The following is a 60,948-nucleotide window of genomic DNA, read 5'->3' on the forward strand; positions in this document are numbered from 1 at the left end:
TACCTTGCATTTTCTAGGTCAATAATGGTGCTGATCTATAACAATCTTTTCAGCATTAAATCTATTCTGGCCTTGTGTCCAAATCCACACGTCACTTACATACTTGAATCTATCATCTCTTTGTTTTTCATTCCCTGTATTTTTTTAAAATGAAAAATAAAGTCTTTGTCGGTGCTGTCAAAGGCTACATTTTTGTAGAACAGTAGACACTGAAAGGTGGTTGAATGTAAAGTGCAGCATATGTTGGTTCCTGATATGTGCCTCCAAGCAGAATTCTACTTTAGCTGCAGTTGTGGACATCAACATAATGTACCCGTATGATGTAGGCAACTAATAAAATATTATTTTACAAAAACTATGGAAGAACCGCTGACCTTGAACAGTAATGTTTCGGGCTGGATTTTGCTGTGAGCGGCAAACGAACGGCACTCACCGTTCATTAGACTTGCACTTGCCCATAGACTTTCTATGAGCTTTTGCACGGCAAGTTCCTGAAAATTACAGAGCCAAAAAGAACTGCGCCCTCTACAGGACATCTAGGACCTGTGTGAAAAGGGGAGGCAACTGTCGATCCCAGTCAGATTGAAGCATATTAATAAGCCACGCAGAGGCTGAACCAGGAAGTGTAAATTAGAATAGTAAATTCAATGTCAAATCGGGTACAGAAAGCAAAATAAAGAGAGAGTAAGAAAGATTGAATTAAGAGACAGAGATAAAAGAGACAGAAAGAAAAAGTAAAAAAAAAGTATTTAAATTTTTTTTAAAATATCCATTAAAATCTGAAGGAATGAAACTCCGCACTTGTTAAAGTTAATTTTCAGTGCCAGAGAGGTTGTTTGGCAGTCATTAAGACTTACCATGCTGTTAAAAGGGTACTTACATCAGCGTGGACAAACCCCAACTTTTTCTGGCGAGTTTAGTCCATATGTACAGCGTCAGTGCAGGAACTTCACGCTGTTCCATTCATTTGAATAGGGAGCCAGCTGGCGAGATGCCATTTTTGCGAAGCTTACGGAGGAGCAGTGTATCTCATTCAGCAATTTCCGGATTTCCGTTTTTAACTGCACGTGTGGTCGCCGAAAGTTGCTGACCAATTTGCACAGAAAAAACGGTGAGTGCTGTTAGACTCGCCATTATTTTCACAGCAAAATCTGGCCCAATATATCTTTCTCATCTCTATCTTCCAGGTCCCTCTATCCTCTCAATCTCTTCAAAATTGTTCCCATTTGCTGCAACTATCAGAGATCCACTTTTTTGTCTTGGAGGTCCCGACCCTTCCCACATCTCCAAGATTCGAACTATGTTTTCTGCATTTTGAAGCTTCATCCTACCCTCTTCACATCACTCCCTACTTTGTGTCAGAGGTTTCCCCCCAAACTTCAGTGCATCTAAGATTTCCAATCACAGTATCTCTCTGCATTAAACCCATTTCCCTACTGTAAGGAAATATAGGTTAAGGTATTTAGGGGAACCAGGCGTGGAAGGGTTAATTAGTCAAAGCTTTAGCTTAAAGTACTGTACTATAACATAGACTGCTGTTAAATTAACTTAATGCAGCTGAAGGCACTAACAGCTATGAGAATCTTGTTATTGCAAACTAATGGAGGGACATAAAAACGGTACCCCCACTGCTTCAGACATACTGGAATGCTGAAGCTAGCCATCGCCCGTCACCTTCAAAGCCTATAAGGTGATTTATTAACTGCAGGAACTGAGGAACGTTGTGCTAGACATAAGGAGAGATAAGGGGGTGCCACAAGGCACTCTCTCTTCAAATACGTGTAGTCTATATGATTGGGTAAATTAAAGGGAGTATTTTGGAAAATACCTGATTGGATGTTTTTTGGGGGTTATAATTGGGGAGTCTGAGTCTTCGTTAAGTGTAGAGGACAGAAAAGAAAGTATCAAGCAGGTAAACGAGAACGAGAGTATGTGCATGAAGGAACAGGGAATGAGGTCACAGCTTCTACATAAAGGACAACAGGGTAATTGCGCTTTGTAAACTATTACTTAAATACCGTAAGGTATTGATTCTTCTTTGTGCAAAATAAAGTCATATGGCTATTAACCATTATGGTGTCAGTCTCGAACATTGAACAGAGAGTCAAATTGACTATAAATTGGCGAGCCAGCCAGGAGGCTTTACAATAGCCAGTCATATTTGGTGTAAGCGAGGTCCTAGGACTGACATGGACTGATATTGCCTAGTCAGTTAAGGAAGGGAACCTTCAGGGAGTGTAGGACATTGCAATCTACCAGTAGTATAGTGATGGTTCATTAACACTTTAGTGATCCACTTTTTTGTCTTGGAGGTCCCGACCCTTCCCACATCTCCAAGATTCGAACTATGTTTTCTGCATTTTGAAGCTTCATCCTACCCTCTTCACATCACTCCCTACTTTGTGTCAGAGGTTTCCCCCCAAACTTCAGTGCATCTAAGACTTCCAATCACAGTATCTCTCTGCATTAAACCCATTTCCCTACTGTAAGGAAATATAGGTTAAGGTATTTAGGGGAACCAGGCGTGGAGAGAGCCCGAGATAAGAAGTTTGAGGAATTATGTGTAACAGATTTAGTGTCATTTTTGATTCATGTCAAAAAGTGACAAAATGGATTCAAAGTCAAGTAACTAAGGATAAGATTGTGCAGGAGGATGAGGAGAACATAGGAACTTGTACTGTATTAGTTAAAATCTGTCAGACTGTGTGTGAGCTGGAGACTAAGATGAAGAAACTGGTAAGGGAGAAGGAAATTAAAGAGGATTGGAAAGTGGATGTCTTGTTGTTTCAGCTACAGGAGTTAGGGAGGTTGAGAAAGGAAGTTGAAATTTGGAAGGGTAGGTTGAAAAATGGGGAAGAAAGAAGAACAAAAAGAAAGATGGAGGGACCTTCACCACACTAGGCTTGGACAAGGACACAGACTGTGAGCTTGAGACTATAAGTCGGTACAGAATGGGGTTCTATGATGGAATCAAGAAGGAGAAAGGGAGAGGGTCACAAGCTATAGAATGTATTCTTTTGTTTTCAGTCTATTGTCTCTTTAAAAAGTCTGTCCTCATTGTGAGTGTTTTCTTTTCGCTGTTGCAGGCTGTGGCCCCTTTTTGATACTTGTTATATGTTTTCCTCTTTTAAGTAACGTTGCAAAGATTTTGTTTAGCTGTGAAAGCAGTTATTTTCAGAGTTTTCACAGTTTTTGGAGAGGCGCTCCTGAAGAAAGAACTAAACGAAGGACAATGTAATTTACAGGGTTTTAATAAGCATGTGCTATATTGATAACTTTATCTGTTCTGTCTTGTGTTTAATTCTGATATTGCTGAATTAAAATTGGAGTTATTGAGGTTAACTAACCTATTAAATTGTGAAAACTAGACTTTTATCGTGGCCACGTTAAATTCTGGTTCTTATAAAAAATGATTCACTTAAATTCCGGACATGAGATTATCACATAAAAATTGGCATTTTGAATTTCTTAAATACTTAATGACTTGAAGTAAATGTTGAGTGATTTGAAGTTTAAATTGTGTTATTAGTGAGTGTGAATTGATGTGTTAAAATATTGGGACATTTTAAAGTAACTCATTAGTTTAATCATATTTTACGGTATACTGAAATATGATAGCTGTTAGCAAACTGACCCTTTGATCTTGTGATTGATGGTGGTCAAACCAAAGTGACCACGAAGAAGAAAAAAAGTTAAAGGATCTCTACTGTCTCTGTGATAATGATCTGGAGTAGCTAGGTTGTACTGCAGGATTGTTTCATAGAATGTTTAAAGTTAATAGAAGGAAATACTATTGATTTCTGTGGTTTTTAATGGATTTTCAATTACTAAGGATGGATAAAAATTGGTAAATCTTTTGGGCCTTCATGGCTCATGTTTTGAAAATTGGAAGTTAGAGAAGCTGAAATTTGTTATCCAGAATTTATTTGCATTAGTGATAACTTGCACAAAGATCCTGTTATAAAAGCATAAAGACTTTTTGGAAAAAGATTAAATTGAACTTCTTTAAAGCATTTTTGTTTTAATGACATTACAGCTAAAATAAAACTGCTATTGTGATTGACTCCTCCCCACCTCTTGAACTTCCAGCATGTCCATCTGCTGACTCATAAGCAGTTTTATTAACCCTTAGTGAATTCTAAGAGAGAGCCAGAAACTTTGGGAGATAGACAGAAAAGCTAGTCAGTCTCTCCCATATTCCTCTGGACTCATTTTTCTAGGTTTCTTTCAGTTTAAAGGGATTATTCTTTAAAATAGATCATTTAGTGCTATTGTCGTAGTGCTTTATTCAAGCATATAAGATGTTTAAGTTTCTTAATTTAAGTGAATATTTCCCCAGGGTGACATAAGGAAATCATGTTTTGACAAATTAACCCCTTGGGCTCTCAAGAACCACAATGGATTTCCTGTTATTCTTTTCTTTTACACTGGGTGTAATAAATTGGATAGCTAGGTGGTGAAGGATAGAATACTAGAGCCTGGTCTTCAGTTGCTTCTGAGCCTTTATTCACAGAGCTCCACATTAACCATTATGCACCCCTAGATAAGCTCTCATATAAATGGATAGAGAGTCCCCGATTGATACTCACCACCTGAATACAATTAACACTAATTGATATAAATCATATGGATACAATTAACAGAGGGAACTATGGTTTCATGTGTTGATGGTGCAGGATTACCAAGAGTAGTTCTTTAACATACAAATGGCTTCACAAAGTTACGGAGCCACCTTTGCTGGAGAAGTGTTGGTGCAGGAAATAATGTAGTGGTGTGAAGAATTTAAGACCTTATCTGCTAATAACCTAGAGATAGCAGCCCTGTTGCAGCAAGGTAAGAAATAAGATTGAGTGAGGAGTCAGATGTAGCTCCTCCTCCTCCTCAAAGTGGGGAATGTAAGGAAATATAGGTTAAGGTATTTAGGGAAAACAGGCTTGTAAGGGTTAATTAGCCAAAGCTTTAGCTGAAAGTACTGTACTATAACATAGACTGCTGTAAAATTAACTTACTGCAGCTGAAGACACTAACAGCCATGAGAATGTTGTTATTGCAAACTAATGAAGGGACATAACGGTACCCCCACTGCTTCAGACATACTGGAACGCTGAAGCTCGCCATCTCCTGTCATCTTTGAAGCCTATAGGGTGATTTATCAATGGCAGGGACTGAGGAAAATTGTGCTAGAGGTAAGGAGAGATGGGGGGCACAAGGCACTCTCTCTTCTGGAGAAATAAGTGTTGTCTATATGATTGGGTAAATTAAAGGGAGTACTTTGGAAAATACCTGATTGGATGTATTCTGTGGCAGTTCTGATTTTTTGGGATATAACTGGGAAGTCTGAGCCTTTGTTACGTGTAGAGGACAGAAAAGAAAGTACCAGGCAGGTAAACAAGAATGAGAGTACATGCATGAAGGAACGGAACGAGGTTGCGGTTTATACCCAAAGGACAACGGGGTAATATAATTCTCAATTGTGCTTTGTAAACTACTGCTTAAATACTGTAAACCCTTCTGTCTATTCCATAGCTGCTCGTACACTTCTCTCCAGTCAGTGCTGCTGCTGCCTGTCAAGTTTGATGTAATACGTGGTATAACAGTTGATGTTATATAACATAATAAGGGGAACTTTAACTCCCTCTGCGTGTTGGAAAACGTGTGCTAGGGGTGTTAAAATAAAGCACTCCACTTACTGTTCTTTTTCCATCCAGCGGTCATCTTTAAGCCGGGTGGCTGAGGCGTCGCCTGACTCAGGCAGAGGTCTTGTGAAGTTATGTTAATTGGGGTCTAATTACGTAGACAGGACCCCAAAGCTACTCTTAGGGCCTACTGAGCAGGGATGCTCATCCGCACCCCACAAAAATAGTTTGGGCTGATATTGTATTGCCTGAACCTTTCCAATCTCTGTGGGCTTATGTGTATTATTGTATGTGTGGACATGTGTGTTTGCATGTGTCTCATTCACGCACACTCTTTCCTATGTTGTTTCTGCAATGCCAAAATAGTTCAGTGCTGCAGTACCACTATTGTTCAGCATTAGATCTTTAGAACCATAAAGGATTACAGAACAGGAGGAGGCCATTCATCCATCTTGTCTGTGCCAGGTCTTTGCTAGAGCAATCCAAAACTAATCCCAATCTCACTCTCTCTGCATATATTTAAATAGTTTTTTCTTAAAAGATGCAATGGTCTCTGCCTCAACCATGTCTGTGGTAAAGCGATCCATATTTCATCAACTCACTGCAAAGACAAAAATCTCCTAACTTTTCTTCTCACTCTTCGTGGCCATTTTAAGTTAATGACCCCTTGTCTATAACTCCTCAACCAGAGTAAATAGTCTTTCCCTATTTACTCTATCAAAAGTCACATATTTACCTCACATTCATCCACATAAAAATCTTCCACCTCTACTCATTCCGCTAATCTATGTCTTCCTGAAGGCTTTTACAGTCCTTCGTGTTGTTTGCCAAACCTCCTGCTTTTGTGTCATCGTTAAATTGAGATTATTCTCCCTATGTCCAAGCCGAAGTCATCTATATATACTAAGAAAAAAAAGGATTCAGCACTGACACCTGGTACACCTATTCCAACCTTCTCCAATCCGGGGAACACCCATTTACGCTAACTCCAGTTCTTGTCCATCAACCAACTCTCTTGCCATGCTGGTATATTTCCTTTCATACCATGGACCTGAATCTTATGGAACACCTTCTGAAAATCCATATGCACTACATCTACTACATCCCCTTTATCCAATTAGTCACCACTTCAACAACCTCTATTAAATTTGTCAAACATTACTTGCCTTTAACAAATCCTTGCTGGCTGGTCTTGACTAACCTATGCATTTCTAAACATTCACTAATTTTATCTCAAGTTATGGATTCTAAGAGTTTGCCACAACTTACATTAGACTAACTAGTTATTAAGCCCAGATGACTGATGCACCTTGCATTCTGCTAATTTTTTTCAGAACTAATTCCTTTTCTAAAGTTATCTCTAACAATTCATCTGCTTCAAATATTTAACCAAATTTTTCCTTAAAGACGCAACAGTCTCTGCCTCAACCACTCTCTGTGGCAAAGCATTCCATGCTTCATTAACCAATTGCAAAAAAAAAACTCCTAACTTTTCTTCTCACTCTTAGTGACAATTTTAAATTGATGACCACTTGTCTCCAACGTGAAAATACTCAACTGGAGGAGGGCTAATTTCAGTGAGTTGAAAGGGGATCTGGCCCAGGTGGATTGGAATCAAAGATTGGCAAGTAAAATAGTAAATGAGCAATGGGAGGCCTTCGAAGAGGAGGTACAGACTACACACATTCCCATGAGGGGGAAAGGAAGGGCATCCAAAGCTAGAGCTCCCTGGATGACTAAAGATATGGAGATTAAAATGAAACAGAAAAAGGAAACTTATGATAAATGTCAGGCTCATAATACAGTAGAAAACCAAACTAAATACAGAAAGTACAGAGGAGAACTGAAAAAGGAAGCGGGGCAAAGAGAGTATATGAGAATAGATTAGTGGGTAGCATAAAGGGGAACCCAAAAGTCTTTTATAAACATATAACTAGTCAAAGGGTAATCAAAGGAAGGGTGGGGCCGATTAGGGACCAAAAAGGAGATCTTCTTGGGGAGGCAGAGGGTATAACTGAGGTACTAAATGAGTACTTTGGATCTGTCTTCACTAAAGAAGAGGATGCTGCCAATGTCATAGTAAAGGAGGAGGTAGTAGAGAAATTAGATAGAATGAAATAGATAAAGAGATACTTAAAAGGTTGGCAGCGCTCAAAGTAGAAGTCACTCCGTCTGGATGAGATACATCCTTGGTTGCTGAGGGAAGTAAGGGTGGAGATAGCAGAGGTTCTAGCCACAATCTTCCAGTTCTCCTTCGATATGGGTGTGGTGCAACAGGACTGAAGGGTTGCAAATGTTACCCCCCTGTTCAAAAAAGGTGGGGGGAGGGATAAACCCAGAAACTACAGGCCAGTCAGCCTAACGTCGGTGGTGAGTAAACTTTTAGAGATAATAATCCGAGACAAAATGAATTGTCACTTGGAAACATATGGGTTAATAATTGTTGTTAAAGGAAAATCATGTTTGACTAACTTGATTGAGTTCTTTGATGAAGTAACGGAGAGGGTTGAGGAGGGTAGTGCGGTTGAGGTTGTATGTATCGACTTTCAAAAGGCGTCTGATAAAGTACCACATAATAGACCTGTCAGCAAAATTGAAGTCCATGGCATTAAAGGGGCAGTGGCGGCGTGGATACAACATTGGCTAAGAGGCAGAAAGCAGAGAGTAGTGGTGAATGGTTGTTTTTCAGACTGGCGGAAGATATACAGTGGTATCCCTCAGGGGTCGATATTAGGACCACTGCTCTTTTTGATATATACTTCCCTATTACACTTTCAATGGCATTGGCTCCCTTGGAAAGGCACCTGCTGTCCTCAAGTGAGGCCAAGACCCACAAGGCTGGACTGCAGGAAGGCAATCATATAGTGCTTGTGAGGATGTTGGTTAAAAGGATGGCGGGGCTGTTGGTGTACTGGGGATGGGAAGGATGGCTCAGGTGAAGCGCTCTTGAATTAGCTGTTCTGTAAGAGATCTGGCAGCTAGGGGGGACTGGTGATCAATGCTGCTTCTGCTCCTCTTCCACTACGTGCTGCTCCCCCTCCTCCTCCAGTCCACCCATGAGCGAAATAAAATATTTCTAAGGCAGACAAGCAGTCCAGCAACAGCACAAAATTGTTCCCAGAACTCTCAAAAAGTCAGTAGTGGAATGGAGAAAATAGCCAAAAAAAAAGGCTCAGAAGTTGACTAGCAGCCTAAAAGAATAAACTAGAAATTAATTTGTATGGAGGGGATGAGCACACCATATTGGACCCCTAGGTTCCTGTTTCACACTTGAAAAACGGTACGGCGCAATCCAATTTATAGGCAGTTATCACTTGAAGTGTGACACTTCCAAGTTTGCTGCCTTTGAAAGGCATGGCAGAACATATGCACATTAGATGCAAGATTTTAAAATATAGTTGATCTCCTGTGGCATTGCTATGGATAAAAACAACTCACTCGATCTGTCTGCCTTGAGCATATAATCTGGACTGATGCACCAGTACTGAGAGTGCATAGTATTGTTGGAAGTGTGTTGTGTGGATGGGATGATGAACTGAGGTTTTGCCTGCCAGTTTTGGTGGTTCAGATGAATATCAAAGATCCCAAGGCATCATTAGAAGAATAGAAGAGAGTTCTTCCAGCATCCTTGCCAACATTCCTCTCTCAACCAACACCAAACAAAAACGATGCATTGATCACTGATGCTAGATGTTGCTGGTGGAAAATGGCAATCATGTTTGTCCATATAACAAGTTATTGTTGCTTATGTTGTTTAGTCAGAAACTGTAATTACACCAGTTTGCCATATAATGTTCTACGATAGCATCTGTTGCAGAACAATATAAAAGGAATCACATAATATATCTGTTTGACAATCCAAAGGTCCACACATGCGTGATTCAACTAACATTATTTTTGCCATATTTTTCCTATTTTCAGTTTCATTAATTCATTAGTTGATCAGCACATGGGGAGTCAAGATAGGTGCAGTCTTCAGGTAAAGGGGGTTAGAGGGAGGATAATAATTGGAGTAGAGCTGAGGGATGGTTTTGGTAAGAGACCAGTAGGAGCCAATGAGAAAAAGAGTGCGGTTAGAGGCTGTGGCAGAGAAAAGGTAAAACAGAATTAGAGTTGGAGAGAGGAAGGTAGCAGAAAGTTAGAGGCTGGGAGGGAATGGGGAAGAGAGAAGTTGGAGAAGAATTAGAGGCTATGGGGAGGGGGAATGTATCATAGGTTGCAGAGCTAGAAATTGGGAGAGGAAGATAGTGGAGGCACAGAGGCAAGGGGTAGAAGGTAGCAGAAGATGAGAGGCTGGGGAAAGGAGGAATATACAGAAGGGTTAGAGGCTGCAAGGGTGGTGGACAGTGGAAGCAATAGAAGCAGGATTCCCCAACACTTCAATCCCTCTATTTTATCTGACATGGTGTGCAGCGGAAGCAGGACCAAGACTCCCTGCTGGCCACGTATTGATGGTGCTTGTTCTCGAGGGAAATCTTTTGCCCGGCCTTTTCTGGTCACGAAATCGCTAATGGGAGAAACAATTTTTTTCTGAGCTCCCAGAGGGGAAAATAAAATAGGCCTTAATTTGCTGTAGCAGGGCATCTAATGGCATATGCCGTTAGTCAGACTTGCCTATGCCCATTTAGCTTTTAAAATTTTTTGCATGGCACGTTGCTGAAATTGGAAGCTGATATAGTCGCAGCAAGGGAAACAGGGCAACTGGGACCTGCGTATCTCCTTAACCAATGAGATTGAAGGATTGTGAAATTAACAATGCAAGGAAGTGTAAACTAGAGTGGGTCAAATCAGGTACAGAAAGAGAAATAAAGCGATGGAAAGAAAGATTGGATTAGAGAAAGAAATGAGACAAAAAGAAAAAGTAAAAAAAGTTTTTAATTTAAAAGTTTACATTTTTAAAATCTCTAACAATTAAAACCTGAGGGAATGCAATAGTTAATTTTCAGCGCTAGAGAGGTTGACTGGCAGCAAATAACACCTATCATGTTGTTAAAATGGCACTTAGAACTGAAATGGACAAGACTTAATTTTCTGTGGTGAGTTTAAATGGGCAATTAATGTGCAGATGCAGCAACTTCATGAAACTCACATGGAGGTTAAGTGCAAGATGCTGTTTTTGCGAAGCTAATGGCAGAGCAGTGCAAATTTGCTAGCAACTTTGCGCAATTTATGGAATATTTCTTCCTCGCCACAAGTTGCTGGTTGATTTCCACATTAATAACGGCATGCTGCTTTTTTTCAGCAAATTCCAGCCCATTAAACTTGGTACACGGGGCGAGCCTTTCATTTAAAATTCCTAAGTATCTGCAGTACTTAGTGTCTGTAGGTGGTGCTGTGATGGGTGTTTTCATTGCTAAAGGTATCACACTGTATGACACATATTAGCTGCTATATTTTATCTCAGAAAATATATCTATTATAGCTGTATTTAATTTTCTTCCACTGCAGGGAGAGCTTATACAGCACTCTGTAAAAGGATTTTTAACATCCCCCCCCATCCCTCATCAGGCCACCAGCTGTTTGTAAACAGCTGCTTGTTAGTTAACCTGCACCTCAGATAGTGCTGAATAATATTGGGCCAGAATTTGCTGTCAAAATAATGGTGAGGCTAATGGTGCTCCTCGTTATTTATGCACAAATGCTACAGCAACTTCAGGCAAGGGGCAGGTGCACGGTTAAATGCAAATATCCAAAAGTTGCTGTCTCAGTTGCGCCGCTCTGTCGTTAGCTTTGCAAAAACGGCATCTTGCTGTCTGCCTCACCATTGAAATGCATTGAACGGCGTGAAGTTGCTGTATTTGTGCGGTAGATACGATCTAAATTACTTCTCAATCCTTTAATCTCATTGGTTAAGGAGATACACCATTGTTTACCAAGGTCCAAGATGACCCCCTTGTCCTTGCTGCACCGTTATTGAGTTACATCAAGTCTATAGCACAGAAACGTTAGGCCCAACTGGTCTATGCCACTGTTTATGCTCCACACGAGCCTCCTCCCACCCTTCTTCAGCTAACCCTATCAGCATACCTTTTTATTCCCTTCTCTCTCGTGTGCTTATCTAGCTTCCCTTTCAGTGCATCTATACTATTTGCCTCAACTATTCCTGTGGAATAATTCCGCTTTCTTACCACTCTTTGGGTAAAGAAGTTTCTCCTGAATTCCCTATTAGATTAATTAGCGACTATCTTATATTTATGATCTCTAGTTTTGGACTCCCCCCACAAGTGGAAACATTTTCTCTGTGTACGCTATCAAACCCCATCATTATCTTGAAGACCTCTATCAGGTCACCCCTCAGCCTTCTCTTTTCTAAAGAAAAGAGCCCCAGCCTGTTCAAACTTTCCTGATAAGGATGATACCAGACAGAGGATATACTTGTGAATCTTTTTTGCACCTTCTCCAATACCTCTATCTTTTCTATAATATAGGGGACCAGAACTGTGCACAGAAAGTGTGAACTAACCAATATTCTATACAAGTTTAACATAACTTCTGTGCTTTTGAATTCTATTGCTCTAGAAATGAGCCCCAGTGCTTGGTTTGCCTTTTTTACGGCCTTAACCTGCGTCGCTACTTTTAGTGATTTGTGTATCTATACCCCGAGACCCCTTTGCTCCTCTACCCCATTTAGACTCTTGTTATAGAGTCATTGAATGGTTACAGCACAGGAGGCGGCCATTTGGCCCATCAAGCCCATACAGTCTTTATAAGAGCAATCCAGTTAGTTCCATTCCTGCGCGCTTTCCCCGTAGCCCTGCAAATTTTTTCCTTTCAAGTATTTATCCAATTCCTTTTTGAAAGCTCTGATTGAATCTGCTTCCACCACCCTATCAGGCAGCATATTCCAGATCATAACTACTCGCTGTATAAAAGAGTTTTTCATCATGTCACCTTTGGTTCTTTTGCCAATCACCTTTAATCTGTGTCCTCTGGTTCTCGACCCTTCCGCCAACAGGAACAGTTTCTCTTTATTTACTTTATCTAAACCCTTCATGATTTTGAACACCTCTATCAAATCTCCTATTAGCCTTCTCTGCTCTAAGGAGAACAACCCCAGCTTCTCTAGTCTATCCACGTAACTGAAGTCCCTCATCCCTGGAACATTCTAGTAAATCTCTTCTGCACCCTCTCTAAGGCCTTGACATCCTTCCTAAAGTGCGGTGTCCAGAAGTGGACACAATACTCCAGTTGTGGCCGAACCAGTGTTTTATAAAGGTTCAACATAATTTCCTTGCTTTTATACTCTATATGCCTCTATTTATGAAGCCCAGGATCTCATACGCTTTTTTAACTCCTTCCTCAACCTGTCCTGCCACCTTCAAAGATTTGTGCACATAAATCCCCAGGTCTCTCTGTTCCTGCACGCCCTTTAGAATTGTACCATTTAGTTTATATCGCCTCTCCTCATTCTTCCTGCCAAAATATATCACTTCGCACTTCTCTACATTAAATTTCATCTGCCATTTGTCTGCCCATTCCACCAGCCCATCTATGTCCTCTTGAAGTCTTTTACTATTCTCCTCACTGTTCGGTACACTTCCAAGTTTTGTGTCATCTGCAAATTTTGAAATTGTGCCCTGTACACCCAAGTCCAGTCATTAATATATATCAAAAAAAAGCAGTGGGCCTAGTGCTGACCCCCAGGGAACACCACTGTATACCTTCCTCCAGTCCAAAAAACCCACCGTTCACCGCTACACTGTTTCCTGTTACTTAGCCAATTTCGTATCCATGCTGCCACTGCCCCTTTTATTCCATGGGCTTCAATTTTGCTGATAAGCCTATTAAGTGGCACTTCATCAGACACCTTCTGAAAGTCCACATTCACATCATCAACCACATTGCCCTCATCAAAAAATTTTTTTTTTAAATCCAAGCAGTATGTGGCCTCTTTATTCTTCCTACTTCCAGCAACTTAAAGGGCAAAAAAAATTTGAGCTGAAGGGTGCAGGAAAAAGTCTAACTAACCGGGCACGCCGTGAGATGCCCTGCTCCAGCAAATTCCGGCCCAACGTTTTACTCAGTCTCCAATGGTATTGCACACAGTAAGTCGAAGAATACTGACCATCCATAGAATCAGAGAAAATTTACGGCACAGAAGGAGGCCATTTGACCCATCATGACCACGCAGGCCGAAAATGAGCCACCCAGCCTGATCCCACTTTCCAGCACTTGGTCTGTAGCCATGTAGGTTGCGGCACTTCATGTGCACATCCAGGTACTTTTTTCTTAGTTTTTCTGCCAATATCACCCTTTCAGGCAGTGAGTTTCAGACCACCACCACCCTCTGGGTGAAATTTTTTTTCCTCAGCTCCCCTATAATCCTTCTACCAATCACTTTAAATCTATGCCCCCTGGTTATTGACCGCTCTGCTAAGGGAAATAGGTCCTCCCTGCTCTTATATTTTATGCCTTGGCTAACAAAGGAAAGTATTACATATGCCTTCTTAACCACCTTATCTACCTGTCCTGCTACCTTCAGGGATCTGTGGACATGCACTCCAAGGTCCCTCACGTCCTTTACACCTCTCAGTATCCTCCCATTTATTGTGTATTCCCTTTCCTTGTTTGCCCTCCCCAAATGCATTACATCACATTTCTCTGGATTGAATTCCATTTGCCACTTTTCTGCCCACCTGACCAGTCCATTGATATCTTCCTGCAGTCTACAGTTTTCCTCCTCACTATCAACCACATGGCCAATTTGTGTATCATCTGCAAACTTCTTAATCATGCCCCCTACATTTAAGTCCAAATCATTAATATATACCACAAAAAGCAAAGGACCTTGTACTGAGCCCTGTAGAACCCTACTGGAAACATCCTTCCAGTCACAAAAACACCCGTCGACCATTACTCTTTGCTTCCTGTCACTGAGCCAATTTTGAATCCAACTTGCCACTTTCCCTTAGATCCCATGGGCTTGTACTTTTTTGACCAGTCTGCCATGTGGGACCTTGTCAAAAGCCCTGCTAAAATCCACGTAGACTACATCAAATGCACTACCCTCATCTACCCTCCTTGTTACCGCCTCAAAAAATTCAATCAAGTTAGTCAGACATGACCTTCCCTGAACGAATCCACGCTGACTGTCCTTGATTAATCCGTGCCTTTCTAAGTGACGGTTTATCCTGTCCCTCAGAATTGATTCCAATAATTTGCCCACCACCGAGGTTAGACTGACTGGCCTGTAATTACTCGGTCTATCCCTGGCTCCCTTCTTAAACAACGGTACAGCTTTAGCAGTCCTCCAATCCTTCAGCACCACACCTGTATCAAGTGAGGATTGGAAAACGATGCTCAGAGCCTCTGCTATTTCCTCCCTTGCTTCTTTTAACAGCCTGGATATGTTTCATCTGGCCCTGGTGATTTATCTACTTTCAAAGATGCTAATCCCCTTAATACTTCCTCTCTCTTCAACTTCAAAAATAAAACAATCTTAACAATCATACTTAAATAAAACACAATAAAAAAAACATTTCAATTTCAGTGGTGAACTACACCTTCAAGAGCAAACAATCTTAAAATCTAGGGGGTTGAGTTTCCACTTTGGGCACAAATGGGAAAATGTGCTTAAAATTACGCTGGTTAGTTTACAGTTCATGTTTAGCGATAAAATTCATTTGCATGATTACAAACATAAAATTTTCAATGAACCAGTGCAATCGGGCAATGTAATAGATCAAAATGTTTTTTCTTTTCATTAAAAAGTATTGATGTATTTAAGACCTGTGAGCAAAGTATGAGTATATACAGTAAAAACTGCAACACTCCAATAGTGGGTGGCACAACGTGGGATGGAACCCTGATTTGCTGGGCTTCCGCTAGCCACTTGTACCTAGTCCCGTAAATTTAGCACAGGGAGTCAGGGTGCACACTTCTTCAGCCTGACCTGTTACATTGAGAAACAACTTTGAGGGCCTGTTAAAATGGCCCCATCGCTGTAGCAAATAAAGGTCCCCTTTACCAAGGTGCCCCTCCACTCCGAGGGGTATGGAAACAAATTTCTAAACCACTTTTCTTCAGCCTGTTTTGGGCCTCAGGTGCCCCCTCTATTGGAACAGCAAGGTTAAACATCTGTTGCACTGCCCTCATAGGTATATTTTATCTTTTCCTTTCGACTTTTTCAATTTAGAGAATTTTAAAGAAACTATTGTTCTATTTTCTAAGACATTCCCTTTATTTTAGTATCGGATTCAGTTTTACCTTCAGCATAAATGTGCATATTTCTAGAAAAGCAGGGAGAAATTAATGCAAATCTAAACTGGCTAAATTAAAGTGCTGGACAGCTGTTGCAGTAAGAAGGACAAATCACCCCATCACAAGGTAAAGCTGCCACTTAACAATTTTTTTTTTGAGTGGGCTGTTCAGATAAATCAAAAATATAAACCTGCCACAAAAGATCTGTATTTCAAAACATAAGTCAATCATTCCCACTTCTATGCCTTATGATGTGACGGCATCCGTTTTAAGGTTTTCAATGAATTTACATCAGCAAAGAAAACCTCCCAATTCAAGTCATGATCTTAGCCTCTCCTCCACTTGGCAAATGATGACCTTGGTGCCACGAAAGCTCGCTCCTATCCCACCAGCGAAAAGGAAACCGGTTACATTTTTCTAACCAAAACTTCAAAGCACGCGAGACATTTCACGTCTGCCCTTCAGCAAGAACCACCCACCGCCGAGCCATCGCTGATGGAATGCAACCTAAACTTTCTTTCCACCCCCCACCACACAAAAAAAAAACACGGTTTCCGGGAGAGGAGTGGAACACAGACCTAATAAAATTATTCCAAGTCTATGGCTGGGCGCGACGATAAACGGTTGGTTAAAACGCGGACCACCATCTCGCCCAGAAGCTGCTAGGTCGGTGTCGCGGTGCATGCCGGGAGTTGCAGTTGGCCGGTGAAGGGCGTGACGATGGCAACCAGCATCCGGGTCGGAGCGCAGGAACTCCAACTCCCAGCATCGTTTGCGGCGGTTGTCGGGGTCTGTGAATGGCTGGGACCGGCTGGAGTAAGCGCCATATACAAGAGACGAAGCTGAGCGGCGCGGAGCGGGGGGCTTGGCTCCTTGGTACTGATGACAGCGGCCATTGTTTCTTTTCCCTTTCAACTTCGCGAGGCAAAAAAAAATGGGAAAGTTGGAGGAAATCGTGCGCATCGCGAAGAAGATGGATAAGATGGTGTCTAAGAAAAACACGGTGGGTTAGAGGCCGGGCTGGGCCGACGATGGAGGACTGACAACCGGGGTTTGTTGTGGTGATGGTTCCTCGCCGCTTGGTTGCAGGGTACTGGCTCAGAAGCCGTTGGGAGCGGGCAGCCAAGTGCAGGGAATGATCAGGCTGCTCAAAAGTGGGAAAGACCCGTAGGTTACGTACGAGGCACGAACGTTAACTTTATGGGGGAAATGGTGAGGTTTCTGGCGTCATGCCTACGGTGTTTGTAATGTAAATAAACGTTGGATCGCAGCGGTCCCTCTGGACCAAGTCTGGTGCGCATCTGCCTTAAATTTATATTGTTCGAAGTGCTTAAAGCTGTTAAAACAAACTATTCAGATTTATTTCCCAAACCTTCAATGCCATTGGGGTCAGTCTTGTTCACTGGAACTCCATGCTGAAGATGAAGAATGCATAGAAAATACTGCACATAATTTCTACATTGCAGGTCATGTTTATCGAGTAAATGCCCCGGAGTGATTTGTCTAGATTTTTATTTTGGCCCCAAAAATGTATTGGTTGACACCTGGCTAATTTACTTAAGTTTTTTTTGGATAGCACCAGGTTATTTTGAGGAGCTTACATATTTTGATAGTGAGGGATACAGTAGTTTACATTAATTGAAAGTTATTTTCTTTAGAGAAGCTGATTGACCTGTGTATTTCCATGCGTTTTGTTTTTATTACAGATTTTCAGTATTTGTAGCTTTTTGTTTTTTTTATCTAAAAGGTTTGCTGTAGAGATAGGATATAGTTGACAAAAGGAGTGTAGCCTTTGGAATTAAATTTTGTTTCAACTTTAGTTCCTTTTTTAAAAAAAGGCAGCTTTCCAATTGGAAGAGCAATAAACTGGGTGTACTCTTTAAATGAAAAAGAGTAAAATGTTTTTGTGAAATATCTATCAGATGAGGGTCACCGACCTTGCACTGAAACAATGTTGTCTTTATACTAAATCAAAAGCAAAATACTGCGGATGCTGAAAATCTGAAATAAAAACCGAAAATGCTGGAAAAGCTCAGCAAGTAAGGCAGCATCTGTGGAGACAGAAACAGAGTTAACGTTTCAGGTCGAAGACCATTCATCAGAACTGGAAGATGTTAAAGTTTTTAAGCAATTATAGAGCCGAGGGGGGAGGGTAGAACAAAAGTGAAGGTCTGAGGGTAGAGGCAAGAGTGATTAAATGACAAAAGGGATGATGGTGCAAAGCAAAGAAGGTGGTAATGGGAGAGGTTAAGAAACAAAAGATCAGTCTAGAGTAGCTGTGACTGACAACAGTAGAACCATTACCAGCATTTGCTGTCTGAAAAAATGGGAATTGTAAACAATTTTACAACACCAAGTTATAGTCCAGGAAGGAGGTAGCCTCTGAAAGCTTGTGAATTTAAAATAAAATTGCTGGACTATAACTTGGTGTTGTAAAATTGTTTACAATTGTCAACCCCAGTCCATCACCGGCATCTCCACATCATGAAAAAATGGGAGCAGTGGTTGTGATCTGAAGTTATTAAAATTAATGTTGAGTCTGGAAGGTTGCAGATGATACAAAAATTGGCCATGTGGTTGATAGTGAGGAGGAAAGCTGTAGACTGTAGGAAGATATCACTGGACTGATCAGGTGGGTAGAAAAGTGGCAAATGGAATTCAATCCGTAGTTAATGCATTTGGGGAGGGCAAATAAGGCAAGGGAATACACAATAAATGGGAGGAGTAGAGGAAGAGAGGGATCTTGGAATGCATGTCCACAGATCCCTGAAGGTAGCAGGACAGGTAGATAAGGTGGTTAAGAAGGCATATGGAATACTTTTCTTTATTAGCTGAAGCATAGAATATAAGAGCAGGGAGGTTATGCTAGAACTGTATAAAACACTAGTTGGGCTACAGCTTGAATACTGCATACAGTTCTGGTCACCACATTACAGAGAGGGTACAGAGGAGATTTACGAGGATGTTGCCAGGACTGAAGAATTTTAGCTATGAGGAAAGATTGGATAAGCTGGGGTTGTTTTCCTTGGAAATGAGAAGGCTGAAGGGTGATTTATTTGAGGTGTATAAAATTATGAGGGACTTAGATAGAGTGGACAGAAAGGACCTATCTCCCTTAGCAGAGAGGTCAATAACTAGGGGGCATAAATTTAAAGTAATTGGTAGAAGGATTATAGGGGAGCTGAGGAAAAACTTTTTCACCCAGAGGGTGTAGGGGTCTGGAACTCACTACCTGACAGAGTGGTGGAGGCAGAAACCCTCATCGCATTTAAGAAGTATTTGGATATACACTTGAAGTGCCATAACCTACAAGACTATGGACCAAGTGCTGGAAAGTGGGATTAGGCTGGGTATCTATTTTTCAACCGGCCCAGGCACGATGGGCCGAATGGCCTCCTTCTGTGCCGTAAATTTTTCTATGTTTCTATGTAAAGTGCCTAAATGAAAGATGAGGTGCTGTTCCTCAAGCTTACGTTGAGCTTCATTCACACAGTGTAAGAGGCCAAGGTCAGAGTGGGAGTGGGACGGGAAATTAAAATGGCAAGCGATCGGCAGGTCAAGGTCACGCTTGTGGACAGAGCGGAGGTGTTCAGCAAAGTGATCACCCAATCTGCGTTTGGTCTCCCCAATGTAGAGGAGACCGCATTTCTTTACTTGTCCCATTACCACCCTCCTTGCCTTGCACCATCATCCCTATTGTCATTTAATCACTCTTGCCCTCTACCCTATCACAGACTTTCCCTTTTGTTCTTTCCTCCCCTCCACCCCCCGCATTTTCCTGGCTCTGTACTTGCTTAAAAACTCTCTTACACCTTCCAGTTCTGACGAAAAGTCTTTGACCTTTAACTCTGTTTCTTTCTCCACAGATGCTGCCTCACTTGCTGAGCTTTTCCAGCATTTTCTGTTTTTATTGCCTTTTATGCTACATCCTTGGCTCAAGGGTAAATACTGTGGGCTGGTAATAATACAAAGGTGATCACCTTGAGGGTGTGGGTAGGAGACACCTGCACCGGTATCTTTTAATTTTTAAGTACTTTTTAAAAAAAAAACTAATTTCTGCTTATTGAGAGGACTTTACTGCTAACATTGTGCATATAGATATGATGTCTCTTGCAGTTAGTAATGTGTGCACTGCAGCTTTCGGTAGTTATTACTTTTGCACATATATCTTTAAGTGGCCATTACTGGATGCAGCAGTGTTGTGATTTTAAATGTCCTTCAGATCTGCTCCTCACCACTTGTCTGTTTGGTACTGGCTCAGGAGCCACTGGGATGCAGGCAGGGAATGATCAGGCTGCTCAAAAGCAGGGAGGACCTGTAGGTTTTCTCCCTGCAGGTGCAGACTAACTACCATGTGTTTCCAGCATTTTCTTTTTTTATTTGGTTGTCAGTATTTATACTATTTCTTTTCACTTATTTTTTTAGTACCTGTCTGACTGACAAATCAGTCTTGATGGTACAGTTGAGAGAAATGGTGATGTAAATTCTCAGAGTGTGTGGCTCCTCAACCTTCTGGCTTATACTGCAATAACTTATTGCTCTGTTTTTCTGTTAATTCTGCAGAATGGTGCTATTGATTTATTGAAGGAACTAAAAAGCATACCCATGACTTTGGATTTGTTGCAGGTAAATATAGACTATACTAGCTCATTCTGGAGTACTTTTTGCCTCTTTGCCTCATTTTCTAGATTTGCCTTGCTGGGAATGAATCCATCACTGGCAGCTCTCTGGTATCTAGCCCAGGTAGGCTTACCTATGAGTGTAGGTAGTGAGTGTTGCTGTGACAGGAATCACAGCCAAGTCCAATCTTGGCCTCACTTGACATCAACATATGCACACTTTCCAATAGGGGTCACTGGAATAGCAATAGTTAACGAGGCACGGACCAGAAATTGAACCTCTGCCTTTTCACATGGCTTTTGCGTGAACTCGAAAGTTTTTTTTTAAAAAACCTTGCATTTATCTCGTCATTGAAACATTTCAAAATGCACCACTCCGTGAATTGCTTTTGTAGAGCAGTGGTATATATTACATACTGTACAGCACAGAAACAGGCTATTCAGCCCAGCTGGTCTATGCCAGCGTTTATGCTCAACACAAGTCTCCTCTCACCCCCTCTTCATTTAACCCTACCAGCATATCCTTCTATTCCTTTCTCCCTCATGTGCTTATCTAGCTTCACCTTAAATGCAGCTAATTGTAACTCATTTCCAAATCCCTTCTATGGTAAAACAGTGAAACGCGACACATCTCCCTCCACTAGGGGAGGTCCCTAGTCTGAGCCCTGCAGCTCATTCACAAGGCCCGTGCATCCACTCTGGGGTCTCCACTGTGTCTGCTTGTCCTTCCAGGGTCCATAGGGTGCACTGAAACCTGCCCAAGAGATGTGCCATTTCTGAGCCTGGCACTTCTGACGTGTTGCACTAACTATGGTTCCATGTATTGTGCGGCAGGGTATGCCTGCGCTATCTGACAGTCCCAGACTGCTGACCCTGCAAACGGGGCAACACACACTCCCATCTTCGGCTTGGGACAGTAGCGGGGTGATGCCACTGGGTTCGGTCATGGATTATTCCTGTCATTCCATTCGCCACCTAGCTGTGGCAACAATCGGCTCCCCCATCCCAAGCCACACAGTGTATCAATGGCCTCCAATGGCTCTGCCTTGAGCAGGTAAAACACATAAGGCAGATCTGCTTCCCAAACACTCCCGGTATATATACAAACTAATACATTTGAAATGAGGTGGAATGAGAAAGTTTTCTAAAAAGAAAGATAATGAAACTTGTATTCTACCTGAAGAAATTAATTTATAGTTGTATTGTGTTTTTAAAAATATAAATATTAAAATGTAAGTATTAATTTCTGGCAAATACATGAGACTTTAATAGGACCAATTTTCCTGGAGCCTATGGAAATGAGCATAACTCATAGGCAGCACATGGGAATACACTGTACCCAACGTCACTTTGCTGCATTCTGATTTCTTCCTGGGGTTAATTTGCATGCGGTGGGTATTAAGGCCTTCTATTGGATGCAGTCATTAGGGCCTCTCGCTGCTTAAAGGAGCTGAAGCATCTTTAAGCCTGGGGAGAGAACAATGACATCTGAGTGTGGGGAAGCAGTATGGAAGCCTATAACTTGCAGACAAATATCCTGGATTGCTTCTGAGATGTGATATTTTTTCAGAAGATAATTTTTAAAGTGACAGTGCAAAAGAGCAAGATTTTGTAGCAGCAGTACACTTATATAAGAAAAAGTTGCAATACAACAACATGCCAGTAAAAAAGGCCTGGTCATATACGAGCATCCTGCTTTGATGACTAGGCCATTGAACAGCTGTTGGAAGAAGTAGAACAGAGGAGAATGCCTGGTTTACCTGCCATGGAAAGAAAGTCGTGAGGGCACTCCTTGCCACAAGATTGAGTAGTACCTCCTATGATTCATGTGCAGGGCACTTCTTTCTGTTGGAGCTTGCAGCCCCACATGATTACTGTCAAATGCACCCTACATCCTGGGCAAACCAGTGAGGTGGTTTAAAAAAAACAGGGGCATGGGCTTGCTGGTCCCCAGCATCCATTGTAAAACATAAGAACATAAGAAATAGGAGCAGGAGTAGGCCAATCGGCCCCTCGAGCCTGCTCCGCCATTCAATAAGATCATGGCTGATCTGATCCTCACCTCAAATCTAAATTCATGTCCAATTTCCTGCCCACTCCCCGTAACCCCTAATTCCCTTTACTTCTAGGAAACTGTCTATTTCTGTTTTGCCAGTGCTGTTGGGGAGGGTTTAAACTAATGTGGCAGGGGGATGGGAACCGATGCAGGAAGTCAGTGGGAAATAAAGTGGTGACAGAAACAAAAGGCAGTAAGGGAGAGTGTACAGAACATGACCGGACAGATGGTCTGAGAAAGCAGGGCAAAGACCAAGGGAAGTCTAGATTAAACTGCATTTATTTCAATGCAAGAAGTCTGATGGGCAAGGCAGATGAACTCAGGGCATGGATGGGTACATGGGACTGGGATGTTATAGCTATTACTGAAACATGGCTAAGGGAGGGGCAGGACTGGCAGCTCAATGTTCCAGGGTACAGATGCTATAGGAAAGATAGAGCAGGAGGTAAGAGAGGAGGGGGAGTTGCGTTCTTGATTAGGGAGAACATCACGGCAGTAGTGAGAGGGGATATATCCGAGGGTTCGCCCACTGAGTCCATATGGGTAGAACTGAAAAATAAGAAGGGAGAGATCACTTTGATAGGATTGTACTACAGACCCCCAAATAGTCAACGGGAAATTGAGGAGCAAATATGTAAGGAGATTACAGACAGCTGCAAGAAAAATAGGGTGGTAATAGTAGGGGACGTTAACTTTCCCAACATTGACTGGGACAGCCATAGCATTAGGGGCTTGGATGGAGAGAAATTTGTTGAGTGTATTCAGGAGGAATTTCTCATTCAGTATGTGGATGGCCCGACTAGAGAGGGGGCAAAACTTGACCTCCTCTTGGGAAATAAGGAAGGGCAGGTGACAGAAGTGTTAGTGAGGGATCACTTTGGGACCAGTGATCATAATTCCATTAGTTTTAAGATAGCTATGGAGAAGGATAGGTCTGGCCCAAAAGTTAAAATTCTAAATTGGGGAAAGGCCAATTTTGATGGTATTAGACAGGAACTTTCAGAAGTTGATTGGGAGAGTCTGTTGGCAGGCAAAGGGACGTCTGGTAAGTGGGAGGCTTTCAAAAGTGTGTTAACCAGGGTTCAGGGTAAGCACATTCCTTATAAAGTGAAGGGCAAGGCTGGTAGAAGTAGGGAACCTTGGATGACTCGGGAGATTGAGGCCCTAGTCAAAAAGAAGAAGGAGGCATATGACATGCATAGGCAGCTGGGATCAAGTGGATCCCTTGAAGAGTATAGAGATTGCCGGAGTAGAGTTAAGAGAGAAATCAGGAGGGCAAAAAGGGGATATGAGATTGCTTTGGCAGATCAGGCAAAGGTGAATCCAAAGAGCTTCTACAAATACATAAAGGGCAAAAGGGTAACTAGGGAGAGAGTAGGGCCTCTTAAGGATCAACAAGGTCATCTATGTGCGGAACCACAAGAAATGGGTGAGATCCTGAATGAATATTTCACATCGGTATTTACGGTTGAGAAAGGCATGGCTGTTAGGGAACTTGGGGAAATAAATAGTGATGTCTTGAGGAGTGTACATATTACAGAGAGGGAGGTGCAGGAAGTCTTAACGCGCATCAAGGTAGATAAATCTCCGGGACCTGATTAAATGTATCCCAGGTCGTTATGGGAGGTTAGGGAGGAAATTGCGGGTCCCCTAGCGGAGATATTTGAATCATCCACCGCTACAGGTGAGGTGCCTGAAGATTGGAGGGTAGCAAATGTTGTGCCTTTGTTTAAGAAGGGCGGCAGGGAAAAGCCTGGGAACTACAGACCAGTGAGCCTGACATCTGTCGTGGGTAAGTTGTTAGAGGGTATTCTGAGGGACAGGATCTACAGGCATTTGGAGAGGCAGGGACTAATTAGGAACAGTCAGCATGGTTTTGTGAGAGGAAAATCATGTCTCACGAATTTGATTGAGTTTTTTGAAGGGGTAACCAAGAAGATAGATGAGGGCTGTGCAGTAGACGTGGTCTACATGGACTTCAGCAAAGCATTTGACAAGGTGCCGCATGGTAGGTTGTTACATAAGGTTAAATCTCATGGGATCCAAGGTGAGGTAGCCAATTGGATACAAAATTGGCTTGACGACAGAAGACAGAGGGTGGTTGTGGAGGGTTGTTTTTCAAACTGGATGCCTGTGTCCAGCGGTGTGCCTCAGGGATCGGTGCTGGGTCCGCTGTTATTTGTTATTTATATTAATGATTTGGATGAGAATTTAGGAGGCATGGTTAGTAAGTTTGCAGATGACACCAAGATTGGTGGCATTGTGGACAGTGAAGAAGGTTATCTGGGATTGCAACGGGATCTTGATCAATTGGGCCAGTGGGCCGATGAATGGCAGATGGAGTTTAATTTAGATAAATGTGAGGTGATGCATTTTGGTAGATCGAATCGGGCCAGGACATACTCCGTTAATGGTAGGGCGTTGGGGAGAGTTATAGAACAAAGAGATCTAGGAGTACAGATTCATAGCTCCTTGAAAGTGGAGTCACAGGTGGATAGGGTGGTGAAGAAGGCATTCGGCATGCTTGGTTTCATTGGTCAGAACATTGAATGCAGGAGTTGGGATGTCTTGTTGAAGTTGTACAGGGCATTGGTGAGGCCACACTTGGAGTACTGTGTACAATTCTGGTCACCCTATTATAGAAAGGATATTATTAAACTAGAAAGAGTGCAGAAAAGATTTACTAGGATGCTACCGGGACTTGATGGTTTGACTTATAGGGAGAGGTTAGACAGACTGGGACTTTTTTCCCTGGAGAGTAGGAGGTTAAGGGGTGATCTTATAGAAGTCTATAAAATAATGAGGGGCATAGATAAGGTCGATAGTCAAAATCTTTTCCCAAAGGTAGGGGAGTCTATAACGAGGGGGCATAGATTTAAGGTGAGAGGGGAGAGATACAAAAGGGTCCAGAGGGGCAATTTTTTCACTCAAAGGGTGGTGAGTGTCTGGAACGAGCTGCCAGAGGCAGTAGTAGAGGCGGGTACAATTTTGTCTTTTAAAAAGCATTTGGACAGTTACATGGGTAAGATGGGTATAGAGGGATATGGGCCAAGTGCAGGCAATTGGGACTAGCTTAGTGGTATAAACTGGGCGACATGGACATGTTGGGCCGAAGGGCCTGTTTCCATGTTGTAACTTCTATGATTCTATGTTTTAAATTTATTTAATGATGTCGCTTCCTGGGGCAGCAAATTCCACAGACCTACTACCCTCTGAGTGAAGAAGTTTCTCCTCATCTCAGTTTTGAAAGAGCAGCCCCTTATTCTAAGATTATGCCCCCTAGTTCTAGTTTCAGCCATCCTTGGGAACATCCTTACCGCATCCACCTGATCAAGCCCCTTCACAGTCTTATATGTTTCAATAAGATCGCCTCTCATTCTTCTGAACTCCAATGAGTAGAGTCCCAATCTACTCAACCTCTCCTCATATGTCCACCCCCTCATCCCCGGGATTAACTAAGTGAACCTTCTTTGTACTGCCTCGAGAGCAAGTATGTAAAACAATGGTCACTTTTTCTGGCAAATAGGGCATTACTAACTTGGTGGATGCATTTGTGTACTGCCGACTTGTTGATGTAGGCAATGTCACTCATGGCCTCCTAAAATCTTTCAGTGGCAATTTTTTTTTTAACTGGCATTTAATGAGCTGTGGAGGCCTGTGAACATGGCCACATGCCCTCTTCTAGGAGGTGACTCAGCTCTCCTACTAATTTCCTCTAAACTGGAGCCTCCACAAACCTTGCAGCTCTGAAAGGTCCAGGAATGCCTCACTTGGTCAGTAAGTTCACTCAGCTGCATATTTCTGTGTCAGCACTTTCTTCCTTTGGTGTGGTCCCACTTCCTTCACATTCAGCTGTGCATCCTGCTCATCCTCCTCCTCCATATAACACATGTAAAAGGGGATTGCAAAGGAGACCCTCATCCTGCACCTTGTACTGGTGTCCTCTTTAAAGCCACGTATAGTAGGACAAACAAATGTCCTTTTTAACATCGCAAAGCTCCTATATCAGGTAAGTTGCTGCACCTTACACAGTCTTCAGACTTGAGCCTCACAACACCCTAACAACACTTCAAAAATTTTGCCTATAGCTTTTGACAGGTGTTGGACCCAGAAATCTGTTCACAGTTCTTCATGAAGTTGTAAATGTGACAAAATAACAAATTTGCATGGGAGCATTCCCTGTGGTGCAGCCTCCACAGGGATTAGGGGAGCCTCCAAGTTTTATGTCAGGAAGTTTGTGGGCAAGTCACTGTGTCTCTGCTACAGGTGCTCCTGGGGTGCTAGGGCCAGAATAATTGGCCCTTGTATATCTTAATTAACTAGGAATTTGGTATTATGTACAGATATTTTATGTTGGGAAACATTTAATTCAAATTATTGATACTATAGCTAAATAATAGAGTATGATAAATCAAACATTTTTAACGGTCATGAGGTTTTTTTTTGCAGACCAGATTAATTTCCTTATTAATGGAACATACTGTGTTTAAATTGCCATGACATTTGTATTCATGAAGAATGGAGCTTTTTTTGCTATCTAGTAGCTTTAAGACTGTTAACCTATCTGTTTACAAGGGGAATTTACTGCTAATATAGTTTGAAAAATGCCAGTTTAAATAATCAAATTGTTTCTGTAATTTGAAGGATTTCTATTGATTAATATCTGCTCCTTATTGTAGTCCACACGGGTTGGGATGTCTGTGAATGCTGTTAGAAAACAAAGCACAGATGAAGAAGTCACAACACTTGCCAAGTCACTCATCAAATCATGGAAAAAACTGCTAGGTAAAGTTGGGTGTTCTATTTTCTGGAAAATTGAGAACCATTTTTTGCAACGTGCCCTAATCATTGTCGGCTAGGCTGACACTAGCAGAATCCAGTTTACTTGTAGGCTATATTAGTTAAACACTGAGAGGACTGCTTAATTATTTTTGATGGATTTGAGTGTAGATTGTGAAAGATAGTATATTTTAACCATATACGATATGTAGTCTAGATAGAATTTTTCCAAAATTTGCACTGTCTGTTTAAATTCACGCATTCATCATTGAATGACAGTAGAGGTCAGCGGAATTTCAGATCATGGTAAAATCGGCTTTATGGCAAAATGGTGTCAAAAGCAAGACTGAACATTTTAAAAATAAAAAATTCAAAAATTATATACAGTTAAAAATTCTAGTGTGGTGACCTTCATAAATAAATAACAATTGGGTAACATTTAACTTCTTTTAAAGGTCATTTGGCACTTCCATTTGTGATCTGTGTTCAAGACTGTTCCAGTTAGACTGTTGTCTTTTTGTCCTGCCCTAGCAGCAGTGTGTACTTTTGCACCCTGTCCTCTTAATCTGAAACTTGTCTATTTCATTGTTTTTTTTTAAATTGACACTACATTCACTGCACTTGATAATTCTGTATGTTTATAACTGTGAGCTGTTTAAAGTAGTAGTAAACTCATGATTTCCTAAGCTTATGTTCCGGAACTACAAAAAGAGTGCCACATCTTTCAGTTCCTTTCCACGTTTCAATTATTTGAATCATATCTCACCATTATTTTCCTAGCCTGGGAAGATAGTTCTCTAAGCTTGTTGTCCTAGCCCAATGATCTAAGGCCAGGAGCTATCCTAGTAGCCCTTCAATGTACCACGTTCAGTGTTCTTATGTCCTTGATGAGCACAACTTGTTCCATTACTCCAAATGTCAGATTACGTATGTTGCATATCTTAAGATACATCCTAATATTTGGTTCTACATTATAAAGGTGTTTTCAACAGTTGTTCACCTATTGTACACACATCTTTCTGCATTGTCTCCTTTGTTGTACTTTTTTTAAGCACCGGTACATTTATTAACAATTGAGTTTCAATAAGTTCTTGTCTGCACTTTCTGGTAGATTGTATATTTTGGTAAGAGAGTTTACTAACTGAACATTGAACTGCATAGTTGGGAATATCTCTGAATTTACTAACTTAGGATATGTAGTTTTTTAAAAGAAAAACTGTAACATGCACTGTTGTGCTACTGATCCCAAGTTCAATCCCTGGTTTCTGAGTTTGCTGATCTCAGTGGGAGTGCACAATTGATCTCAGTATTTCCGGGTTAAGGAGGGCAAAATTCACCCAGGGTTCCCTCTCCTGATTGCTAACCGTTATTTTCCTACTGGAAAATGTGCACATATGGATGTCTGGTATGGGCAGGATCAGTGTGGCAGTGATGACCTCTGTGGATTAATAGCCTTCAGATACCTGCCCAGTCTCCAACATGAAGAATGACCACATGGGTGAAGGATTGGAGAACTGCTGCTGCCTGTACCTCAGCATAAGTCGATGGCTTTCAGGAGAGGAGTGACGGGAGAAAATCAGAAGGGGGTGGGAAGAAAAGATTATTGTTAAAGATTGCACTGCATGCTGCTTAAAAGTTGGATCCATTTTTTTTTCATTTTGTGGGAAGGCATGGAGTTTCCTTGGGCTGATTTCTGACATTGTCGAACTACAGCAGCTGTGTGATGCTTGTCATGGATAGAGCGGGAGAGGCAAGCCTTGCTTCCAAAAATGGCGTCTTGAAAATCTCCAGACCATTCCCAGTGGCAATCATCAGCAAACTCAGGTGAAAAGCTAAATTATAGTGCTCGCATCATTTTTAACTACCACTGAATTGGTCGGGCCACAAGAGATGGTCAAATCTGTTAAAAGATATGGAGATGAAAATAAGTTTTATGTAAAAATAATTTAAGGTTTTGTAATGTGCACTTGATTTTTAAATTCACACTTAATATTATAAAAATCCTCTGATAGCTATAGCATTTAAATTATGAAGTCTGACGAGACCTGTTTGCTTAACATGGAGTTATTTGGACTTTTGATCTTTGCATCCAAATCCCCACGGAAAAGCTGCAACGTGTTTGATGGTGGTGCTTTTGGGACAGTGATTTTCCTGTGCCAGTTGTCTCATGAAACCAACCTAGTCCAAGGAGAGCTTCAGCTAGCAGTAACATAGTATGTATTTGATGTCCAGTCAGATGCAAAAACGGAATGTTGGTCTCAAGCCATTATCCTTTGACCTCCTTTGGAATCAGCAACTTACCAATTTCCTTCAAAAGGTTATGGATTTACTGGACTTGATGGGATCAACATTAATTCTGTGCTAATTTCTAAATCAATTGGATTTGAGTGGAGCCTAATGTGATCTGTTGACTGATAACAGATTTATGGTTATTTACAGAAATAACTTTAAGAAACAATGCTATGTAATGGTAAACATGCTGATAATGGAGCCTATCACTAATAGCCCTCATATCTTTAAAGATACATGGGCTAATCTATGTAAACAAATTACCAAGTTAACTTTGAAAGTAACCAATTATGATACTTTCACTTTACAGAAAAAATGTAAATGGATAACATAGTTTTTAGCTTACGGTAGATTTTACTGTCAGTCTTTTTTAATGAATTCAGGAGCATTACAGAACTGCACCATAAGAGTTCTATTTTAGAACAATATTTCGGACAGAAGAGAAGAAACAGGTTAATAGTGCAAATAAAGTCCTTAATCTCATGCCCTTTTTATATTACACAAGTACCTCAAGTAGAAGCACATCTGTGATACCCTGGGTTTGCAGTGCTGTTGAATCTGCCCTATTTACATTAATAGGCAAATGAATTCCATGGCATTAGTGGCAGCAGACCATTACAATATACAACTTTAATTTCTGGCAGCCATATTGTCCCACTGGGGAAGATCTGTGGTTGGCACTGCCAATTGCAGTATTTATTTTTACTAACCATGTCAGTACTGCTCCCAGAGTTGTCTGGGAGAATAGCATCTTTAGGCAGTTCTTGGCAACTCTGGAGGTAGTAGCGTTGTTGCTGAAGTTTGGGTGGCCAAAAGACTGTATGGCAAACTTCATCAGAAGTCCTTTGTGTTTCTTTTTACTTTTTAAAATATATTCACTCTTGTAGAGTTCCTGGTGGAGCGCTGTATGCCCCCATTTTGGTGGACTGAATGTGTTGTGCTGGGAAGTGGCAAGATGATTCTTTGTAGCATCTCCACTCCATAGTATTGAGGATGCAGGGATAAAAACGGAATGCTGGTAACAATCAGTCGAGCAGTCAGAATCTGTGGAGAGAACAGAAAAGTTAACTCTTCAGGTGTGGACCTTTCGTCGGAACGGGAAGAAGTTAGAGATGAACAACATTTAATAAAAACAGCACAAAAGGAAGGGGGAGGAAAAATATAAATGAGCGAGTGTTTCTCCTACACCTTTCCTTTGTTCTGTTCCTTTTTAAATGCTGTTCATTTGTAATTTATTCCTGTTCCGAAGAAGAGTCTACACCTACTCTCTCCACTGATTCTGGCTAACCTGAGTGTTCCCAGCCTTTAGTGTTTTTGTTCCAGATTTACAGCGTCTGCAGTTTTTTGCTTTTTGTTTCAGAATAAAGGGATTGTTTTGCTGACTGACTGTTTACAGACTGAGGTTATTTTTTTTTAATTTATCCTCTGTTGCGGCAGAGATTGCAAATTTTTGCCAGCTTGATGGGTAGTTTTGTGCACTGAGGTAATGCTCACTATTGCCTGCATTGGAATTGCTAAAAGTCATTTCATATCACTGTTAAAGCCAGCAGATGAGACAAAAGTCTTTCACACATTGTGCTGGAATGAAATTTAGGTGCTGGAGGTAAAGAATAATATACTAACCTAGTTTTGCTCTCTTTCACTTGAGGTGTATTACCATTATCACTGTTTTCACCCATCCATAGTACTAAGCTTCTATCCTTCTGCCCTCTTTCCTGGATATCTGAATTGGACTTAGTTTATGTTCAGGAATGACTGTAAATCTGAATTAAGCCATAAAAGCAAAATGTTTGTGAACTTATTGGCCCTGATTTTCCTGCAACAGCGAGATGGGTGACGTGGATCGTAAATTTTGCCATCTAGTGCGCCAACCTCAACGTTGCTAACCGTACTCCATATTTTCCTGCCTTTCTAATTAGAATACACTGCCATCGTACTTTCTGTCACTCCATAGATGAATTATATTTTTGAATTCTTAGAGCAAATGAAACGTTTCAAAAAATGTAATTGAATCAGAGTAATTTTTAGTATTTTTTTTAAGAACACTAAAACTTGAAAGAAAAATAAATTGGATAACCATGGCTATGAGTAAAAGCGTGCTCTTTTTGTTGACATATTTGTAAGGAATCGCCGATAGTACTGCTCTTCAGAATGCTTAAGTAGTAACTGTTTTAGTTAACTATTCTGGGCTTTCCACAAGTGTGTTGTTAGAATCTTCGCAGAATGATTGGGCGAGAATATGTGGCTCTTTCCAGCTGCCTAAGACTCTTGTGGACTAATCAGTTAATTTTATTTATTCTATTTCTGTGGCTGATACACAGCTCTGATGGATTAATGCAAGTGGCCATTATGGAAAAAGAAATCTCCCATTAGATGCTGAATATTGTTGCCCACAGAAATATTGATTCAGAGATTCTTTTAGATGGGTCCCTTGGTGCCTTTCCATGCTCACACACTTTTCCCGGGGCTGCTTATACAGTTGGAATTTTAAGTTCCCTAAAGTTTGTTTTTCTTAAGCTGCACACTATTCAAATTGATCACATATTGCTCATTTTCAGAAAAAACAAATGGTAATAGATTTAATATAAAATTTCCTTTACTTTATATATTTCAGAAATCATTACATGCATCAATATCTCTGACCAGAATCTTTATTTTGGGACTTGTCAATTGAAAATGTTTTAGATTGCTTTATGGTGTTGTTTGAATGTTGAAATGTTACACGTATCTTAATAATAAGTAAGTTTCCATCATGTCTCCCTCCTTCCTGGTTTCTCGGCATTTGCATTCAATTTCAGGTCCGCTTATAAATGCCAACAGTTGACTGCATTGAAACTACAGTTTGATCTTAAAATGGCAAATTGGATTCATTCAGAATTAATCAAACATTCATCAATTTGAGCGATCAGATTATCGCAATTGAACAAAGACAATGATGTTGATGAAATAATTACAGGAGTTTGAACAAATTACTAATTTGTGATATATTTACAATCCCCACCTACATGAATCCCAGGAATAAGATCAATTGCTTTCAAAAAATGAAATAAGATTAGATTTCTCTTATTGTTAGATTCTTCAAACTAATTGCCCTGAACAATGTCCCGATCAGCAAACACATTTTCACATCATTTAAATGCAATCAGAGAATGCACCCTTTAATCATGCCGCTGTCAGGCCACTTAAACCATTATTTTTCAGTCTAGATGGCAGCACCATGAAAACTGGCTTAAATGCAGGAAAATGGCAATCACCATTAATTTTAACGGGGGGGCAGAGCTATGGTGAAATTCTCACTGTGTTGGCGAGGGTCTCAGGCAATGTTGTCGTGACACAAGTTCTGGCGTGCGTCATGTATGCCATAATTTCCTGGAAAATCTGTGCCGTTGTAATGGTGTATGCCATAGTTGCGCCACGACTACGGTGCAAGTTTTCAGGTAATTGTGGGTCGATCTGTTCAATTGGTGAATAATTAAGCTACTAGTCAAGAGTCTAGTATAAGAGCATTTATTAACAAATGTGAAGTCTCTGCTGGCATATGGACATGCTTCCTTATAAAAGTTTATTGGAGTAGATATACATGAAATGTTGTTTTTGAACAGCACTTTACAGGAAATTGGGAGTTTCAGTATAATTTAGATATCCATTTTCATTGGGATGAAATAAAAAAAGCAATTATTTTTAATATTTTATAGTACTGTATTTTAATTGTAAATGCTTAACATCAGGTTATTTTCACTTTTTGATATTTGATCATGATGATGAGGTTTAATGTATAGCTGGATCAACCTGTTATCTTTTTAAAAATGTATATATTTTTGTATACGACATACAGTTCTTTTAAAAACTGGGATCTATTTATTGATTTGAATGATTGTGTACAAGTCATAATAAAATAATGTGCTAAATGGGAAAGGTAAAGGAAAACATTGTACTTAACGATTACAAACAGAAAAATAAGCAAGAAAGGGACAACTGGTCAAAAGTGAAAACAAATGAAAGAGACGAGTGAAAACTAAAAGCCAATTTGAGATAAACAATGAAAATGATGTTTGAAGAGTACGAAAGATGTGCTAGAAAAGCTTTTCATATGTGGGAGCAGCATTCAGGTCTTGGATGGACTTGAGTTTTATGGAGTCAGGGTCTTTGACACACAACAGGTTTGGGAAAGTAGCTTGGAGGGCCCAACAGAATATTTGCATAAATACTTGGATTTTATTATAGCTAAAGTGATTATAAAAATAACAATTATAACCTGATGCTCAAATGAAAGCATAAGACTTTTAGATGGACACCTCTGACTATATTTAAGTGGCTGATTTTCAGCAGCTAAAATGATTATTGCTGTGAAGTGAACAATTTGATTTGCTTCCAATCTCCCGAATTCATAAAATATCAATTAAGAATCCTCAGTTGGATAGTGGATTACATATTTCTATGCAAATTGTGAACTGTTTCACAGTTACTTACTGTACTTATTAGCATCCTGTGTGTTAGTTAATAGTTGAAATATTCTGTAGCAGGTTATACATAAAGTTTGTGCTGTAACAGTGCTTATTTGGAACAATAAGAAAAGCTTAGATGGCATGCTTTCAATATTAAATACTCCTCTCTCATGTAATTTTATTTTAAAAACTAGATAGCTTCAATTTAATCAGTCATTTTTGCTTTCGAAGAGACCTGTCATTTTGGGTGCCCTTCCACTCAAAGCTGTTTTGTTTTTACAAAGTATATAGGTCTGGTTTGAGTGCCCCTTCGTTGATTTTAGAAGTCAATACTTTGTATCGGCCTGGCTGTTGATCTGAAGATACTTGAAACAGGAATAGCAATGTACTTGGTTGGAGATGTCTTAAGTTTTTAATTAGACACATGGGAAGTGCAGTATGTTAAAAATACTTCCCAAGGCTTTTTTTTTAGCAGAAATTTACAACTAAAATTATTTCCAGATATTAATAGGTAGCAAATATCGTTGAGTTTTTGGTTTTAGTAGTCAGGGTTATTGATTTACATATGATCAGGGCACAGATGTGGTGGAAGAAACATTTAACCTTTTGACACTTTGACTACAGGGTTGTGATCATCTCAAGCTCAGTAATTATAGAAATATTAAACGGATAGTGTGGTAATTTGAAAATACTATTGTTAATGTTTGTCTAAATTAATGCTTTGCAGATGGCCCGGCAGGAGACAAAGATGCTGAAGACAAGAAAAAGGAATGTTCAACTTCCTCAAAAAACAGTTCAGACTCAACAGAGCAAAGGTCATTTTGGAGCATTTTTTAACATTCAATTAAATCTTCATAATACCATAATATATACAATTCTAATTAACTGAACAGCTGCTTATATCTCTCTCTTCAGACTTCCTGCAGGTAATTTCTCTGAATATGGAGCATGACCAAGTAGCTTCCAGTGCTGCTCCATAATCAATTATTAAAAGTTCAAGGGCAACGATTCACATTGTTAAAGCTGAACAAGTACCAGCTTTGGCTCCATAATTAACACAATCTTCTCCTGTATGTTGTCAGTTTGTTTCCTTGGCATGATCTCAACACTTCACAAAAGTAAATGTGGTATTAACTTGATTGCATTGCTCTGGGCAGCCCATATTTGACTGCCAAAGAAGTGGACAGGTGTCTGACTGGTGTGGACCTGATGAGTGCCATCAACTCTGAACAAAGAAAACACTGATTCCAGGGATGAAGATCTACTAATATGGAGCCAAATGAGCTATTTTCTTGTTCCTCAGCACACTAAAAGTTTCATTTTGGGCCTATGTTTCTGATTTGCATGTTGGCTCCATTTTTCCAAATACTAGGTTTTCTCATTCAAGACCAGTTAACTGTCTACAATGTTGAGTCTTGAGGAATTTTGAAAGATGCAAAGAACATTCTAAAATAGCCACTTGGTTAAGTTGAGGAATGAGACTAATTACAGAGTTGATGTGTAACCATTAACTAGTATGAGAAAATTGCAGATAATAAATTACCTTAAACTGAAATCATGGTTCATGAGCAGATCTAAAAGCTTTTCTCAACAGTTGATTTTGTATATTTGGTATTACATGCCAGTGAATGGAATGATTTTCTTCATGGAAAAATGAACAAATCAGCAATTCATTTGGTTAGAACAGCAAAACATTGGTTGTTACTGAAAACTAAGCACACCTAAATCACTTAATTTCTTGTGTTCCCCAGTTTCACAAACACTAATGTAAGAGGTTATCTAAATTTGTACCCACAATAATCTAAGTAACTTGTTTTATAAATGCTTATGTAACTAAATATAAAAACCTTCAATATTTTTTAAGCTTAACTATTTGCTGATTTGCATGGAAAGAGGATGGTATCCTATAAATCAGACCAGTACTGTCTGCAGATCCTTTTGAAGAGGAGTGTTTTTACTGAATAAACAACATAATTAACAAAACCTCAATCTCTTGTAGCTCTAGTAAGAGACAAGAACCAAGGACACCCACTACTCCAAAGATGACCACATTTCCACCAATTCCTGTTACGAGTGATACTGTCCGCAACAAGTGTCGAGAATTGATGTCAGCTGCTCTCCAAACAGACAGTGAGTAAAATATACAGTATACTCTTATATTCTGTGACTTCAAATGAAGCTGCCAAATCTCCTTCATTGCTAAAGCTGCCTCTAAGAAGTTTGGTTTTCTCTTTTGTACCAACAATTCTTTTGTCCTTAAATACTCCCGTATCTGAGGAGGCTCTTCAAGAACTCCTGGACAGGATACAGGGAATAGTTTATCATATGATAGACAATCCCTCCCAACTCCAGCTTCCAATCTCTCTTTTCCATCAAAAGTTTTTCTTGCCTTTCTCTATTGTCAATACTGGAATCATAGAAAGGTTACAGCACAGAAAAAGGCCATTTGGCCTGTTGAGTCCGTGCCGGCTCTCTAAGAGCAATCCAGCTAGTCCCAGTCCCATTCGCCTGCCCTTTCCCCGTAGCCCTGCAAATTTTTTTTCTTTTAAGTACTTATCCAATTCCCTTTTGAAAGCCACTATTGAATCTGCCTCCACCACCCTTTCAGGCAGTGCATTCCAGATCATAACCACTCACTGCGTAAAAAGTTTTTTCTTCACGTCGCCTTTGATTCTTTTGCCACTTACCTTAAATCTGTCCTCTGGTTCTCGACCCTTCCGCCAATGGGAACAGTTTCTCTCTATCTACTCTGTCAAGGCCCCTCATGATTTTAAACACTTCTTTCCGATCTCCTCTCAACTTTCTCTGCTCTAAGGAGACCAACCCCAGCTTCTCCAGTCTATCCACGTAACTGAAGTCCCTCACCCCTGGAACCATTCTAGTAAATCTTTTCTGCATCCTCTCTAAGGCCTTCACATCCTTCCTAAAGTGTGGTGCCCAGAATTGGACACAATACTTCAGTTGTGACCAAACCAGTGTATTATAAAGTTTCAACATAACCCCATTACTTTTGTACTCTCAGCCTCTATTTATAAATTGTAAACAATTTTACAACACCAAGTTATAGTCCAGCAATTTTATTTTAAATTCACAAGCTTTCGGAGACTTCCTCCTTCATAAAGCTTCTATTTATAAAGCCCAGGATCCCATATGCTTTTTTAACCGCTTTCTCAACCTGCCCTGCCCTGCCACTTTTAACGACCTGTGCACATATACCCCCAGGTCTCGCTGTTCCTGCACCCCTTTTAGAATTGTACCCTATAGTTTAAATTGCCTCCCCTCATTCTTCCTACCAAAATGTATTACTTCGCACTTCTCTGAGTTAAATTTCATTTGCCCCGTGTCCGCCCATGCCACCAGTCTGTCTTCTGTCCTCTTGAAATCTATCACTATCTTCCTCACTGTTCACTACACTTCCAAGTTTTGTGTCATCTGCAGATTTTGAAATTGTGCCTTGTACAACCAAGGCCAAGTCATTAATAAATATCAAAAAAAGCAGGGGCCCTAGTACTAACCTCTGGGGAACACCACTCTGTATACTTTCCTCCAGTCCAAAAAACAACTGTTGACCACTACTCTCTGTTTCCTGTCACTTAGCCAATTTCGAATCCATGCTGCCATTGCCCCTTTTATTCCATGGGCTTCAACTTTGCTAGCAAGCCTATTATGTGGCACTTTTATTAAATGCCTTTTGGAAGTCCATATACACCACATTAACTGCATTGCCCTCATCAAAAAACTCAATCAAGTTAGTTAAACACGATTTGCCTTTAACAAATTTGTGCTGGCTTTCCTTTATTAATCTACACTTGCCCAAGTGATTATTAATTTTGGCCCGGATTATTGTTTCTAGTAGCTTGCCCACCACCGAAGTTAAACTGACTGGCCTGTAGTTGCTGTGTTTATCTTTACACCCTTTTTTGAACAAGGATGTAATATTCGCAAGTCTCCAGTCCTCTGGCACCACCCCTGTATCTAAGGATGATTGGAAGACTATGGCTAGTACCTCTGCAATTTCCACCCTTACTTCCCTCATCAACCTAGGATGCATCCTATCCGGACCGGGTGACTTATCTACTTTAACTACAGCCAGCCTTTCTAGCAGCAGAATTGTATTCCAGCACAATCTGTAACCTCATGGCCCGGCATATTCCTCACTCTACCATTACCAACAAGCCAGGGGATCAACCCTGGTTCAACGAGGACTGTAGAAGAGCATGCCAGGAGCAGCACCAGGTGTACCTAAAAATGAGGTGCCAACCTGGTGAAGCTACAACTCAGGACTACATGCATGCTAAACAGCGGAAGCAACATGCTATAGACAGTGCTAAGCGATTCCACAACCAACGGATCAGATCAAAGCTCTGCAGTCCTGCCACATCCAGTCGTGAATGGTGGTGGACAATTAAAGAACTAACGGGAGGAGGAGGCTCTGCAAACATCCCCATCCTCAATGATGGCGGAGTCATGCAAAAGACAAGGCTGAAGCGTTTGCAACCATCTTCAGCCAGAAGTGCCGAGTGGATGATCCATCTCGGCCTCCTCCCGATATCCCCACCATCAGTGAAGCCAGTCTTCAGCCAATTCGATTCACTCCACATGATATCAAGAAACGGCTGAGTGCACTGGATACAGCAAAGGCTTTGGGCCCCGACAACATCCTAGCTGTAGTGCTGAAGACTTGTGATTCAGAACTAGCCGTGCCTCCAGCTAAATTATTCCAGTACAGCTACAACACTGGCATCGACCGGACAATGTCGAAAATTGCCCAGGTATGTCCTGTCCACAAAAAGCAGGACAACTCCAATCCGGCCAATTACCGCCCCATCAGTCTACTCAATCGTCGGCAAAATGATGGAAAGTGTCGTCGACATTGCTATCAAGCGGCACTTACTCACCAGTAACCTGCTCACCGATGCTTGGTTTGGGTTCCGCCAGGACCACTCGGCTCCAGACCTCATTACAGCCTTGGTCCAAACATGGACAAAAGAGCTGAATTCCAAAGGTGAGGTGAGAGTGACTGCCCTTGACATCAAGGCAGCATTTGACCGAGTGTGGCACCAAGGAGCCCTAGTAAAATTGAAGTCAATGCGAGTCAGGGGGAAAACTCTCCAGTGACTGGAGTCATACCTGGTAGTGGTTGTTGGGGGCCAATCATCTCAGCCCTTGGACATTGCTGCAGGAGTTCCTCAGGGCAGTGTCCTAGGCCCAACCATCTTCAGCTGCTTCATCAATGACCATGCCTCCACCATAAGGTCAGAAATGGGGATGTTTGATTATGATTGCACAGTGTTCAGTCCATTCGCAACCTCTCAGATAATGAAGCAGTCAGTGCCCGCATGCAGCAAGACCTGGAAAACATCCAGGCTTGGGCTGATAAGTGGCAAGTTACATTCGTGCCAGGCAATGACCATCTCCAACAAGATAGAGTCTAACCACATCCCCTTGACATTCAATGGCATTACCATCGCCAAATCCCCCACCATCAACATCCTGGGGGTCACCATTGACCAGAAACTTAACTGTACCAGCCACATAAATACTGTGGCTACAAGATCAGGTCCGAGGCTGGGTATTCTGCGGCGAGTGACTCACCACCTGATTCCCCAAAGCCTTTCCACCATTTACAAGGCACAAGTCAGGAGTGTGATGGAGTACTCTCCACTTGCCTGGATGAGTGCAGCTCCAACAATACTCAAGAAGCTCAACACCATCCAGGACAAAGCAGCCCACTTGATTGGCACCCCATCCACCACCCTAAACATTCACTCCCTTCACTACCGGCGCACTGTGGCTGCAGTGTGTACCATCCACAGGATGCACTGCAGCAACTTGCCAAGGCTTCTTCGACAGCACCTCCCAAACCTGTGACCTCTACCACCTAGAAGGATAAGGGCAGCAGGCATGTGGGAACAACACCACCTGCATGTTCCCCTCCAAGTCACACACCATCCCGACTTGGAAATATATCGCCGTTCCTTCATCGTCGCTGGGTCAAAATCCTGGAACTCCCTTCCTAACAGCACTGTGGGAGAACCTTCACCACAGAGACTGCAGCGGTTCAAGAAGGCGGCTCACCACCACCTTCTCTAGGACAATTAGGGATGGGCAATAAATGCTGGCCTTGCCAGCGACGCTCACATCCCATGAACGAATAAAAAAAACCCTCCTCTTTATCAATTTTTAGCCCATCCAGTATCTCAACTACTCCTCTTTTACTGTGACTTTGGCAGCATCTTCTTCCTTGGTAAAGACACATGCAATGTACTCATTTAGTACCTCAGCCATGCCCTCTGCTTCCATGAGTAGGTCGCCATTTTGGTTCCTAATCGGCTCCACCCCTCCTCTTACGACATGTTTACTATTTATATGCCGATTGACTACTAAGGTCAATCCTCTAAACTTGCCTGTCTCAACTATGAATGTAGCTCCCTGCATCCTAGCTGTGTTGAAATTGAGACTTATTGCACAGTCTTTTAACTCGTTCATTCCCTGGACCTCAAAACCATGAAACTACTTCCCTCCTCAAGTCTTCCCTTTGTACAGTCTTCAGGCTGAGTCAGTTTGGCTCAGTTGTAGCACTCTCTCCTCTGAATCAGAATGTGATGAGTTCAAGCTCCACTCCAGAGACTTGAGAACATAATCAGTGCAGTACTGAGGGAGTGTTGCACTGTCGGAGGTGCCGTCTTTGAATGAGACATTAAACCGATGCTCCCTCAGGTGGACATAAGGTCCCATGGCATTACTTGAAGAAAAGCAGGGGAGTTCTGTTTCCTGACTAATGTTTAACCATTAGCCAAATCCACTAAAACAAAAACAGATTATCTGGTCATTTATCTCATTGCAGTTTGTGAAGACTTGTGTGCAAATTGGCTACTGTGTTTCCTTACATTACAACAGTGATTACATTTCAAAAGTACTTCATCTGCTGTGAAGTGCTTTGGGACATCCTGAGGATATGATAGATGTCAAATAAATGCAGGTCCTTTCTTTCTAAAAGGAGGAGCAGGAAATTCTCGGTGTCCTATCCAATATTCCTCCCTCAACAAACTGTACCCAAAACACAAGAACTGGGCATTCAACTCATTTGCTGTTTGTAGGACCTTGCTGTGCACAAATTGGCTGTTACATTTGCTTAAATAGTAAGTGACTAGATTTTAAAAGTAATTAATTGGGTGTGAAACAATTTTGAATGTTTGAGGATGTGATAAGGCTCTATATAAATGTATGTTTTTTTCTTTTCAAACCCAAGTTTTCCGTACCCTACTTGCTAGTTCTAGATTTGTTATTTTTACCTTGTTGCAAGCATGAAAGGTTACTTTTCCTGATATATATATATATATATATTAATGAATTGGACTTGGGTGTACAGGGCACAATTTCAAAATTTGCAGATGACACAAACTTGGAAGGGTAGTAAACAATGAGGAGGATAGTGATAGACTTCAAGAGGGTATGGACAGGCTGGTGGCATGGGCGGACACGTGGCAGATGAAATTTAACGCAGAAGAATGCAAAATGATACATTTCGGTAGGAAGAACGAGGAGAGGCAATATAAACTAGAGGGCAAAATTCTAAAAGGGATACAGGAACAGGGATCTGGGGGTATATGTGCACAAATCATTGAAGGTGCCTGGGCAGGTTGAGAAAGCAGTTAAAAAAGCATATGGGATCCTGGGCTTTATAAATAGTGGCATAGAGTACAAAAGTACGGAAGCCATGATGAACCTTTACAAAACACTGGTTCGGTCACAACTGGAGTATTGTGTTCAGTTTTGGGCATCGCACTTTAGGAAAGATGTGAAGGCCTTAGAGAGGGTGCAGAAAAGATTTACTGGAATGATTCCAGGGATGAGGGACTTTAGTAATGTTGATAGACTGGAGAAGCTGGGGTTGTTTTCCTTGGAACAGAGAAGGTTGCGAGGAGATTTAATGGAGGTATTCAAAAATCATGAAGGGTCTAGACAAAGTAGATAGAGAAAATTTGTTCCGATTGGGGGAAGGGTCAAGAACCAGAGGACATAGGTTTAAGGTGACATGAGGAAAAACTTCTTTACACAGTGAGTGGTTAGGATCTGGAATGCACTATTCGAGGGGGTGGTGGAGGCAGATTCAATCATGGCCTTCAAAAGGGAACTGGATAAGTACACGAAAGGAAAAAATTTGCAGGGCTATGGGGATAGGGCAGGAGAGTGGGACTAGCTGGATTGCTCTTGCATAGAGCTGGCACAGACTCGATGGGCCGAATGGCCTCCTTCCGTGCTGTAACCTTTCTATGATTCTATGACAATTTCCTGCTTTATTAGCCTTGGTCCTTCATCTCAATAAAAATTGACATTATGCATAACTTGACACACAAGATATGATTTATTTTTATTACCCCTTCTTCCCCAAAAGTTATTTTCTCTGTCTAACTCATTAATTTCCTTGACCTCAAAACCATGAAACTATTTTCCTTGGGTATGTACTGTTTGCAGCAGCAAGGGAGTGGATGACCTGCTCTGAAACCTCCACTAATGAGCTGTTGATTTCGTAGCTGTGAGGAACCTGAACAGCCTGATGGTAAATTCTCCCATTAATTTTACTGCCCATATCAGGAGCAGAGCCTCCATTTGTTACCTTCCCATGGTAACACTGCTGTGATAAGCAACTCAGCAGTGTAGGGCAAATAACTTGTATTATACAGTTGTTCTGAAGGTATTGTACCAGGATTCACCCAGTAATTCTGCATTTGTGTAACTCCATTGTCTGCATTTCTAAAGCGTATATTTTAACATACCTCCAGGTCAGTGAGCGAGTACAAAATCATAGTAAATAAATGCAATTTTTTCAGTAGATAAATACCAGTTACTAGTGGGTATGTGGATGGAGCAATGTTATATGGAATTACATAGAATGTACAGCACAGAAACAGGCCACTCGGCCCAACTGCTCCATGCCGATGATTATGTTCCACACGAGCCTCCTCCCACTCCTCTTCATCTAACCCCATCAGCATAAGCTTCTAGTCCTATGTCCCTCATGTCTTTATCTAGCTTCTCTTCAAATGCATCCATGCTATTCACCTCAACTAAACAGATCTAAATATACATATTAATGGAATTAATTGATCTCCTGTAGTGTTGCTCACTGGGAGTCAAAACCAAGTGTAGTCTTTAGATTAAGCAGATTTAGATGCTAGGGTATAATTGGACTGGTGCGAAGTCATACATTCTGTCTTTTTTTTATACTTCCATTATAAATTTCTGTGTCCACATTCATATCAGAAACTACCTATAAACTGTCATCTGTGATTATATCCTTCAACAGGGGAGGTTGTAAGATGGAGTAAAGAGAGAAGGGGAGAAAGGCAGGAAAGGCAAAGGCAAATGTGCCTGGCAAGGAAGGAGAATTGAACCTGGGACATTTCTTTAACAGTGGGACCCCACACTATATGGGGATAATTTTAAACTCCAAGTACAGGTGGGCTGGGGGCAGGTGGGTAGTAAAAATAGTTGAATTCTTTAGCGGGATCACGTCCCAGCACAAGCATGCCCACTTTTGGATTTAACCCAGGCACGTTGGATGCGCATGCACAACAGAAATGCAAAAGTCCCGTCCCCACTTAGATCTGGCTGTCTGATACTTAAAGGGGCAATGTACCTCATTGCGATAGTTGAGGTAGTTAATTTTTTGTGTATTAGAAATGTAAAACGAATTTAACCTTACCTGTTCTGGTTTCCCATCACTTCTGATTCACGTCCGGTGAAAGCAGGCGAGAATCGTATCATAGTAGGTGCAGCACAGGAGGAGGCCATTCGGCCCATCGTGCCTGTGCTGGGTCTTTGAAAGGGCTATCCAATAAGTCCCATTCTCCTGCTCTTTCCCCATAGTCCTGTAAATGTTTTCCCTTCAAGTATTTATCCAATTTGGCCGATTCCTTGAGGTGAGTGCCTTCATTTCACTGCACTGGACCAGGATGAGCAGGAGTGCTTCATCCAGACTGAACAAGCTCACCTGGCGTGATAAGACTCCCGTGTTCGGCCGACCCTCCCACCCCCCCCCCCCGATTCTTCTCCAAGGCCCACCCTGTTTCTTCCACGGCCCACGATCTCTTCCTCCGCCCTCTCCGATTTGCGGCTCCTTTCTCTCCCGACAGGCAGCAAGCCTGTCAATCCAGCTGCCTGGCGCATGAGAAACCCGGAAGCACAAATACTTACTTTCAATTGAGTTGTGATCGCAGAATGCGACACAATGACATGACTTCCGGGTTCCCCACGCGAATATCTACACACGCGCTGGATTCCCGGCTCCGAGCTAAAATCATGCCCTACGTGTTTGCAAAAACCTACCGTAATGGAATGATTCACAATAAATGCCTAAAACGTGTTTGGCTTTGGCATCTGGTAAGTTTATACAGGAAACTTTACAGTTGAGAAAGTGCCTATATGGCAACAGTTACTTAACATTTATACACAATGTATGTTATTCCACAATTTTTTTCACTTCTAAAATTATACTAATATTATACTAATTAATAAAAAACATTCTACCTGGATGTTGGATTTTCCAAATTTTGCTGAGAACACAGTAGGATACAGGATAATTCATTTTTGTGACTGCTGGAGAGGGCATGTTTAGAGATGCTCTTTAAAATTTATCGTCACCTTTATGAACCTTTTTTATTTGATAAATTATAAAGAGCACTGATTGTACTGCTCTTTATACACTGGAGAAGTTTAGGGGGAGGGGGACAGAATGGACTGGCTGACCACTGAGGGATGTACAACAGGCGGCCAGTCGGCGGCCATAATCCGTAGGCCTCTGAACAATGGGTGGGCAGAGAGGCAAATCGGCCAGGGCAGTGAGGAGCAGTGCCAGAATGGACTGCCTGAACGCAGTTGCCACTTGCCTAAGGACCAGCAGGTGGAGGATGTTCTGGGACAATGGCCTCAAGCAGTGGGTGGTGTGTAGACCAGACCCGGGGGGTGGGGGGGGCAGTGGGGAGAGAAGTTAATAGCCAGAGGCAGCTGATAATTAAGCAATAAGTAGTTGGTGAAGGTGAAAGGTGGGGGAAGGGGGGAGAAGGGGGGGGAGAGAGAGAGATGTGGCAGGGGGAGAGAGAGAGATGTGGCAGGGGGAGAGCGCTTATTGCATGTGAAGCAGAGGATAGGTGGCAGCCTCACTGGCAGTCCCTACTCAGGTGAAACAGTGAGCAGGAGGAGACAAACGCACAGAATATATATAATGTTTAAATACATGTTCAATAAATAAGTGTAAAATTTAAAAGTTTGAACAAAGTTTAAAAAGCACTTGGGAAATTCAGCTTTTTGAAAATAGATATCGGCGGAGCTCTGAGAATGTAATCAGTGTGACCAATTTATGTAGGTGAAAATATTAAATGTGGGCATAGGAAATTATAATGGGAGAAAGTTGACAAAAAGCGTGACCAAAAGCATGACAAAAAACATGACAACAAAAAGTCAAGCGATGCAGACAGGAAGTGTATGCAGACCCAAGTGTTTTTTTAATGTATTGTAGATTGTCCAATGCAAAATGAATATAATAAACTCTCTGTAATGGATACCACACATTTGGTGCTTTATCGATGTAAGAGACCTTTAAGGAAATAACCCAAGTTTCCCTCAAACTTTCACCTACCCTGTAGAGATCTCCTTTCCCAAAATCAAATCCTAAACACAAGCCATCTATTTGCTCTGATCCTATGGACATTTTGCTTCTCTTATTTTCTGGGCTCTTACCCTTAAACTTAGTGGATTGTGATAACAATTAGGCTACAAGAACTAGTAACCTGCACTAAATTAGATATAAAGTAGATATAAAATTATAGATCCTTGAGTTGGTAATGCTGTAGCATCCATTGAGATCAATGATTTATGCTATAATGGCTGTTATTCTTGATTTCTCCACAGGATGGTGCTGTAACCTTTTTAAATAAAAAATTACAACTTCTGTTCTTAAAAACAAAGTACTGGAAACACTCAGCAGGTCAGGCAGCATCTGTGGAGAGAACGGACAAGTTAATGTTTCAGGCATGTTCTCGCCACAGATGCTGCTTGACCTACTGAGTGTTTTCACTATTTTCTGTTTTTATTTGAGATTCCCAGCATTTACAGTATCTTGCTTTTTGCTCATAATTTCTGTTCTTGCTTGTTTCATAGGTGGCACTGTAACCCCTCTCATTTCCTCCAAAATACAAACAACTGTGGGCAAGGCCATGAGAGACTCACGAGTTAAGTGATCCGAGCCTATGACATGGTTAACCACAGTGATCGTCCTCCAACGCCTTTCCTAGATTGTCCAGCTGAGTGGGACTGCCCTCGCTGGTTCAACTCTTACCTATCCAGTCATAGCCAGAGAATCTCCTGCAATTACTTACCCTCTCATTCCGCACCACTAGCTTTGGAGACCCCCACGGTTCTATCCTTGGCTGCCTTTTATTTCTCATCTACATGCTGTTCCTCGGTGACATCATCCGAAGATATGACGTCAGGTTCCACATGTGTGCTGATGACACCCGACACTACCTCACCGCCACCGCTCTCAACCCCTCCACTGCCTCTGTGTTGTCAGATTGCTTGTCCGATATCCAGTCCTGGATGAGCCGTAATTTCCTCCAATTAAACACTTGGAAGACCAAAGCCATTGTCTTCAGCCCCCGCCACCGATTCCATCTCCCAAAGCCATTGTCTTCAGCCCCCGCCACCGATTCCATCTCCCTCGCTGGACACTGAACCAGACTGTTCGTAACCTCGGCATCCTATTTTATCCTGAGCTGAGCTTCCGACCCCATATCCTCTCCGTCACAAAGACTGCCTATTTCCACCTCCGTAACATCGCCCTTCACCACCCCACCTCAGCTTATCTGCTGCTGAAATCCTCATCCATGGTTTTGTTACCTCCAAACTTGACTATTCCAATGTGTTCCTAGCCTGCCTCCCATTTTCAACCCTCCATAAACTTGAGCTTATCCAAAATACTGCTGTCCATATTCTGACCCGCGCCAGGTCCCGCTCACCCATTACCCTTGTGCTCACTGACTTACTTTGGCTCCCGGTCCACCAATGCCTCAATTTTAAAATGCTCATCCTTATGTTCAAATCCCTCCATGGTCTTGCTCTTGCCTATCACTGTAACCTCCTCCAGCCGTACAACCTCCAAGCACTCTGTGCCTCTCCAACTTTGGACTCTTGTGCACCCCCACCTCATTTTGCCCCGCCTTTTGGAGGCCGTACCTTCAGTCTTCTAGGCCCTGAGTTCTGGAGTTTCCTCCCTAAACCTCTCCATGTCTCCACCTTCTTTTAAGACCCTCCTTTAAAATGTACCTCTTGGACCAAGCATTTGTCACCTGTTCTAATGCCTCCTTCTTTGGCTCGGTGTCAATTTTTGCCTTGTTACACTACTGTGAAGCACCTTGGAATTTTTTCCTATGTTAAAGATGCTATATATATGCAAGTTGTTTATAAAATTCCTCCATCTTTAGAAGAATGCAATAGAGGCTAAGTTTTCCTATCCTTTCCTAATTATGATGAAAATGTGAAAACAGTGACAAAAAATAATTATATATGGAGGCTCTCTAAGGTGTTTTACTTACTAAATAACTACAACTGATCATTCCAGTATTTTTGACTTCACTGCTGAAAATTACACACAATTCTAGTTGCAGTAGTGTATAGTTATTTATATAGACTACTCAGATGTTCTTTAGAAATTTCAGTTACCGAGTGAATCTTGGTACAATACATGTTTGAGTTGTAAGGATACCTTTGTATTCATGCAAGAGGAATGTGAAGCTACTCTTGTGCTTTATTTTACTAATAATAAGCTGAAAGCAGTTTTTTTCTTTTTCCCCAATATTGTTGCTAAATCCAGTAATCTAGCATTATAAATACCATGTTGCTCTCATTCTAAAAGTTATCCGAAATTTTGAAAGGTTTGCATAGTGTGGAGGAAAAGAACAAACTGGGATTCTGGTTCTGAACAAGACATTACAATTGTTTTACTTGGGTACAAAAGTCTAATTAACAGATTAGAGCCACAAAATAGCAATTATATAATTTGAATTTGGAAGAGCACAAAATGTATTATTAGTAATTCATTAATCTACTAGCAAATTAATTTGCATACGAAAATAGACAGTTGGCAGCATTTCAGATGGAAACCAATGTTCTATAAAAATATTTATTTTGAAGTTATTTTTTGGACAGAAAATACATTGAAAATGTGATTGAATGTTAAAATGTTCCACTGTAATCAGCCTTTTTGAGAAGCATATTTGCAAGTTGCCGTACAAGGCTAGGAATTCATTTTGTTGGCTTTTGAAAGTTTGGACCATCCCCCATTGCTTCCTTGACTATTTGACTACCCAGAAAGACCAAATCTGGACTGATATGAGAACAGACATTCTATTGGCCAACACAGTTTGCAATAACAGTCTGTCATAGCTGTGCTTTAGAGACACAAGTATTATTTTGCTGAAGTATTCTAGCATTAAGAAACAGTAACATAATCATTTTATAGGAATGTTTGGATTAAAGGTGTTAACTGAAGAGGATTGCTGAGTGTGAACAAGTCAACAAGTATTTTCTCAATATTTTGGCACTAAAAAATTGTATCCATGATCCAGATGCAAGACAATTTGGCACTTACCAACTCCTCTTGCTTATGCGGTTTGATTCTATTGTATTTACTGCTGAATTGGACAGGTTCAGAACATCCAGCTTCTGACTTTAATTGCATCTTGATTGCAGATGATTATGTTGCAATAGGGACTGACTGTGACCATATGGCAGCACAAATTGAAGAAAATATCCTTTTTAAGTGAATATCTTTTGTACAGATGGTGTCCAGTAAACACATTTGTTTGCTAGGTATTTGAGTGGCATATTATAACATTCTGTCCTTTCATTTCGGCAGTGGCCATAGAGCCACAGTTCACAACTGCCCATAATTCAGCATGAATTGGAACTAGATTGGCAATCTCGTTCAACCATGCAGTAAGTTTTATTTGGTGTAGGAGGGGGACTGATGAAGTGAATTTGTCTTTTGAAGTGAAGATTAAGGCATATTGTTGAAGTACAGCAGAGAGGGCTTTACTGTATATTGCCATTGTATACCTGATGTGGGAGTGCTGGATGCTAACATTGGGTGTTCAAAGTGTAAAATATCTCCATTCCCCAGTACTAACATTGCTCCTCTTGATGGGCACAAAAATATAAAATTAGATACTTAACAGAAGTGTGCATAGAAATTAATAATGAGAATTTGTAATGATTTGTTCATCCAAAAAAGTTGTGGACTCTTCAGAGTCCCTTTAGTATATGTTGATTGGAGTGTCTCTCTTGTAAATTTAAGCATTAACGATCAGATCCTTTAAGTTGATTGCTATGTAAAGTGCACAAACAATAATGTAATCCAGTTACTGGTTTATGTTAAAAACTAGCCTTTTATGTTGACCTCTGCAAAGTTGGGGGGTGGTGAGGTGGTATTATAATGCATTAGAGATTTAATTTCTAGAAAAATGTTGGATGCAGAGCTACAGCCAACATATAAGGGACCAAATTTAGTGTATTGTAAAGCTTTTTAGGGGTAGGGGGTAGCGTGTCCCAGCTTTTATTCCCCTCCTCCTCTAAAGATATTGGGACACATTTTCCTATTGTGCTTGGATTGCCTGGATGCAGTGCATAGAGGAAAATCAGGTGGACAGAATTGCGTGCCTGTAACAAAGCCTGTCTGATTTTCCTCTCTCTGCTGGGCCCAACCAATTCAGTATGCCTATGTGTAGTAATTGGAAAATCTGTCCCTTTGTCTCCTGCATGAGCAGTGCTTGCCCTCTTGCACTGTGTTTGTGTGGTCCTTATTCATGTGTGAGCCTAGACATTTATTGTTGGCAGACTATTGAACTATGAGCGGAGACTGAACACGTCCTTACCCCACATCCATATGTGTGCAATTTTCAGCAGTGATCACAAGATATACACAGATGGGAAATAGCAATTGACCCATCTTAGCTCATCCATCCAGAAAGATCCTAGTCCTTCAGCATGGCATTCCACTGTTTCTTAAACAATTTAAGGGGTTTTTGCCTCCATTGCTGTGGTTCAGCTAATGATGAATTAAGCGGTTTTGGTAGAATTGATGGTCAACCCGTGCAGTCACTGGAGCTTTGTTGATTGCTGCTCCACAGTGATTGTGCGTGCTGAACTCCTAAATCTCTCGTTTTATTCATAGCGCTTACAACGCCATTGGTAGGTCACTTGATAGTGATCAGGAGTAGGAACCCTGCCTAATTTTTCCTTCCTTAGCCGGTAGAAGCTGAGGCCAGCTGTTATACTACTGTTGTTGCCACCCTGGCTGAGATCACCTAATTCAGTTCAAGTGGTGAATCAAAGCTGTTGCCTCTGGGCTATATGGCTGTTATGTGTTGCCTTTATTAACAGCCATCAGAGGAGTTCACAAAGGGACAGCTGCAAGAGTCAGAGTAAAAAGGATAGACACAGATGGTTTGTCTTCCAAACCAAAAAAATAGAATGAACTGAGATTTAATGGTTTCTGTGACTAATTCCATCTCATATGGGCCAATATTCTTTGGAATTTGACACCATTGCAGTAGAGTTGAGCTAAAAATGAAAGTACTGGTTCACTGATTGTTGTATCGAACTTTGGCTATGGCTCCTTAATTTAATTGATACTTGTATTCCAAGAGATGGGCAATACAGATATGAAATACAAAAACCGAGTGAGAAGCAGGATAGCTAACCTAAAAGACACAAAGAACCCCAACTTAAGGAAGAATGTTCTCTGTGGAAATATTTCAGCAGAACAGATTGCAAGAATGACTGCTGAGGTAAGACTATATTATTACTATGATTGTTCAACATTATAATTTATTTTCCAAGTAGACAAAATCAAGGCCCCTCTTCTAATGATGCAAAGATGTCTACCAGAGTCGATGTACCAAGCCACTACTGCCAACATAAGCTTTACTGAAAATACTCAACACAGTTTTTCTTACCACAGAGGATGCTAAAATTGTAGAAAGTGTCTAACACACTCGCTTTAAATTCATGAGCAATCAAGAATATTTTTCAATGGATTTCACTTTCCTTTCTAATCTAAATATCACAAAGATAATTACAGACAAGGGAGGCCGTTCTACCAATCCAGTTCATTCTTTTATAGAAGCTTGATGCATTATGATTAAACCCTGTATTAATTATCTGCCACTAGATGTTGCTGTCACACTATAAATAGTGTACTAAAAGTGGTTTCCCATTGGTTACATACTGACTTGTAGTGCTGCTTTGTGTGACTAGATTTTATTGAATGGGATGGGCCATTTGCAAATTGCAGTGTGTGTTAATTAAAATATTTTCATCATGATTTTACTAGTTTAAGTTGTTAATATAAACAAATGCATAATTGAAGCTAAGCATTTATAGACTTTTTTTTAAAAAAGAACAGTTTTAGTGATTTGAAATGTTTCTCTCTCTTTCTAATGCACCATTCAAAAGTTTTATGAATGACAGTCTCTCTCCAGACCAGGTGGTTTTTGGATGTAATTCAGGTTTTCCCAGATATCCAAATTCACAAAGGGATTGCACAGGGCCTATGTTAGATATTTATAGTAACTTGCAGATGTTGTCTGAAATATTATTGATTTCAAAATAGTTGCCAGTTTTCTTTTAACCAGGGCTACTGTTGGCAGGGTTTTGATTTGTCATTAAATATATATTGGGAACGAGATTGTGGGCATTACAAATTTGTTATAATTTATTTTGTACAACATTTATAATGCTTGAGAGAATTTTCTATTTTGCAAGTGTAGCCAGCACTATGTCACATGCTAAGATTTGAGGGAGTTAGCTGCTGTTTTGAGTGCCCTCATGTTAAGTGCTTGGCTAGTTCCCTCATAGTTCCTACATGTATGGAGGAAGCTCTAGATTACATTCAAAAGCAGACCACTTCTTAACCGACATTAAATTATAGTTCTTCTAGTCAGATATTTATCTCCTCAGTTCAATGGTACCACTATCGCCTCTAGGTCAGAAGGTTGTGGGCCCAACTCTAGGACTTGAGCACAAAATCCAGGTTGACACTTCAGTGCAGTACTGAGGGAGTGCTGCGCTGTTGGCAGTGCCATCTTTCGGGTGAGACATAAAACCAAAGCCAGATCTGCCCCCTCAGGTAGACGTAAAAGAACCCATGGCATTATTCGAAGAAGAGGAGGTGAGGGAGTTCTCCCGGTGCCCTAGCCAATATTGATCCCTCAATCACCATCACTTATCTGAGCATGTATCTCATTGCTGTTGTGCGCAAATTGGCTGCCGCGTTTCCCTACATTGCAACAGTGACAACGCTTCAAAAGTACTTTATTGGATTTAAAGTGCTTTGGGATGTCCTGAGGTTATGAAAGACACTTTATAAATGCAAGTCCTTTCCTTTACTTATACTGTACAGATTTATCTCAAAATTATACAGTAATGGTCTCAGCTTGCATTACCATACCAATTTAATTAACTCCCCCCCCCCCCCCCCCCCCCCCAAAAAAAAAGCACGCACACACATATACATTAAGGCATTTTTCTAGTCAATTCTTGATCTCATTCTGAATCTCTCCCATGTCTTGCAGTCCACTCTCTACTTTGTTTTATATATTTTTAACTCCTACTAATCACAGTTTCCCTATCTTTCGTGCTTTCTCTTCACCTTTATCCTATACCTATGCTCCTGGTGCACCATGCTGTTTGATTGCCCTCTAGATATGATTTGAAGTGTTGAATATGCCCATACTCAAGACTACGGAGGCTGTTCACTCCGCACAAGTTGTATTTAATTGAAGATTGATCCATTGCCGGATACTTGTACATACCCTGCTTTTTCATTGTTGTAATATTTGGGTCGAAATTTGACCCTGTCGTGCCCATTTTTCGGGTGCTGAATTTGGAGGCCAAAAAGCACCAATTTTGCAGGGTTTTGTCCTGTGCCCAAACAATGCCAGGGATATGTCCGATGCCATATTGGTTCAGGCCAGACCGACCGACCGTGGCCTGATCTGGGTGTTAGGCCCTTTAGTAGCATGCACAAGTGGGCCTAATGTCTGTGTCACGACCTCGATCGGAAATTGCCCCCCCCACCCCAGGTCCCAGACCTACCTGAGGGCGGCTGGCCCAATGTCCTCAAAACTGGTGAGCTGCATCGGGACACCCAATTGGTATCCCCAGCTCGCCAGAATTATGTTGATGAAGCCTGAGGCCTAATTTCAGATGCATGCTTCAAGCGTGCCAACTGTTTTGCGCTCGAAAACAGGCCTAAAGGAATTTCTCCCTCATTGTTTTTTTTATATAAGCAGCAAAGCCAACCGCCAGATACTTTGGGATTGCCAGCTAGGGTGAATTTCTTAGTGTCCTAAACATTTTGCTCTAAATTAGGGGGGCTAGATTACTGCCGCATCTAAACCAGATATGAAATACATAGTGATTTGGTATTGAAAACACTTACTGCAAGGAAATTGCAAATACACTAAATACTTACCAATATCTCAATTCTTCTGTGTGTTTTTCCTTTGAAAATCGGCTGTGACAATCAAAAGATGTAGTGATCCCACTACGCATGTTGGAGGTGACACCATTTTGAATTTTGCAACCCTGACCTCATTGTGATTTAAAAGGTGGCTGCCGTGTGATTAAGGTGAAGTAGAAACATAATTAAGATTTCATTTATCTTGAATAGGTGTAGAAAGGTTAAATTATACCCCTGCTATTCCCAAGCAATGGAGTTCTTTACAGGAATTTGCTTTTACTTTGGTGGTAAATTTCATGTGGGAACTATAACAGAAAGGGGGAATAATGGTTTCAAAAAATTGGTTTGCATTCTGGATTGAGATGTACAGTTAAATTACAGTGGAGCTTATGGATCGAAAAAAGTGTTGAAACCTATGAGCAGTTTGGATCCTGATGTGTCTGATGATACCACCACATTTGTATACTGATGTCCGCATTACTCCTCTATTCTTATGTGGACGTCTGATCAAGAACGTTGATTTTCTTCCCCCTCCCCCACACCTTAAAAAGCACCAAGCCAAACCTCCTGCATCTAGTCAGCCAGTTGTACTTGCAGCATATCCCATTCCTTAGAATCTGTTACCTCTGATCATCTTTACAATCTTATCAAAATAGATAAAATGCAGTGGTCATTTCACATCTGAAATACATTGGGCTAAAAATCGACATTGAAATTAGACACATTTTCTACCAGGTAGGGATTTTTACACAAGCACATTTTGGTATCCTGTAGTTTGAAGGGATAAAACTATTATATTGGAAGAATATTTTTAAGGAAAACTCATTTTGAGCCATTTTTATAAGAGTTATTTGAAATCCATGTAACCTGGGCTCAGAAATTTTTATGCAGTATATTTTACCTTCTGATTCTTTTCCAACAAAAAATAAAGGAAATGGCAAGTGACGAGCTGAGAGAGATTCGGAAGGCCTTAACAAATGAAGCTATCAGAGAACATCAGATGGCCAAGACTAGTGGTACCGAAACTGATCTCTTCACTTGTGGAAAGTGCAAGAAGAAAAACTGTACTTATACACAGGTAAGAGTGGTGTCGACATATGAGGGCCGATTTAAATGGTCCTGTGCATTGGTGCATAAATTATGCAGAGGGACTGTTAAATTGGGAGAGCAAGTCTAGAACCAATTCCTTTCAGCCTACAACTCAGTGCCTTTCTGTATTTAGTAAGCTGTAATACCTTCACCCATTTCATGCACTAGCCTAATGAAGGCCTCAGATTCGATGATTTACTTGTACACAAAGGACAGTTTTGTGGTATTTTTGCCAAGTTTGCTTTTTTTTCGCTTCCAATGTCTATTTGGATTTGAAAGTAAGGGAAACTCTGTGGATGTAGAAGCTCTTAAATTGTTTTTGTAGGTTTTTATTTTTATTGTTTTTTTTAAAACAATTTTTCCATATTTGATACATTTTTATTTTTCTCCCCCCAAAAATTTGGGGACCATTTTTTTTCTCTCAAGCTTGTTTTTAAAGCATCTCCAATGCGGTATTTCATGTTTGAGGTAATACAAGATGAAAGAAGGCAAGCCAGGAAGATAAACAGGCCCCAGACCATTTCTGCACACCTACCTACTAATTACCAATGACAACAGCCTCAGCTTGTTCTGTATCATCAGGGGAGAGCTTTACCATCTGCTTCAAGGACACTTTCAGTCAACTCGCAGCATAGGAATGGCACTACTAGAGGACCTCAATTGTCATTCCCAGTCAGCACTGCAGTATTAAGTAATGTGCTGCCCACAAAAGGATCGAATAGATGACTGATGTGTTACTCATCATAGCCAGCACTTTCATCTCCTTCCCTGATTAGCAGTACATAGCTACCCAGTGACACTGCACTGGTGCATTTCCTAAGTACAGTGGGTTACTGATGGCTGTCATACCCCCCAATCTGGGTGTCAGAAATTATCATGTTTGTATTATAATGTATGAAGATGTGAATGCGATGAGGCTTTCAATTGTATGTTTCATCTTGTGCTCTGCTGAGGTATGGATACTGAAAGAATTGTAGGGTTCGGCAAGGATATAACATGGATGAACTACAAACTAAACAGGTTGACAAATTTGTGGCTTGGAATCTCAAGCCATTTACCTGTTACCCAGTACTGTTGGTTAGCCCTACTTTGCCAAGTTTCTTAGAGTGCCCTCTTCTTGTGCATCTGTTCCCAGGTACTGTAACCAGCATTGAACTGGAATGCTGCCTCCTACCGGGCATGGTGCACTGGCATCCTATGGGGAGTGCCAAACAAGGTACACTTTCTCACAGCCACCTTGTGCCGCAGCACATTCACTTTGCCAGCCGTCAAATGGATTCATGGGCAGTTCTGCTCGGACGTTTGTCCACAGTCTCCTTTTTGTGCTTTCATGTTGGGCTGACCATCCTTTTGGCCTCGCTCATCGTTTCTTCCACCATACAAAGGCTGAAAATTTCTGTGAACCCTCCAACATTTTATCCCTATGTATGTAGCTAAATGTTTAAGTAGCCACTTCCCATTGATTTTGAGCAGCAAATCCTAATGGACTGTGTGCTTCCAGCATTCTTTGGCATCTCCTTCATTACATTTTCTGTGCAAGCCTCAAACTGTCCAGGAAGTATATTCAAATGAAATCCTTGAGCTGGCTTTACATCATCACTCTCACCAGTGTGGGATTTGCACTGTTTTAGTGGTTCCAGTGATTTTTAGCCAGGATCACTGAGTCGGCCCTATAAAGACTTTCTGCACTGAATGAATCCAGAGAGCATTTAACTGTAATAACAAGAGTGGTGGTATTGATGTCCAATTTATTTAGAAATGTATTTTTAAAGTTTGCTATACAAATAAAATGCTGTACAAGTAAAATTTATTGGTCCAATTCTGTAGATATCAAAGATAATTATGGCCTAATATTGTTTAGATTATTAACCAGAATCTCATGTTACTCAAACATGAAAGAAAGGGAGTTGAAAGGATATGAGAACAGGGTGGGTAGATGTGATTAAGACTCTGTTCACGAGGAGAGTAAAGACCGACTTGTTGGCCCGAATGACCTGCTTCCGTGTTGTAATTTTTATGTATTTCTGTTTAAATCTTTGACCAACCACATGAGCCAGGTTCTAGTTTTAGTCTGTCATTTATTTTCGGGTCTGCTTTAAAAATTGTTTTAATCTTCATTTTTTTTTTACAAGGTCAGTATTAGACTTAAAATATTTAAAGAAAAACACTTGAATTGAAATTAACACTTCATTTTTATGGAGAAACAGTGATAGATTTGCTAAATTATTATTCTCATTTGGTATTTATAAATAAAAGTGCACTTAAAGTTGAATAAAACTCTTGAGGTAAATAAGTAACTAACTAGTCTTAGATATGTACCAATGTATATTTTTATCCTTCAGTTCATTCTTGTCTAATCTATTTACTGTGAAGAAGGCAAGATCCCTGCAGAGCATATCTGTTTCTGTTTTTGATATGTTCTGCTTCCAGTGACCAATGATTAAAATGGAATCCTTCAAAATGAGTTGATAAAGTAGATTTGCTGAAGAGGTTGCAGTTCACATCTTTGACAAGTAGAAACTGATTTGATTTAATCAGTTTTACCACTTATGGGAATTGAAATGTTGCCCTTTTATGAAAAAGGCCATTTTATGATGTATCTTTTCTCTCATCTTTCTTCAGGTTCAGACACGGAGCGCTGATGAACCTATGACTACATTTGTTTTTTGCAATGAATGTGGCAACAGATGGAAGGTACGATTTCCTATTGTAGCTAATTAATTTTGTAAAATATATGTATCAGCACTTATATTTCATTAGAGTCTCCCAGTGGGTAACTGATTGCCATTTTATTGTGCCATTCCAGAAAGGACCCAGGTACCATCTGTACTGAGTTAGCTGATCTCAGCTCTGGCATTAGAATCGACCTTAGAATCCCTGGCTAAAAAGTTTTAATAATCAGTCAAGTTTCCTAATATCCAGGAACCCTTAGTGGAAAGTGCATGCCTGTAGGTGCTGGATGAGGCAGGATTGTGATGTCTCTCATTGTGGAGTAGCCTGCTGACATACTATCTAGTCTCAAACATGAAGAGTAACTACTTGAGTGGGTACTAGAGGGCTGCTGGTTCCCATGGTTTAGTACCATAAACAAACGTTGCTGCTGTCAAGAGGGGAGAAATGGGTTGGGGGAAGGAGAAACAGGATTTTAAAAAAAAATATGGAGGACCTGTTTTGCAATTGTAAAGCCATTTATGCTACTTGATAGCCATCAATTCAGATCAAGGTGATCCCACACTGAATATGTTATCATGCCATTTATATTGTCTTGTGACCCTTATTAACAAGAAATACCCTTGGTGTTTAGAAAAATGTTTCAGATATGAACAGTTTAAAACATTCTGAAAAACTAACATCTCCTATGGTGTTGCTTATGTAGTGTGGAATGTGGCATACAATTATGATGTTTAGCAGCTAAGGTGGAGCTATGAAAGACCTGGTCTATCCCTTTAAGGCCATTGCTCTGGTATTCCCTGTGGGGAAATAATCACAACGGGCATATCCAGGTAATTGTAGCAGCATGTAAACTCCTGAAGCCAATTGGCAGGCAGTTGTAGAAACTTCTAAATTCCTGGCACCCACTCTGTACGATCCAGATTCTTTTTTCTTTTTTAAGATTGCTCCCGCCCTCCCGTGATCGACTTCCCCCTCCACCCCCTAAGCCCTGATCTCTCGCTCCCTCCCCCCTCCCGTCCCCAGCTGCGGCCCCTGCCATTGGTTTTCCAATCCAGCAACTGGCCAGCCTGTCAATTTGACCTGCGGGAAATGGAAGAAACAAACCCTGCCATTAAATTCAGCAGGGCCTCCGGGTTGTTGGGTTTTTCCCAGGCTACCGCACTTTCCCCCCCCCACCTTCCCGTAAATATTGGGACCATAGAGTTTGTGATGTTAAATGTGGGTTTGGAGGAAATAGGATGTGATTGAAACTTTGTTTTAAATCAAAAGAAAATTATTTAGAATTTCTTTACAAAAATGATAGATTAATGTTAAGGACTGAAATTATTTTGGGGGAAAGGGGGTGAATTTGTGATCAGGTAGCGTGGGTAGAGTGCAGGATGAGTGGCTGTGTGGAGTGGGTATAGAATTGAATATTTTTGTTGAAGCTGTGGATTGGTGATGGCGGATGCAGTGGCTCCATGGTGCAGATTGAGTTTACTTTACAGGCAGGATTTATTTTTATTTGCATAATTAGCTTCAGTTTCATGTGTGGTTTTGGGGTTGCTGCGCTATAAGAGAAAAAGTTGTTAGGCCTGTAGGGAAGGTGGGGAGTGGGAGAGGAGCGGGCATTAGGGTGTGAGGGAGCTAAAGGTTGGGGAAGGTGGAAGAGGCCAGTGGCTCTGGTAGAAGAGGAGCAGAGAAAATGGGCAACTCTGATGTGGCAGGAGAAATAGTGATGAGAATCGACTTTAAGTTCTTTTAAAGTGCTTGGTGTGCTCACTGTCGGAAATTATAGTAAAAGCGCAGGAAGCATTTGAGAGAACTTAAGATGGTTGTCAGGTCACAGGCGGGAGCTTGGAATCAGTGCTATTTCTCATGTTGTGCTTGAGTCAAATCATTTCTCTGGTCCTTTTCCACCTGAACCAGAGCTGTGCTCTGATGTCCTGCACCAGCTCACCAACTCTGACTTTCCTACACCTGCTCCTCTGGTGTGACCTGGGTTTGATCAGCAAAGAAAGTAAAGTTGAAGTAAGCGCATAATGAACTTAAAGGCAGTTTGTAGATCATAGTGGGGAATTCTGAATAAGGGTTGTTTAAATTACCAGACACATACCTGAAATAAAGATCTGAGCAATGATTGTGAAAGCCCGGTGGCAGATTGAGAGTAGTCAGACTGGGTATTTACTCATTTATTTGAGTACTCTATTTCATTATTTTTGGTTGAGCACATGTTAGTGATAAAAGGAGGTGGTATTCATTGATCAAAACAACGAGATTACTTCCTTCTGATGGGTTGTTTGGGACCAAGTGGGAGTTGGGGCTAAAGGTTCAATTTGTTAGAATTGGCTAATCAGGTAAGCAAAAGGAATTGCCTATATTAAAATAAATTTGAGTGCAATGAAGCATGATGGAGAGGGGTCAAACAGACATCTCACAGGAAGTCTGCACTGTACACAAGATTTTTTATATATATTGTAGTTTTTTAATAATTCAGTCTTAATCTGGTATTCTATATAATCAGTTTATTGAATTTATTGATTACTTTACAGTAAAACAGTATCTAACAATGATCTTTTTTTTCAGTTCTGTTAATAAAAATTCAGAAGACCATTGTTGGAGACGCAGCTGGACCAGTAAATGAAATTTCTAAATTATAAAGGATCATCATGTATATTAAATCTCACATTTTGTTACATATATTGTTGTAAAGTAAATAATCTTTGATGCAAGTATACTCCTTTGAAACTCAGTTTACGTATTCTAAAATTATACAGATACTCTAATTGAGAGTCTTTGTTAATTAATGCATTGTATGGTAAGGCAAGTTGCATTTCACTTCCATGTGTTTTAAGACTTCTTTATATAATTTAGGTTTCGGTAATAAAATGCCATTACTAGTATGGGATGGATCTGTCTAGAGATCATTTTTTAATTAAAATGTGATGATTGTTCACAGCAACCCATTGCTTCCATATTTGTAAATTTTTCTATTTCCTTTTACATTTTCTCATTTTTGTACTGAAGTTGTAAAAACCACTAAGTAGAAAATGATATACTTACAGAAAATCAATAGTTACCACCATCACAACTCTGTATTTAGTGTAGTTGATGTTACTAGTAAGAAATATAAACTTTAGATAAATTGTGAAATGTACTTTAGAAAAATTCACTAAAGATTTTTGGGGTGTTCGATGTAATTGTTACTTTATTGTAAAAGAAAAAGTGCCATAACTCATGTTGAAGCAGATTAATTTTCTTCAGTGGTTCACCATACACCATAACTATTAAAACTAGCCTACAAGAAGAACATCTGATGTATGATGGGATGACTCAATGCATCCCAATGATTCCTATGACTTCAAGTACTACTCCCTCATGCTATGTTCAGTTCATTTTGCAAACTGGTTCTCATGCAAGTGCAGTTATTTTCAAAACTGTATTTTTGGCTTTAGACTTTGAGTTCAAATGTCCAGTTCTCTTAAGATTCTTTCCTTTTATTGAGTCTTTTCCTTTGGTGATGGCGAATGCTGTAGAAGCAACATTTGTACAGACAATTTTGTTGCCTGTACATTTTGGAATGGTCAAATGCAATGAAAATGCAATGAAGTTAAAGAAATGACTAGTTTATACCAGAAATTCAGGTCAGCAGATGCACTAG

General features: G+C 40.8%; 1 protein-coding gene across 3 annotated transcripts; it reads left to right on the forward strand.

Annotated features, from left to right (window-relative positions):
* The first annotated feature begins 16,618 nt into the window (after window positions 1-16,618).
* LOC137335219 (transcription elongation factor A protein 1-like) lies at window positions 16,619-60,190 on the forward strand. Of its 3 annotated transcripts, none has more exons than XM_068000452.1 (10): window positions 16,620-16,839; window positions 20,400-20,462; window positions 27,191-27,296; window positions 34,752-34,839; window positions 36,024-36,154; window positions 48,776-48,832; window positions 50,717-50,871; window positions 54,478-54,624; window positions 57,258-57,329; window positions 59,874-60,190. In XM_068000452.1, exons 1-10 carry the CDS (start codon window positions 16,771-16,773, stop codon window positions 59,880-59,882), a joined length of 897 nt encoding a protein of 298 aa, XP_067856553.1. In that variant the 5' UTR covers window positions 16,620-16,770; the 3' UTR covers window positions 59,883-60,190. The 3 variants fall into 3 exon arrangements, with proteins under 3 accessions (XP_067856555.1, XP_067856553.1, XP_067856554.1); XM_068000453.1 differs by lacking the exon at window positions 16,620-16,839 and adding an exon at window positions 16,886-17,048; XM_068000454.1 differs by lacking the exon at window positions 48,776-48,832 and having other exon boundaries at window positions 16,619-16,839; window positions 50,729-50,871.
* Window positions 60,191-60,948: the final 758 nt, after the last annotated feature.

This window comes from Heptranchias perlo, chromosome 19 (genome assembly GCF_035084215.1).
Source record: "Heptranchias perlo isolate sHepPer1 chromosome 19, sHepPer1.hap1, whole genome shotgun sequence".
Lineage (NCBI taxonomy): Eukaryota > Metazoa > Chordata > Chondrichthyes > Hexanchiformes > Hexanchidae > Heptranchias > Heptranchias perlo.

Bases quoted from the DNA above. Each gene is read 5' to 3' on its own strand.
- LOC137335219 (XM_068000452.1), top strand. From the start codon at position 16,771: ATGGGAAAGTTGGAGGAAATCGTGCGCATCGCGAAGAAGATGGATAAG. The intron at 36,155-48,775 runs GTGAGTAAAATA...TCTTGATTGCAG, and splicing joins AGCTGCTCTCCAAACAGACA to ATGATTATGTTGCAATAGGG. The intron at 48,833-50,716 runs ATATCCTTTTTA...TTTAATTGATAC, and splicing joins GGCAGCACAAATTGAAGAAA to TTGTATTCCAAGAGATGGGC.